The 60,948-nt window shown below is 43.9% G+C and overlaps 1 protein-coding gene and 1 long non-coding RNA gene across 4 annotated transcripts; one reads left to right on the forward strand and one right to left on the reverse strand.

Moving 5' to 3' along the window:
• Window positions 1-44,942: 44,942 nt before the first annotated feature.
• Window positions 44,943-46,821, forward strand: LOC125538217 (uncharacterized). Of its 2 annotated transcripts, none has more exons than XM_087544172.1 (2): window positions 44,943-45,313; window positions 45,448-46,821. In XM_087544172.1, exon 2 carries the CDS (start codon window positions 45,928-45,930, stop codon window positions 46,702-46,704), a length of 777 nt encoding a protein of 258 aa, XP_087400298.1. In that variant the 5' UTR covers window positions 44,943-45,313; window positions 45,448-45,927; the 3' UTR covers window positions 46,705-46,821. The 2 variants fall into 2 exon arrangements, with proteins under 2 accessions (XP_087400298.1, XP_048557451.2); XM_048701494.2 differs by having other exon boundaries at window positions 44,944-45,264.
• Window positions 46,822-50,172: 3,351 nt separating this feature from the next.
• Window positions 50,173-54,384, reverse strand: LOC125538218 (uncharacterized). 2 transcript variants are annotated; one of them, XR_015616785.1, is made up of 5 exons: window positions 54,256-54,384; window positions 52,491-52,614; window positions 51,047-52,346; window positions 50,914-50,952; window positions 50,173-50,535 (listed from the first exon to the last, which is right to left on the reverse strand). It is a non-coding gene; the product is annotated as an uncharacterized LOC125538218 (long non-coding RNA). The 2 variants fall into 2 exon arrangements; XR_015616784.1 differs by having other exon boundaries at window positions 50,914-52,346.
• Window positions 54,385-60,948: the final 6,564 nt, after the last annotated feature.

Genomic DNA, 60,948 nt, shown 5'->3' on the forward strand with positions numbered 1-60,948 from the left:
TCCTCCAAGGCATCTAGACTGTCCTGCCGATCGAGCTCGGCTTCTCTCTCTTTGTACATGCGCACTCGAGGTGAGTCATGAATGATGTCATAGGGCGAAACAGCCTCTGCGACGTATACCATAAAGAATGGTGTGTAACCGGTACTGCGGTTCGATGTGGTCCGTAACCCCCAGAGTACGGAATTGAGCTCCTCGACCCAGTGTTTGTCTGACTCTTTTAAAGACCGCACTAGTCTAGGCTTAATGCCGCTCATGATGAGGCCATTAGCTCGTTCGACTTGATCGTTTGTTTGGCGGTGATAGACGGAGGCATAATCAAGCTTGATGCCTAGGTTAGCACACCAGGTTTTCACTTCGTCAGCTGTAAAGTTGGAGCCGTTATCGGTGATGATGTTGTGTGGGACACCATAACGGTGTACGACACCGGATATAAAGTCTATCACTGGTCCGGCTTCGGCCGTCTTAACTAGTTTGGCCATATCCACTTAGTGAATTTATCTACCATGACCAGCAGATATTTTCTCTTATGGCTTCCCCCTTTAAGGGGTCCGACCATATCAAGCCCCCAGACCATGAAAGGCCAAGTAATGGGGATTGTTTGTAGGGCTGTAGGCGGCATATGGCTTTGATTGGCGAAAAGCTGGCATCCGACATAACGTTGGACCAGGTCCTGTGCATCTGCTCGGGCTGTCGGACAGAAGAAACCGGTATGGAAAGCTTTACTTATGAGAGCCCGAGCTGCGGCGTGGTGACCGCCGAGACCAGCATGGATTTCAGCTAGGAGCTGTCGTCCTTCTTCTTCGGAGATACATCTTTGAAGGACTCCGGTAGCTCTCTTCTTGTAGAGCTCTCCTTCATGAACCTTGTAGTCTTTTGAACGCCGAATGATGCACCGGGCCTCATTCTGATCCTCAGGGAGCTCTCGCCTATTGAGGTAGGCCAAGAAGGGTTCGGTCCATGGGGAAATTACTGCCATTATTAGATGGGCCGATGGTGTTATTTCGGTGGCTAAGCCCCCGATGATATCGGTATTGTGTTCGAAATCTGGGGGTATAATCGGATCTAGACTGGTGCTGCCGCTCTCATCTTGCCACACCACGGATGGCTTGAAGAGCCTTTCCAAAAAGATGTTGGGCAGGACAGGGTCACGCTTGGCGCCCATGCGAGCAAGGACATCCGCCGCTTGATTACTTTCTCGAGCCACATGGTGGAACTCGAGTCCCACGAACCGGGCCAATATTTTGAGTACGGCGTTACGCTAGGCCGCCATCTTCGGATCTTTGGCGTCGAAGTCTCCGTTTATTTGGATATTGCGAGATTTGAATCCCCACGCACCTCGAGGTGTTGTATGCCCATGGAGACAGCCATCCTAAGACCATGCAATAAGGCCTCATATTCGGCTGTGTTATTGTAGTCTATGTATAATATTTGGAGTACGTACTGGACCGTATCTCCTGTGGGGGACGTTAAGACGACGCCCGCTCCTAAACAAGCCAGCATTTTAGAGCCATCAAAGTGCATGACCCAGTTGGAATATGTACCATACTATTTAGGGAGTTCGGCCTCTATCCATTCGGCGATGAAGTCGTCCAATACTTGGGATTTAATGGCTCGGCGTGGCTTGTATGTTATATCAAATGGCAAGAGCTCAATTGCCCACTTGGCAATCCGGCCTATAGCTTCGCGGTTGTTTATTATGTCATTAAGTGGTACTTCGGAAGCCACCATGATCGAGCACTATTGGATGTAATGTTGTAGCTTCTGGGATGCCATGAAGACCGCATATGCTATCTTTGGGTAATGAGGGTACCGGGATTTGCATGGTGTGAGGACAGTGGATACATAGTATACCGGCTTCTGATGTGGGAATTTATGTTCGTCCTTCTCTCGTTCGACGACGAGCACCGCACTCACCACCTGGTGTGTTGCAGAGATGTATAATAACATGGGTTCACCAATGTTTGTCCCGGCCAAGATTGGGTTGATCGCTAAAAAATCTTTTATTTCTTCCAATCCGGTCGTTGCCGCGTCCGTCCACTCGAAGTGGTCGGTGCGTCGGAGCAGGCGATATAGTGGCAGTGCCTTTTCTCCTAGCCTGGATATAAAGCGGCTTAAAGCTGCCACGCATCCGGGTAGTTTTTGGACCTGTTTAAGGTCTATTGGTGTGGCCAATTGTGACAAAGCTCGGATTTTGGCTGGGTTTGCCTCAATTCCTCTATTGGAAACGATAAAGCCCAGCAGTTTTTCGGCGGGGACGCCGAAAACACACTTTTCCGGATTGAGCTTGATGTCATATTGATGACCCACAAGTATACGGGATCTATCGTAGTCCTTTCGATAAGTAAGAGTGTCGAACCCAACGAGGAGCATAAGGAAATGACAAGCAGTTTTCAGTAAGGTATTCTTGCAAGCACTGAAATTATTGGTAACAGATAGTTTTGTGATAAGGTAATTTGTAACAGGTAACAAGTAGCAAAAGTAAACAAGATGTAGCAAGGCGGCCCAATCCTTTTTGTAGCAAAGGACAAGCCTAGACAAACTCTTATATAAAGGAAAACACTCCCGAGGACACATGGGAATTATCGTCAAGCTAGTTTTCATCACGCTCATATGATTCGCGTTCGTTACTTTGATAATTTGATATGTGGGTGGACCGGTGCTTGGGTACTGCCCTTCCTTGGACAAGCATCCCACTTATGATTAACCCCTCTTGCAAGCACCCGCAACTACAAAAGAAGTATTAAGGTAAACCTAACCATAGCATGAAACATATGGATCCAAATCAGCCCCTTACGAAGCAACGCATAAACTAGGGTTTAAACTTCTGTCACTCTAGCAACCTATCATCTACTTATTACTTCCCAATGCCTTCCCCTAGGCCCAAATAATGGTGAAGTGTCATGTAGTCGACGTTCACATAACACCACTAGAGGAAAGACAACATACATCTCATCAAAATATCGAACGAATACCAAATTCACATGACTACTTATAGCAAGACTTCTCCCATGTCCTCGGGAACAAACGTAACTACTCACAAATTATATTCATGTTCATAATCAGAGGGGTATTAATATGCATAAAGGATCTTAACATATGATCTTCCACCAAATAAACCAACTAGCATCAACTACAAGGAGCAATCAACACTACTAGCAACCCACATGTACCAATCTGAGGTTTTGAGACAAAGATTGGATACAAGAGATGAACTAGGGTTTGAGATAAGATGGTTCTGGTGAAGATGTTGATGGAGATTGACCCCTCCCGATGAGAGGATCGATGGTGATGACGATGGTCATGATTTCCCCCTCCCGGAGGGATGTTTCCCCGGCAGAACAGCTCCGCCGGAGCCCTAGATTGGTTTCGCCAGGTTCCGCCTCGAGACGGCGGCGCTTCGTCCCGAAAGCTTCCTTCTAATTTTTTTCTCAGGGTGAAAGACTTCATATAGCAAAAGATGGGCACCGGAGGCCTGCCAGGGGGCCCACAAGGCAGGGGGCGCGCCCAGGGGGTAGGGCACGCCCCCCACCCTCGTGGATGGTGGGTGGCCCCCCTCTGGTTCTTTCTTCGCCCAATATTTTTTATATATTCCAAAATGTGCCTCCGTGAAGTTTTAGGACTTTTCGAGTTGTGCAGAATATGTCTCTAATATTTGCTCCTTTTCCAGCCCAGAATTCCAGCTACCGGCATTCTCCCTCTTCATGTAAACCTTGTAAAATAAGAGAGAATAGGCATAAGTATTGTGACATAATGTGTAATAACAGCCCATAATGCAATAAATATTGAATATTGATATAAAAGCATGATGCAAAATGGACGTATCAACTAGCTTAGACCTCGCTTGTCCTCAAGCAAAAGCCGATAACGAAAAATATGTCCACATGTTTAGAGTCGATAAAATAAAATACGGACATGAGGGCATCATGATCATTCTTATAACAGCAACATATATAAATATTGTCATATGATTTCTTATGATAAAGTAACAATCTATTCACAATGTTAAGTATGAATTAGAAACTTCATTGAAAGCTAACAAACTATAATCTCAGTCATTGAAGCAATTGGAATTTATCATAACATAGGAAAGAGTCAATATAAGAGCTTTCAGCAAGTCCACATACTCAACTATCATTTAGTCTTTCACAATTGCTAACACTCACGCAATACTTATGGGTATGGAGTTTTAATCGGACACAGAGAAGTATAGGGGCTTATAGTATTGCCTCCCAACCTTTTACCTCAAGGGTAATGCCAACAATAATAGTTCATGATAACTTACATCCAATTTGATATATATATATATATATATATATATTAGGATCTTTCCAACACAGTGTGCTTGCCAAAGGATAAAATGTAAAAAGGAAAAGTGAAGATCACCATGGTATAAGACAAGAATAAAAGATAGGCCCTTCGCAGAGGGAAGCACAGGTTGTCACGTGCTTTTATGGTTGGATGCACAAAATCTTAATGCAAAAGAACGTCACTTTATATTTACACTTGTGATATGGACCTTTATTATGTAGTCCGTCGCTTTTATTTCCTCCACATCACAAGATCGTATAAAGCTTATTTTCTCTGCACTAATAAATCATACATATTTAAAGAGCAATTCTTTATTGTATGCAACAATGACAACTTACTTGAAAGATCTTACTCAATCCATAGGTAGGTATGGTGGACACTCATGGCAAAACTGGGTTTAAGGATATTCGGAAGCACAAGTAGTATCTCTACTTGGTGCAAAGAATTTGACTAGCATGAGGGGGAAAGGCAAGCTCAACATGTTGGATGATCCATGACAATATACTTTATTTCGGATATAAGAAAAACATAACCCATTACGTTGTCTTCCTTGTCCAACATCAACTTTTAGCATGTCATATTTTAATGAGTGCTCACAATCATAAAAGATGTCCAAGATAGTATATTTATATGTGAAAACCTCTCTTTCTTCATTACTTCCTATTAATTGCAACAATGACCAAAACTATGTTTTTCAACTCTCAACAACTTTTATTCATCATACTCTTTATATGTGAAGTCATTACTCTCCATAAGATCAATATGATCTCTTTAATTCTTTTTATTCTTTCTTTTATTCCCTCAAGATCATAGTGTCAGGACCGGATTTTCGGGATATTAATTTCCTAGAAAATGGTCCTTGTGCTCACCAGCCCCAGGATTACTGTTAGCTGATGAGACACCAACTTGATACAAAAACTCCAAGCAAAATACAAAATGTGTAGTACAAGACCATTCTGGCCTATGAGTACAACAAATGGTTTCTGGTGGTTGATGGCGGAAGCGGTTTGTGGTTCATAAGTGTCTATGGGACTCCATTTCCCACAGGAACAGCTGACCTGGATAACTCCTATCTTCGCGAGGCTGCTACCACCATTGCATAGGTTCCGGGGCTGTCATCGCAACGCTCCTCTCCACGCAAGAAATCTGGCCAAGACAATAGCCAGGGACAAGCCAGTGAGTACTTTGAATGTACTCGCAAACATTATGAACACTGGTATAATATAACAAATGATAATCATGCCCTAAATTATTCTATGATCATATGTCAATCACAAAATAAACGTCCATGATGCACGCAAGCGGGCTATTCATTATACAACATGAATATGTAATAAGGGAGTAGAAGTAGAATGCACCGATCGGGTGTCCAAAGCGACACCTCGAAAGGATAATAATATAAAGCATGCCTCAGTCGGGCGTCTGAGCGACGTCTCATAAAGGGCTTATAAAGGAAATAAGAAGCAAACATGCCATAGTCGGGCGTCTGTGCGACACCACACAAAGGGCTTATAGAGTAATTAAATAACAAGCATGCCACAGTCGGGCGTCTCAGGGACACCACATAAAGGGCTTATAAAGTAAATGAATAACAGGCATGCCACAGTCGGGCGTCTTCGCGACACCACATAAAGGGCTTATAAAGTAAATGAATAACAAGCATGCCACAGTCGGGCGTCTCCGCGACACCACATAAAGGGCTTATATGAGAGTAATCACAGTGAATATCTAGGAGGTAGAACCGTCCCAGGGATACTCACTAATTCAATGATGTAAATGGTTAGTTCATAATAATAGTAATCATAACCATCATGACTCACAAGTCATGATCCATATTCTGGTTTAGCAATTTTTCCTCAGAACACCGACACTAAGACCGACACTTGACCCATCCCAGACTGTAGTCCTTAACCATGGACACGGCTATTCGAATAGGTATAATCTCTGCAGAGGGTGTACTCTTTACCCATGAGTAACGGATTCCTTTAGTCCATCGGGACTAATTTTGTCTCTGGTCTTTTAGTTGAAAACACACCTGACCGCACACACCAGCCTAACTTACCGGTGTCTGGAATCACCCACGACACCCGTTAAGCGAAACTCTAAGTGGGGAGGCTACAACCTCGACTAGCATGGGATCACAAATTTATAACGCGCGCAAACTAGGGGAGCTACCCACTCGGCTCCAACCGGAAACACCCATGCCCCCGGACCAGGTGGCATGCCTACCCGATGCAGCCGGTATCTTCCACCATGGCCTCTCTGTACGGTGTGTGCTAGGAAGGGGTTGACAACTTACTGAACCGTACCCTACCTATGGCAGGGACAAGTGGTAGTACGAAGCAAGTATGGGGGTTACTGGAACAGGACTCGATCTATGGTCGACTCAGGAGGTTAAAGCATTTCCTGCATGTTTAGCATAAGAAAAATATTTCACACCAATCAGACAGAATCACCACTCATCATACCTCACCATGCCTTACCGGACACAACCGTCTCGACGAAGAACTAGAGACAAGCTCGTGTCTACCCAAGATAGAGGCTTTCTCGGATTCCTTCCGGTAGGCATGAAAGGCATACGAGGGTGATTACTATCACCAACATATCAAATTCCAACAACGCGGAATCATCAATATACACTCATGAGTATGATCATATCATCACATAAAATAACAAAAACTCCGAGTCAAGGTGGTGTTGTAACCGTGTCAAACAACACACAAGAATATTATGCCATGGTTCAGAATGCTTGCCTTCAAGAGTATGCAAGTGGGGGTGCATTTTTGAAAGTTGCCTCCCTCTCCAAAATCCTATTTAAGAAAAAATCAAATTAACACATAGTTTCAAAACAGTACAAAAAAGTTGTTTGGAAAATTTATAGCCAGTCAAAGTTTAGTCAAAATCTATTTTTTAAATAAAAATCAGAAAAAGAAAACGTTTCGGAGAGCTTACGCTTTTCTTTTAGCGAAGACGTATTCGGTGGAGTACGCTTCCACTTAAGCCAGCGCGGGCCGTCGCTGTGTCGCTGACAGTGGGTCCCTTGGGCCCACTGGTCAGGTTTGACCAGTCGCCCGCGCCTCCTTCCTCCTCTGGCCGAGCAGAGGCGGGGCTCCGGCGATCGCCGTCGATGAACGGCGGCTTCCTACGGGGTTCCGAGGGCAGGGATGGATCCGCCAGTCCAGGGCGGTCCTCCCAGTGGTCGAAGGGCTGGCGGGGACGAAGGGAGTCGCCGGCGGCGAGCTCCGTGGCGGACGGTGGCCTCGGGAGGATTGGGGTCTCGAGCTACGGTGGCTCCCGATCGTGTTTGAGAGGTGGGGTGGCTCCGCAAGGTCGGGGGGAGGATGGTGGTGCTGGAAGGACAGGGGAGGTCCTGCTCGCGACGTTCAGCACCGGAGCGTGGCGGCGGCCGAACTGATCGGAGACGAGGAAGAAAGCCTCCCTCCGTTGATTGCTGGCCGTGGGGGCTCTAGAGGGACGGCCTGAGGTCGCCTGAGGGCCTGGACGAGCTCGGGGGATCCTCTTATAGGCGGTCGTGGTCGGTTCCCGCTGCTGCGGATAAGAACGCCGGCGAACCGCCGTTCTGTAGCCAGGGGCGCGTGGCGATGGCTGGTAGGGTTTGGCAGGGCGTATGGATGAGCTCGGGCTGTTCCAGGGGCAGCTGGCGGGCTGGAGTGGCTCGGGCGGGCCGTCCATGGCAGAGGCTGGCGGGCGGCAGTGGCGGCTTGAGGTGGCGGCGCTGTGGGGTGCCAGGAGGGGACCAGGGCAACTCTGCGATGAGGGAGGGGTCGAAGCGCGCTGGCTGCGAGCGGGAATGGATCAAAACGAACGCAGGGAGGCGGCAACGAGACGCGGCGACTCGGGCGCACGCACGTGCAAAACGCGCGCTCTGGCCGCGCCCAGAGCACGCACGCCAGGTGCTCGACGGAATGCCAATGCGTGCTAGAGGGCTTGGGTGAGGCTGGGGATTAACAGGTCTAGGTTAGAGGTAGCTAGGAGCTTAGTGGACAAGGTTGCTGGGTCAGGGGATCAAGTTTCAAAAGCAAACTAAAAACTATGTCAAATCTGGCCATGCACACAAGGTGTTTGACAGAATGCCAGGGGCTTCTAGGCATCTCCTCTGGTGGCCAAAAACTCCAGATCAGAGTCTCTTTAGATGATAAAGATGGTGGCAAGGCTAGTTTGACAAAAACAACAACTCCCTAGTGCAAGTTTTTGAGAAAACCAAATCTGGACAGAATGTAAAAGGCATTATTGCATGGACCAAAAATACTCCAATGGGTCCAATCTCCTGGACTTAAGGGTTTGGTAGAGTGTACTTCAAGCAGGACAAATCGCAATGCAACAAGAGCAAGATAAAATATGGTTGCAGTGCAAAACACTAAACTGGACCAGAATGAAGATGAGGATGTTTTGCTCAAATTTTTCAAAGAACACCAATGGGTTTTTGCATAAAGTTGAATTATATACTCCTACTAACTTCTGCCAACTTTGGTGGAATTTTCAAAAGAAATATTTAAATAGGTTGCAGTGCAAACCACAAACTGATCCAGATTTGAAAACTTGAGGTAGGGCTCAAAATTTCCAAATGACTAAAAGAGGTTTTTGCATAAAAGTGATGTGGGAACATCACATGACATCCCCAAATTTTGGTGGGGATTTTAAAGGAGTATTTGAAAGGGTTGTAGTGCAAATGGAACCCTAAAACTTATGAAAAACCATTTTTAAAGGAATAAAGCTCAGGAAAAAATAATTGTAGAAATAATTCCACTGATAAAAGAAATGGTCTTGGAAAGATATACAAGTCCAACAATATTTTGAAAGGTTTTCACTTGGGGTGAAAACTCCACAATTCAGGAGAAAAGGGTGGTTCTGAAATAAAAAAAATCCAGAAAATAAAAATTTAATTTACCATGACCAAATTTTGATTAATAAATCATGGTCAAACTTTTGGGGTGTTACACATAGCGAGATAACCAAGCCCTCGACTCAAAACTAATCTTTATTATATATAGCTCAAGGACTCGATTACATAGAAGGATCATAAAGAAAAACTCAAAACTAAATCATACTAAAACTTTATTCTACTAGATCAAGATATAACCAAAAGGATCGAACTAAGAAAAATGGTAAAGATAGGAGTGTGATGGTGATACGATACCGGGGCACCTCCCCAAGCTTAGTAGTTGCCAAGGGGAGTGCCCATACCAAATACTCAGTTCTCCTTTGCTGGTGAAGGAGATGGTGGTGATGATGGAGTGTTGCACATCGAGCGTAGGAGATCCTCCAATTTGCAGATAATGCCCTTGAGTGCGGTGATATGCTCCTTCAACAAAATATTTTCACGTGTGAGATACTTGTTTTGTATGCGAGCCAACTCTATCATCTTGAAAGCTTCAATCTCAGTTGGGGTAAGCAGATTGTAATGAGGTTGAAGGATGTCTTCTTCTTCTGCTGCCAGAGCTTGATCCTCCGTGGCCTTCTTGATCCTATCATCCTTGTTGATCTCCCCGGGTTCTTCTCTCTTCAGCTCTATCTTCATTAGACAAGCATCGTTGCCCTCATTGTTGGAGGAGGGGGACGACATGATGCCTGGCCTTGACAACTCTGGCAGAAAATAGTTCGAAACAAAAACATAGGATATTTGCGTGATACGGAGGTCAAAACCTTCGGGAGATTATGTAATGAATTTTTACCGACTAGAAGAAGTATTGTGCAAGAAAACGGAGTCCGAAGAGCACACGAGGTCCCCACGAGGCAGGGGGCGCACCCAGGGGGTAGGGCGCGCCCTCCACCCTCATGGATGCCTCGTGTCCTTCCCGGACTACTTCTTATTTTCCTATTTTCTTAAATATTCCAAAACAAAGAAAAATTGCTATTAGAACTGTTTTGGAGTCGGTTTACTTACCGTACCACATACCTATTCCTTTTCGGAGTCTGAAACGTTCTGGAAAGTGTCCCTTATGTATTCCTCCGGGGTTACAGTTTCAATAACATTAGTTTCAATATTTATGGGATTACCTGAGATATAATGTTTGATTCTTTGACCGTTCACCACCTTCGGATTTGTGCCTTCGAAGTTCTTGATTTTTATGGCACCGAAACGATAGACCTCCTCGATAACGTAAGGTCCTTCCCATTTAGAGAGAAGTTTACCTGCAAAAAATCTTAAACGGGAGTTGTATAGCAAAACATAATCACCTACATTAAACTCACGCTTTTTTATCCTTTTGTCATGCCATCTTTTAACTTTTTCTTTAAACAGTTTGGCATTCTCATAGGCCTGAGTTCTCCATTCATCAAGTGAGCTAATGTCAAATAATCTCTTCTCACCGGCAAGTTTGAAATCATAATTGAGCTCTTTAATGGCCCAATATGCCTTATGTTCTAGTTCGAGAGGTAAGTGACATGCTTTTCCATAAACCATTTTATACGGAGACATACCCATAGGATTTTTATATGCAGTTCTATAGGCCCATAATGCATCATCGAGTTTCTTGGACCAATTCTTTCTAGATCTATTAACAGTCTTTTGCAAAATTAATTTGATCTCTCTATTACATTCTACTTGGCCACTAGACTGTGGGTGGTAAGGAGATGCAATTCTATGATTAACATCATACTTAGGAAGCATTTTATGAAAAGCACCATGAATAAAATGTGAACCACCATCAGTCATTAAGTACTAGGGACTCCAAACCTCAGAAAAATAACTTCTTTAAGCATCTTAATAGAGGTGTTACGATCATCACTACTAGTTGGAATAGCTTCTACCCACTTACTAACGTAATCAACAGCAACTAAAATATGTGTATACCCATTAGAGGAAGGAAAAGGCCCCATATAATCAAAGCCCCAAACATCAAATGGTTCAATAACAAGTGAATAATTCATAGGCATTTCTTGACGTCTACTAATATTGCCAATTCTTTGACATTCATCACAAGACAAGACAAACTTACAGGCATCTTTGAAGAGAGTAGGCCAATAAAAACCAGATTGCAATACCTTATGTGCAGTTCTATCTCCAGCGTGGTGTCCTCCATAAGCCTCGGAGTGACACTTGCATAGGACCTGTTCCTGTTCATGCTCAGGTACAAAACGTCTAATAACACCATCTACTCCTTCTTTATAAAGATGTGGGTCATCCCAGAAGTAATGTCTCAAATCTTAGAAAAACTTTTTCTTTTGCTGGTATGTGAAACTAGGTGGTATAAATTTAGCAACAATGTAATTAGCATAATCAGCATACCATGGAGCAGTACGAGAAGCATTTATGACAGCTAATTGTTCATCAGGAAAGCTATCATCAATAGGTAGTGGGTCATCAAGAACATTCTCTAACCTAGACAAGTTGTCTGCTACAGGGTTCTCAGCTCCCTTTCTGTCAATAATATGCAAATCAAATTCTTGTAGCAAGAGAACCCATCTAATAAGTCTAGGTTTAGCATCTTACTTTTCCATAAAATATTTAATAGCAGCATGATCAGTGTGAACAGATACTTTGGAATCAACAATATAAGGTCTGAACTTATCACAAGCAAATACAACTGCTAAAAATTATTTTTCAGTAGTAGCATAATTTCTCTGGGCACTGTCTAGAGTTTTACTAGCATATTGGATAACATTTAATTTCTTATCAACTCTTTGTCCTAGAACAGCACCTACAACATAATCACTAGCATCACACATAATTTCAAAGGGTAGATTCCAATCAGGCGGCTGAACAATAGGTGCAGAAATCAAGGCTTTCTTAAGTATTTCAAATGCTTCCACACAATCATCATCAAAGACAAAAGGAACATCTTTTTGTAAGAGATTAGTCAGAGGCCTAGAAATTTTAGAGAAGTCTTTAATGAACCTCCTATAAAAACCCGCATGACCAAGGAAACTTCTTATACCTTTAAAGTCCTTAGGACATGGCATCTTTTCAATAGCATCGACTTTGGCTTTATCAACTTCAATACCTCTTTCGGAAATCTTATGCCCCAAGACAATACCTTCTTTAACCATAAAGTGGCACTTCTCCCAATTCAAGACAAGATTAGTTTCTTCACATCTCTCCAAAACTCGATCAAGGTTGCTTAAGCAATCATCAAAAGAAGTTCCATACACGGAAAAATCATCCATGAAAACCTCAACAATCTTTTCACAAAAGTCAGAGAATATAGCAGTCATACATCTTTGAAAGGTAGCAAGTGCATTGCGTAAACCAAAATGCATACGTCTATAAGCAAAGGTACCGAAAGGGCAAGTAAAAGTGGTCTTATCCTGATCCTCTTTTGACACAGGTATTTTTGAGAGAAACCAGAATAACCATCTAGAAAGAAAAAATGTGTATGTTTGGATAATCTTTCTAGCATTTGATCAATAAAAGGTAAAGGGTAATGATCTTTCCTAGTAGCTTTATTTAATTTGTGGAAATCAATTACCATTCTATAACCTGTAACAATTCTTTGTGGGATCAATTCATCTTTAGCATTAGGAACGACAGTAATACATCCCTTCTTAAGGACACAATGGACAGGACTTACCCACTAACTATCAGCAACGGGACAAATTATACCTGCCTCCAGAAGCTTTAGTATTTCTTTTCTTACCACTTCTTTCGTCTTAGGATTTAACCGTCGTTGGTGATCAACAACCAGTTTACTGTCTTTCTCCAATTTTATTTTGTGCTGGCATAGAGTGGGACTAATGCCCTTAAGATCATCGAGAGTATATCCAATAGCAGCATGGTGCTTCTTCAGAGTTTTCAATAATTTCTCTTCTTCCTGCTCTGAGAGGTTAGCACTAATAATAACAGGATATATCTTATTTTCATCAAGATAAGCATATTTAAGAGTATCAGGTAATGGTTTAAGCGCAAACACGGGATCACCCTTGGGTGGAGGAGGATTCCCTAGAATTTCAACAGGCGGGTTGTGTTTCAAAATAGGTCCCTGTTTAAAGAATACTTCATCTATTTCCCTTCTTTCATTCATAAACATATCATTTTCATGGTCTAGCAAATATTGTTCTAAAGGATCATTAGGAGGCACGGCAATAGAAGCAAGACCAATAATTTCATCTTTACTAGGCAATTCTTTATCATGGGTTGTCTACGAAATTTAGCGAAATTAAATTCCTGAGACATATCCCCTAAACCAATAGTAACAACATCCTTTTTGCAATATATCTTAGCATTAACAGTATTCAAGAAGGGTCTACCAAATATAATGGGACAAAAGTCATCTTGTGGGGAACCAAGAATAAGAAAATCGGCAGGATATTTAGCTTTCCCACACAAGACTTCAACATCTCTAACAATCTCAACTGGTGAAATAGTGTCTCTATTGGCGAGCTTAATTGTAACATCAATTTCTTCTATCTCAACAGGTGCAATATCATGCATAATTTCTTTGTATAAGGAATGAGGTATTGCACTAGCACTAGCACCCATATCACATAAGCCATGATAGCAATGATCTCCTATTTTAACAGAAATAACAGGCATGCCTACAACAGGTCTATGTTTATTTTTAGTATCGGGTCTAGCAATTCTAGCAGCTTCATCACAGAAGTAAATAACATGCCCATCAATATTATCGGCCAAGAGATCTTTAACCATAGCAATACTAGGTTCAACTTTAATTTGCTCAGGGGGTGTAGGTGTTCTAGTATTACTCTTACGAACCCCAGTTGAAGCTTTAGCATGATCCTTTATTCTAACAGGAAAAGGTGGGTTCTCAATATAAGCAGTAGGAACAATAGGATCAACATTATAAGTGATAGTCTTTTCTTCAACTTTAATAGGTTCAACTACTTTTACTTCAATGGGAGGATGATATTTAAACCACTTCTCCTTAGGGAGATTAACATGAGTAGCGAATGATTCACAGAAAGAAGCTACTATCTCAGAGTCAAGTCCATATTTAGTGCTAAATTCATAGAAAACATCGGTATCCATAAAAGATTTAACACAATCAAACTTAGGTGTTATACCCGACTCCTTACCTTCATCGAGTTCCCAATCTTCAGAGTTGTGTTTAATTCTTTCCAATAAATCCCATCTGAATTCAATAGTCTTCATCATAAAAGAACCAGTACAAAAAGTATCGAGCATGGAGCGATTATTGAGAGAAAGCCCAGCATAAAAATTATGAATAATAATTTCTCTTGAGAGCTCATGATTGGGGCATGAATATAACATTGACTTAAGCCTCCCCAAGCTTGAGCGATGCTTTCTCCTTCGCGAGGCCAAAAATCTTATATTTACTAATTGGAAGCACCATACGAGACACCACATTAATCCTTGGGATTAAGAAAATTTGACCATCCAATTAATTTATGATGTGTGCATAGCCGTTGGATGAAATAGGAGACCTGCTCTCCTATCCCACCTAGATGAGTTGTCCTTCGCATGATCTCTCTCCGTTTCTCCAAAAGAAAAAAAACTGATCATGGATGGCTGGACGTACATTAGAAAACTAACCTAGGATTTTAGGTGAAGCTATGGGGAGGCAAGAGAAACTGGCAATCGGATGTGTACGTATACGGCACACCATACATTGATTGATTCTGATTTGACCTTGACAAACGCACGTAGAAGAAGCTAGCGGGAGGCAGGAGAAGACGGCGTCTAGAGTGAAGGAGCCAACCTGTTTAAGGAGCCAGGACAGGAGCCATGTTCTCATTGTATTGTTTAATGGATACTGGCAGGAGCTCGGCGAGCCGCCCCGGGTCGCTGGAAGCTAGCTCCGCCGGGTGGCTGGATGCGTATGTACACAATACACTGATTGTCCTTGAGCCTTGCATATTCATTTTCCTTTCCAAATTTATGCAACGTGGCTCTTTGTTTCTTTTCCATCCTTTTTGCTATTTGTGGCTCACCGGCGCATCATGTTCCAGCCTCCATGCAATGGTTACCAGAAGATTGGTTGCTTCTGGAGTAGATAATCAAGATTCGGTAGTCTCCTCACTAGAAGTCTGCTTTGGTCGGGTAAGCAATTTTGATATGGATAATAAAGAAACATGATCTTGATCTTTGTCAACACAGCAAGGTTTTTAATCGGCCGACAATGCAAATATTCTCAGAAAATATAACTATGCAGAAACAAAAAAAATTACAAGGTGCAGAAGTTATCTCCCAATAGTTGAACAGAGTGGCTTCTATTGTTTACATCTGATGTATGATTTGTTCTGCGCAAATACATGCCCAAAGTTTACTTGACAACCTTCACCGTGCAGGCACAAACCTGCTTACACCTAAACGATCAAATGATAATAAAAAAAACTAGCATGCAAGGATCGGCCAAAAATAATTGGACAACAATATAAATTAACTTAGACGAAATCGTATTTGTATTTTTTCAAAAATATAAAATTTAAATGTATGTATAACATATATAGACACATATACATCTGACGAATCTGATAAGTTTCAAGTTAAGAAAATAAAAAAGTAAATCATATAGGACATTTGTGTTATGTTTCGGGATGCCAACTCAAATTAGTATTTTTGTTTTCCCATTTGTTACAAAATGTAATATACTCATTTTCTCATGATTATTAAACTATCATGATAGTATTGCTCTATTTTCATATTCATCATTTCTTCATGCTTCGCACACAATAAATGTATTTTTCTACTACATGGAAACTTAAAGTGGTTAACAAAGGTATTAATGCAATGTACCATCCAAAAAACTAGCCCGTGCAGATGCACGGGTTGATGACTAGTTATATATATATATATAATTACGATCACGATGAACCTGATGCATAGGATAAAACTTCTGATGAAATTTCAATTTCAATCTATTGTAGTTCCATGATCCAATATCATCGCATAGCCTAAACCATGTCAATGCATTTCCCTTCAAAGATAAAGGGAAGACCTTCTTCTTGATAACATCCTCGGGCATACCTGCAAGCTTAAATAATCCACAAACTTCATCCACATAGATTAGGTGCAAATCGGGATGTAATGTTCCATCTCTGTAAAAGGATTAGCTAGCAGTTTCTATATCATACCCAAAGGAATTTCAAAGTAAACATTTTCAGTAGGTTCAGTAGGTTGACGAGCAACTCTTTCCTCTACTGGTCGGGGTGAAGATACCCCGAACAAGCCCCTCAAAGGATTACTTTCTATAGTAACAAGTGACAGTAAATTTCAGCACACTATATAATTTTTTCCTTACCGAAGGCGCTTCACTCCCCGGCAACGGCGCCAGAAAAGAGTCTTGATGACCCACAAGTATAGGGGATCTATCGTAGTCCTCTCGATAAGTAAGAGTGCCAAACCCAACGAGGAGCGGAAGGAAATGACAAGCGGTTTTCAGTAAGGTATTCTCTGCAAGCACTGAAATTATCGGTAACAGATAGTTTTGTGATAAGGTAATTTGTAACGAGTAACAAGTAACAAAAGTAAACAAGATGCAGCAAGGTGGCCCAATCCTTTTTTGTAGCAAAGGACAAGCCTAGACAAACTCTTATATAAAGGAAAACGTTCCCAAAGGACACATGGGAATTATCGTCAAGCTAGTTTTCATCACTCTCATATGATTCGCGTTCGTTACTTTGATAATTTGATATGTGGGTGGACCGGTGCTTGGGTACTGCCCTTCCTTGGACAAGCATCCCACTTATGATTAACCCCTCTTGCAAGCATCCGCAACTACAAAAGAAGTATTATGGTAAACCTAACCATAGCATGAAACATATGGATCCAAATCAGCCCCTTACGAAGCAACGCATAAACTAGGGTTTAAGCTTCTGTCACTCTAGCAACCCATCATCTACTTATTACTTCCCAATGCCTTCCCCTAGGCCCAAATAATGGTGAAGTGTCATGTAGTCGACGTTCACATAACACCACTAGAGGAAAGGCAACATACATCTGAAGGAAATATGCCCTAGAGGCAATAATAAAGTTATTATTTATTTCCTTATATCATGATAAATGTTTATTATTCATGCTAGAATTGTATTAACCGGAAACATAATACATGTGTGAATACATACACAAACAGAGTGTCACTAGTATGCCTCTACTTGACTAGCTCGTTGATCAAAGATGGTTATGTTTCCTAACCATAGAAATGAGTTGTCATTTGATTAACGGGATCACATCATTAGGAGAATGATGTGATTGACTTGACCCATTCCGTTAGCATAGCACTTGATCGTTTAGTTTGTTGCTATTGCTTTCTTCATGACTTATACATGTTCCTATGACTATGAGATTATGCTACTCCCGTTTACCAGAGGAACACTTTGTGTGCTACCAAACGTCACAACGTAACTGGGTGATTATAAAGGTGCTCTACAGGTGTCTCTGAAGGTACTTGTTGGGTTGGCGTATTTCGAGATTAGGATTTGTCACTCCGATCGTCGGAGAGGTATCTCTGGGCCCTCTCGGTAATGCACATCACTTAAGCCTTGCAAGCATTGCAACTAATGAGTTAGTTGCGGGATGATGTATTACGGAACGAGTAAAGAGACTTGCCGGTAACGAGATTGAAATAGGTATTGGAATACCGATGATCGAATCTCGGGCAAGTAACATACCGATGACAAAGGGAACAACGTATGTTGTTATGCGGTTTGACCGATAAAGATCTTCGTAGAATATGTAGGAGCCAATATGAGCATCCAGGTTCCGCTATTGGTTATTGACCGGAGATGTGTCTCGATCATGTCTACATAGTTCTTGAACCTGTAGGGTCCGCACGCTTAAAGTTCGACGATTATATTATGAGTTTATGTGTTTTGATGTACCGAAGGAGTTCGGAGTCCCGGATGAGTCGAGGACATGACGAGGAGTCTCGAAATGGTCGAGACATAAAGATCAATATATTGGACGACTATATTCAGACTTCGTAAAGGTTTCGAGTGATTCGGGTATTTTTTGGAGTACCGGAGAGTTATGGGAATTCGCCGGGGAGTATATGGGCCTTATTGGGCCATACGGGAATAGAGGAGAGAGGCCAAAAGGAAGGAGGCCTGCGCCCCCCCTCTGGTCCGAATTGGACAAGGGGTGCAGCCCCTTTTCCTTCTCCCTCTCCTCCTCTTTCCTTCTCTCCTACTCCAACAAGGAAAGGAGGAGTCCTACTCCCGGTAGGAGTAGGACTCCCCCCTTGGCGTGCCCTTCTCCTAGGCCGGCCGCCTCACCCCTTGCTCCTTTATATACAGGGGCAGGGGGCACCTCTAGACACACAAGTTGATCTTCATGATCGTTCCTTAGCCGTGTGCGGTGCCCCCTCCACCATATCCCACCTCGGTCATATCGTAGCGGTGCTTAGGCGAAGCCCTGCGTCGGTAGCAACATCATCACCGTCACCACGCCGTCGTGCTGACGGAACTCTCCCATGAAGCTCTGCTGGATCAGAGTTTGCGGGACGTCATCGAGCTGAACGCGTGCTGAACTCGGAGGTGCTGTGCGTTCGGTACTTGGATCGGTCGGATCGTGAAGACGTACGACTACATCAACCGCGTTGTGCTAACGCTTCCGCTTTCGGTCTACGAGGGTATGTATACAACACTCTCCCCTCTCATTGCTATGCATCACCATGATCTTGAGTGTGCGTAGGAATTTTTTTGAAATTACTACGTTCCCCATCAGTGGCATCCGAGCCTGGTTTTATGCATTGATGTTATATGCACAAGTAGAACACAAGTGAGTTGTGGGCGATATAAGTCATACTGCTTACCAGCAAGTCATACTTTGGTTCGGCGGTATTGTTGGATGAAGCGGCCTGGACCGACATTACACGTACGCTTACGCGAGACTGGTTCTACCGACGTGCTTTGCACACAGGTGGCTGGCGGGTGTCAGTTTCTCCAACTTTAGTTGAATCGAGTATGGCTACGCCCGGTCCTTGCGAAGGTTAAAATAGCACCAGCATGACAAACTATCATTGTGGTTTTGATGCGTAGGTAAAAACGGTTCTTGCTAAGCCCGTAGCAGCCACGTAAAACTTGCAACAACAAAGTAGAGGACGTCTAACTTGTTTTTGCAGGGCATGTTGTGATGTGATATGACCAAGACATGATGCTAAATTTTATTGTATGAGATGATCATGTTTTGTAACCGAGTTATCGGCAACTGGCTGGAGCCATATGGTTGTCGCTTTATTGTATGCAATGCAATCGCGCTATAATGCTTTACTTTATCACTAAGCGGTAGCGATAGTCGTGGAAGCATAAGATTGGCGAGACGACAACGATGCTACGATGGAGATCAAGGTGTCGCGCCAGTGACGATGGTGATCATGACGGTACTTCGGAGATGGAGATCACAAGTACAAGATGATGATGGCCATATCATATCACTTATATTGATTGCATGTGATGTTTATCTTTTATGCATCTTATCTTGCTTTGATTGACGATAGCATTATAAGATGATCTCTCACTAAATTGACGAACTATCATTGTGGTTTTGATGCGTAGGTAAGAACGGTTCTTGCTCAGCCCGTAGCAGCCACGTAAAACTTGCAACAACAAAGTAGAGGACGTCTAACTTGTTGTTGCAGGGCATATTGTGATGTGATATGGTCAAGACATGATGCTATATTTTATTGTATGAGATGATCATGTTTTGTAACCGAGTTATCGGCAACTGGCAGGAGCCATATGGTTGTCGCTTTATTGTATGCAATGCAATCGCCTTGTAATTGCTTTACTTTATCACTAAGCGGTAGCGGTAGTCGTAGAAGCAATAGTTGGCGAGATGACAACAATGCTATGATGGAGATCAAGGTGTTGCGCCGGTGACGATGGTGATCATGACGGTGCTTCGAAGATGGAGATCACAAGCACAAGATGATGATGGCCATATCATATCACTTATATTGATTGCATGTGATGTTTATATTTTATGCATCTTATTTTGCTTTGATTGACGGTAGCATTATTAGATGATCTCTCACTAAATTTCAAGATAAAAGTGTTCTCCCTGAGTATGCACCGTTGCCAAAGTTCGTCGTGCCCAGACACCACGTGATGATCGGGTGTGATAAGCTCTACGTCCATCTACAACGGGTGCAAGCCAATTTTGCACACGCAGAGTACTCAAGTTAAACTTGACGAGCCTAGCATATGCAGATATGGCCTCGGAACACTGAGACTGAAAGGTCGAGCGTGAATCATATAGTAGATATGATCAACATAGTGATGTTCACCATTTCACGTGATGATCGGTTATGGTTTAGTTGATTTGGATCACGTGATCACTTAGAAGATTAGAGGGATGTCTTTCTAAGTGGGAGTTCTTAAGTAATATGATTAATTGAACTTAAATTTATCATCAACTTAGTCCTGGTAGTATTAGCATATCTATGTTGTAGATCAATAGCTCGCGTTTAGCTCCCCTGTTTTTATTTTTGATATGTTCCTAGAGAAAACTAAGTTGAAAGATGTTAGTAGCAATGATGCGGATTGGATCCGTGATCTGAGGTTTATCCTCATTGCTGCACAAAAGAATTATGTCCTTAATGCACTGCTAGGTGACAGACCTATTGCAGGAGCAGATGCAGACGTCATGAACATTTGGCTAGCTCAATATGATGACTACTTGATAGTTTAGTGCACCATGCTTAACAGCTTAGAATCGGGACTTCAAAGACGTTTTGAACGTCATGGATCATATGGATGTTCCAGCAGTTGAAGTTAATATTTCAAGCAAATACCCGAGTTGAGAGATATGAAGTCTCCAACAAGTTCTATAGCTAAAAGATGGAGGAGAATAGCTCAAGCAGTGATCATGTGTTCAGATTGTCTGGGTACTACAATCGCTTGAATCAAGTGGGAGTTAATCTTCCAGATAAAATAGTGATTGACAGAATTCTCTAGTCACCATCACCAAGTTAGTAGAACTTCGTGATGAACTATAGTATGCAAGGGATGATGAAAACGATTCCCGAGCTTTTCATGATGATGAAATCGATGAAGGTAGAAATCAAGAAAGAGCATCAAGTGTTGATGATTAACAAGACCACTAGTTTCAAGAAAAGGGCAAAGGGAAAGAAAGGGAACTTCAAGAAGAACGACAAGCAAGTTGCTGCTCAAGTGAAGAAGCCCAAGTCTGGTCCTAAGCCTGAGACTAAGTGCTTCTACTGCAAAGGGACTAGTCACTGGAAGCGGAACTGCCCCAAGTATTTGGCGGATAAGAAGGATGGCAAAGTGAACAAAGGTATATTTGATATACAGATTATTGATGTGTATTTTACTAGTGTTCATAGAAACCCCTCGGTATTTGATACTGGTTCAGTTGCTAAGAGTAGTAACTCGAAACGGGAGTTGCAGAATGAACATAGACTAGTTAAGGGTGAAGTGACGATGTGTGTTGGAAGTGGTTCCAAGATTGATATGATCATCATCGCACACTCCCTACACTTTCGGGATTAGTGTTGAACCTAAATAAGTGTTATTTGGTGTTTGCATTGAGCATGAATATGATTTGATCATGTTTATTGCAATACGGTTATTCATTTAAGTAAGAGAATAAATTGTTGTTCTGTTCACATGAATAAAACCTTCTATGGTCATACACCCAATGAAAATGGATTGTTGGATCTCGATTGTGGTGATACACATTCTCATAATATTGAAGCCAAAAGATGCAAAGTTAATAATGATAGTGCAACTTATTTGTGGCACTGCCATTTAGGTCATATTGGTGTAAAGCGCATGAAGAAAATCCATGCTAATGGGCTTTTGGAATCACTTGATTACAGTTGATGCTTGCGAACCATGCCTCATGGGCAAGATGACTAAGACTCCATTCTCTGGAACAATGGAGCGAGCAACAGATTTGTTGGAAATCATACATACTGATGTATGTGGTCCGATGAATATTGAGGCTCGCGGCAGGTATCATTATTTTCTGATCTTCACAGATGATTTGAGCAGATATGAGTATATCTACTTGATGAAACACAAGTCTGAAATATTTGAAAAGTTCAAAGAATTTTAGAGTGAAGTGGAGAATCATCGTAACAAAAATAAAAGTTTCTACGATATGATCGCAGAAGTAAAATATTTGAGTTACGAGTTTGGCCTTCATTTAAAACAATGTGAAATAGTTTCACTACTCACGCCACCTGGAACACCACAGTGTAATGGTGTGTCCGAACGTCGTAACCGTGCTTTATTAGATATGGTGCGATCTATGATGTCTCTTACCTATTACCACTATCGTTTTGGGGTTATGCATTAGAGACAGCTACATTCACGTTAAATAGGGCACCATCTAAATCCGTTGAGACGACACCATATGAACTGTGGTTTGGTGAGAAACCTAAGTTGTCGTTTCTTAAAGTTTGGGACTGCGATGCTTATATGAAAAGGTTTCAACATGATAAGCTCGAACCCAAATCGGAGAAGTAAATCTTCATAGGATACCCAAAAGAAAATGTTGGGTACACCTTCTATCACAGATCCGAAGGCAAGATATTCATTGCTGAGAATGGATCCTTTCTACAGAAGGAGTTTCTCTCGAAAGAAGTGAGTAGGAGGAAAGTAGAACTTGATGAGGTAACTGTACCTGCTCCCTTATTGGAAAGTAGTTCATCATAGAAATCTGTTCCTGTGAGTACTACACCAATTAGTGAAGAAGCTAATGATGATCATGTAACTTCAAATCAAGTTACTACCGAACCTCGTAGGTAAACCAGAGTGAGATCCACATGAGAGTGGTACGGTAATCATGTTCTGGAGGTCATGTTACTTGACCATGATGAACCTACGAACTATGAGGAAGCGATGATGAGCCCAGATTCCGCGAAATGGCTTGAGGCCATGAAATCTGAGATGAGATCCATGTATGGGAGCAAAGTATGGACTTTGATTGACTTGCCCAAAGATCGGCGAGCCATTGAGATTAAATGGATCTTCAAGAGGAAGACGGACACTGATAGTAGTGTTACTATCTACAAAGCTAGAATTGTCGCAAAAAGGTTTTCGACAAGTTCAAGGTGTTGACCACGATGAGAATTTCTCACTTGTATCTATGCATAAGTCTGTCTGAATCATGTTAGCTATTGCCGCATTTTATGAAATGTGGCAAATGGATAAACAAAACTGCATTCCTTAATAGGATTTATTAAAGACGAGTTGTATATGATGCACTAGAAGGTTTTGTCGATCCTAAGAATGCTGACAAGGTGTGCAAGCTCCAACGCTCGATTTATGGGCTGGTGCAAGCATCTCGGAGTTGGAACATTCGCTTTGATGAGATGATCAAAGCGTTTGGGTTTATGCAGACTTATGGAGAAGCCTGCGTTTACAAGAAAGTGAGTGGGAGCTCTGTAGCATTTCTCATATTATATGTAGATGACATACTTTTGATGGGAAATTATATAGAGCTTTTGGACAGCATTAAGGCCTACTTGAATAAGAGTTTTTCAATGGAGGACCTTGGAGAAGCTGCTTATATATTAGGCATCAAGATCTATAGAGATAGATCAAGACGCCTCATAGGTCTTTCACAAAGCACATACCTTGATAAGATATTGAAGAAGTTCAATATGGATCAGTCTAAGAAGGGGTTCTTGCCTGTGTTGCAAGGTGTGAAATTGAGCTCAGTTCAATGTCCGACCACGGCAGAAGATATAGAAGAGATGAGTGTCATCCCCTATGCCTCAGCCATAGGTTCTATTATGTATGCCATGCTGTGTACCAGACCTGATGTAAACCTTGCCGTAAGTTTGGTAGGTAGGTACCAAAGTAATCTCGGCAAGGAACACTGGACAGCGGTCAAGAATATCCTGAAGTACCTGAAAAGTACTAAGGAAATGTTTCTCGTTTATGGAGGTGACGAAGAGCTCGTCGTAAAGGGTTACGTCGACGCTAGCTTCGACATAGATCTGGATGACTCTAAGTCACAAACCGGATACGTGTATATTTTGAATGGTGGGGCAGTAAGCTGGTGCAGTTGCAAGCAGAGCGTCGTGGCGGGATCTACATGTGAATCGGAGTACATGGCAGCCTCGGAGGCAGCGCATGAAGCAATTTGGGTGAAGGAGTTCATCACCGACCTAGGAGTCATACCCAATGCGTCGGGGCCGATCAAACTCTTCTGTGACAACACTGGGGCTATTGCACTTGCCAAGGAGCCCAGGTTTCACAAGAAGACCAGGCACATCAAGCGTCGCTTCAACTCCATTCGTGAAAATGTTCAAGATGGAGACATAGATATTTGTAAAGTACATACGGACCTGAATGTAGCAGATCCGTTGACTAAACCTCTCCCTAGAGCAAAAAATGATCAACACCAGAATTCCATGGGTGTTCGATTCATCACAATGTAACTAGATTATTGACTCTAGTGCAAGTGGGAGACTATTGGAAATATGCCCTAGAGGCCATAATAAAAGGATTATTATTATATTTCCTTGTTCATGATAATTGTCTTTTATTCATGCTATAATTGTGTTATCCGGAAATCGTAATACATGTGTGAATACGTAGACACCAACATGTCCCTAGTAAGCCTCTAGTTGACTAGCTCGTTGATCAACAGATAGTCATGGTTTCCTGACTATGGACATTGGATGTCATTGATAACGAAATCACATCATTAGGAGAATGATGTGATGGACAAGACCCAATCCTAAACATAGCACAAGATCGTATAGTTCATTTGCTAGAGTTTTTCCAATGTCAAGTATCTTTTCCTTAGACCATGAGATCGTGTAACTCCCGGATACCGTAGGAGTGCTTTGGGTGTACCAAACGTCACAACGTAACTGGGTGACTATAAAGGTATACTACGGGTATCTCTGAAAGTGTCTGTTGGGTTGAGACGGATCAAGACTGGGATTTGTCACTCCGTATGACGGAGAGGTATCTCTGGGCCCACTCGGTAATGCATCATCATAATGAGCTCAAAGTGACCAAGTGTTTGGTCACGGGATCATGCATTACGGTACGAGTAAAGTGACTTGCCGGTAACGAGATTGAACGAGGTATTGGGATACCGATGATCGAATCTCGGGTAAGTAACATACCGATTGACAAAGGGAATTGTATACAGGGTTGCTTGAATCCTCGACATCATGGTTCATCCGATGAGATCATCGAGGAGCATGTGGGAGCCAACATGGGTATCCAGATCCCGCTGTTGGTTATTGACCGGAGAGCCATCTTGGTCATGTCTACATGTCTCCCGAACCCGTAGGGTCTACACACTTAAGATTCGGTGACGCTAGGGTTGTAGAGATATGAATATGCAGTAACCCGAAAGTTGTTCGGAGTCCCGGATGAGATCCCAGACGTCACGAGAAGTTCCGGAATGGTCCGGAGGTGAAGAATTATATATAGGAAGTGCATTTTCGGCCATCGGGAGAGTTTCGGGGGTCACCGGTATTGTACGGGGACCACCGGATGGGTCCCGGGGGTCCACCGGGTGGGACCACCCATCCCGGAGGGCCCCATGGGCTGAAGTAGGGAGGGGAACCAGCCTATAGTGGGCTGGTGCGCCCCCTTGGCCCAACCCCTGCGCCTAGGGTTGGAAACCCTAGGGTGGGGGGGGGGCGGCGCCCCACTTGCCTTGGGGGCCACTCCACCCTTGGCGCCCCCCCCCTAGGAGATCCCATCTCCTAGGGCCGGCACCCCCCCTTGGGGAGCCTATATAAAGGGGGGAGGGAGGGGCAGCTGCACCCTTGACTCTTGGCGCCTCCCTCTCCCCTGCTAGACCTCTCCCTCTCGCAGAAGAACGGCGAAGCCCTGCTGCGGTGACTGCTGCATCCACCACCACGCCGTCGTGCTGCTGGATCTTCATCAACCTCTCCTTCCCCTTGCTGGATCAAGAAGGAGGGGACGTCACGCTGACCGTACGTGTGTTGAAGACGGAGGTGCCGTCCGTTCGGCGCTAGGATCTCCGGTGATTTGGATCACGTCGAGTACGACTTCCTCATCCCCGTTCTTTGAACGCTTCCGCGCGTGATCTACGAAGGTATGTAGATGCAATCCGATCACTCGTTGCTAGATGAACTCATAGATGGATCTTGGTGAAACCGTAGGAAAATTTTTGTTTTCTGCAATGTTCCCCAACAGTGGCATCATGAGCTAGGTCTATGCGTAGTTCTTTTTGCACGAGTAGAACACAATTTGTTGTGGGCGTAGATGTTGTCAACTTTCTTGCCGCTACTAGTCTTATTTTGCTTCAGCAGTATTGTGGGATGAAGCGGCCCGGACCAACCTTACACGTACGCTTACGTGAGACCGGTTCCACCGACTGACATGCACTAGTTGCATAAGGTGGCTGGCGGGTGTCTGTCTCTCCCACTTTAGTTGGAGCAGATTCGATGAAAAGGGTCCTTATGAAGGGTAAATAGAAGTTGACAAATCACGTTATGGCTTTCAAGTAGGTAAGAAAACGTTCTTGCTAGAACCCTATTGCAGCCACGTAAAACTTGCAACAACAATTAGAGGACGTCTAACCTGTTTTTGCAGCAAGTGTTTTGTGATGTGATACGGCCAAAGTTGTGATGAATGATGAATGATATATATGTGATGTATGAGATGTTCATGCTATTGTAATAGGAATCACGACTTGCATGTCGATGAGTATGACAACCGGCAGGAGCCATAGGAGTTGTCTTTATTTTTTGTATGACCTGCGTGTCATTGAGAAACGCCATGTAAATTACTTTACTTTATTGCTAAACGTGTTAGCCATAGTAGTAGAAGTAATAGTTGGCGAGAAACTTCATGGAGACACGATGATGGAGATCATGATGATGGAGATCATGGTGTCATGCCGGTGACAAGATGATCATGGAGCCCCAAGATGGAGATCAAAGGAGCTATGTGATATTGGCCATATCATGTCACTATTATTATTTGATTGCATGTGATGTTTATCATGTTTTTGCATCTTGTTTACTTAGAACGACGGTAGTAAATAAGATGATCCCTCATAATAATTTGAAGAAAGTGTTCCCCCTAACTGTGCGCCGTTGCGACATTTCGTTGTTTCGAAGCACCACGTGATGATCGGGTGTGATAGATTCCAACGTTCACATACAACGGGTGTAAGACAGATTTACACATGCAAACACTTAGGTTGACTTGACGAGCCTAGCATGTACAGACATGGCCTCGGAACACAAAAGACCGAAAGGTCAAGCATGAGTCGTATAGAAGATACGATCAACATGAAGATGTTCATCGATGTTGACTAGTCCGTCTCACGTGATGATCGGACACGGCCTAGTTAACTCGGATCATGTTATACTTAGATGACTGGAGGGATGTCTATCTGAGTGGGAGTTCATTGAATAATTTGATTAGATGAACTTAATTATCATGAACTTAGTCTAAAATCTTTACAATATGTCTTGTAGATCAAATGGCCAACGTTGTCCTCAACTTCAACGCGTTCCTAGAGAAAACTAAGCTGAAAGACAATGGCAGCAACTATACGGACTGGGTCCGGAACCTGAGGATCATTCTCATAGCTGCCAAGAAAGATTATGTCCTAGAAGCACCGCTAGGTGACGCACCCGTCCCACAGAACCAAGACGTTATGAACGCTTGGCAGACACGTGCTGATGATTACTCCCTCGTTCAGTGTGGCATGCTTTACAGCTTAGAACCGGGGCTCCAAAAGCGTTTTGAGAGACACGGAGCATATGAGATGTTCGAAGAGCTGAAAATGGTTTTTCAAGCTCATGCCCGGGTCGAGAGATATGAAGTCTCCGACAAGTTCTTCAGCTGTAAGATGGAGGAAAATAGTTCTGTCAGTGAGCACATACTCAAAATGTCTGGGTTGCATAACCGCTTGACTCAGCTGGGAGTTAATCTCCCGGATGACGCGGTCATTGACAGAATCCTTCAGTCACTTCCACCGAGCTACAAGAGCTTTGTGATGAACTTCAATATGAAGGGGATGGAAAAGACCATTCCTGAAGTATTTGCAATGCTGAAATCAGCAGAGGTAGAAGTCAAAAGGGAACATCAAGTGTTGATGGTGAATAAAACCACTAAGTTCAAGAAAGGAAAGGGTAAGAAGAACTTCAAGAAGGACGGCAAGGGAGTTGCCGCGCCCGGTAAGCAAGCTGCCGGGAAGAAGCCAAAGAATGGACCCAAGCCCGAGACTGAGTGTTTTTATTGCAAGGAGAGTGGTCACTGGAAGCGGAACTGCCCCAAATACTTAGCGTACAAGAAGGCCGACAAAACGAAAGGTATATGTGATATACATGTAATTGATGTGTACCTTACCAGTACTCGTAGTAGCTCCTGGGTATTTGATACCGGTGCAGTTGCTCATATTTGTAACTCAAAGCAGGAGCTGCGGAATAAGCGGAGACTGGCGAAGGACGAGGTGACGATGCGCGTCGGGAATGGTTCCAAGGTCGATGTGATCGCCGTCGGCACACTACCTCTACATTTACCTACGGGATTAGTTTTGAACCTCAATAATTGTTATTTAGTGCCAAGTTTGAGCATGAACATTGTATCAGGATCTCGTTTAATACGAGATGGCTACTCAATTAAATCCGAGAATAATGGTTGTTCTATTTATATGAGAGATATGTTTTATGGTCACGCTCCGATGGTGAATGGTTTATTCTTAATGAATCTCGAGCGTAATGCTACACATATTCATAGTGTGAATACCAAAAGATGTAAGGTTGATAATGATAGTCCCACATACTTGTGGCACTGCCGCCTTGGTCACATAGGTTGTCAAACGCATGAAGAAGCTCTATGCAGATGGACTTTTAGAGTCTCTTGATTACGAATCATTTGACACGTGCGAACCATGCCTCATGGGTAAAATGACCAAGACTCCATTCTCAGAAACAATGGAGCGAGCAACAAACTTATTGGAAATCATACATACTGATGTGTGCGGTCCAATGAGTGTTGAGGCTCGTGGTGGTTATCATTATGTTCTCACCCTCACTGATGACTTGAGTAGATATGGGTATGTCTACTTAATGAAACACAAGTCTGAGACCTTTGAAAGGTTCAAGGAATTTCAGAGTGAGGTTGAGAATCAACGTGACAGGAAAATCAAGTTCTTGCGATCAGATCGTGGGGGAGAATACTTGAGTCACGAATTTGGCACACACTTAAGAAAATGTGGAATAGTTTCACAACTCACGCCGCCTGGAACACCTCAGCGTAATGGTGTGTCTGAACGTCGTAATCGCACTCTATTAGATATGGTGCGATCTATGATGTCTCTTACCGATTTACCGCTATCATTTTGGGGCTATGCTTTAGAGACTGCCGCATTCACTTTAAATAGGGCTCCGTTGAAATCCATTGAGACGACACCTTATGAATTATGGTTTGGGAAGAAGCCTAAGCTGTCGTTTCTAAAAGTTTGGGGATGCGATGCTTATGTCAAGAAACTTCAACCTGAAAAGCTCGAACCCAAGTCAGAAAAATGCGTCTTTATAGGATACCCTAAAGAAACTATTGGGTATACCTTCTACCTCAGATCCGAAGGCAAGATCTTTGTTGCCAAGAATGGATCCTTTCTAGAGAAGGAGTTTCTCTCGAAAGAAGTAAGTGGGAGGAAAGTAGAACTTGATGAAGTATTACCTCTTGAACCGGAAAATGGCGCAACTCAAGAAAATGTTCCTGAGGTGCCTGTACCGACTAGAGAGGAAGTTAATGATGATGATCATGAAACTTCAGATCAAGTTTCTACTGAACTTTGTAGGTCCACAAGAACACGTTCCGCACCAGAGTGGTACGGCAACCCTGTCTTGGAAATCATGTTGTTAGACAACGGTGAACCTTCGAACTATGAAGAAGCGATGGCGGGCCCAGATTCCAACAAATGGCTTGAAGCCATGCAATCCGAGATAGGATCCATGTATGAAAACAAAGTATGGACTTTGACAGACTTGCCCGATGATCGGCGAGCGATAGAAAACAAATGGATCTTTAAGAAGAAGACGGACGCGGATGGTAATGTTACCATCTATAAAGCTCGACTTGTCGCTAAGGGTTATCGGCAAGTTCAAGGGGTTGACTACGATGAGACTTTCTCTCCCATAGCGAAGCTGAAGTCCGTCCGAATTATGTTAGCAATTGCCGCATACTATGATTATGAGATATGGCAAATGGACGTCAAAACGGCATTCCTTAATGGTTTCCTTAAGGAAGAATTGTATATGATGCAGCCGGAAGGTTTTGTCGATCCTAAGAATGCTGACAAGGTGTGCAAGCTCCAACGCTCGATTTATGGGCTGGTGCAAGCATCTCGGAGTTGGAACATTCGCTTTGATGAGATGATCAAAGCGTTTGGGTTTATGCAGACTTATGGAGAAGCCTGCGTTTACAAGAAAGTGAGTGGGAGCTCTGTAGCATTTCTCATATTATATGTAGATGACATACTTTTGATGGGAAATGATATAGAGCTTTTGGACAGCATTAAGGCGTACTTGAATAAGAGTTTTTCAATGAAGGACCTTGGAGAAGCTGCTTATATATTAGGCATCAAGATCTATAGAGATAGATCAAGACGCCTCATAGGTCTTTCACAAAGCACATACCTTGATAAGATATTGAAGAAGTTCAATATGGATCAGTCTAAGAAGGGGTTCTTGCCTGTGTTGCAAGGTGTGAAATTGAGCTCAGCTCAATGTCCGACCACGGCAGAAGATATAGAAGAGATGAGTGTCATCCCCTATGCCTCAGCCATAGGTTCTATTATGTATGCCATGCTGTGTACCAGACCTGATGTAAACCTTGCCGTAAGTTTGGTAGGTAGGTACCAAAGTAATCCCGGCAAGGAACACTGGACAGCGGTCAAGAATATCCTGAAGTACCTGAAAAGGACTAAGGAAATGTTTCTCGTTTATGGAGGTGACGAAGAGCTCGTCGTAAAGGGTTACGTCGACGCTAGCTTTGACACAGATCTGGATGACTCTAAGTCACAAACCGGATACGTGTATATTTTGAATGGTGGGGCGGCAAGCTGGTGCAGTTGCAAGCACAGCGTCGTGGCGGGATCTACATGTGAATCAGAGTACATGGCAGCCTCGGAGGCAGCGCATGAAGCAATTTGGGTGAAGGAGTTCATCACCGACCTAGGAGTCATACCCAATGCGTCGGGGCCGATCAAACTCTTCTGTGACAACACTGGGGCTATTGCACTTGCCAAGGAGCCCAGGTTTCACAAGAAGACCAGGCACATCAAGCGTCGCTTCAACTCCATTCGTGAAAATGTTCAAGATGGAGACATAGATATTTGTAAAGTACATACGGACCTGAATGTAGCAGATCCGTTGACTAAACCTCTCCCTAGAGCAAAAAATGATCAACACCAGAATTCCATGGGTGTTCGATTCATCACAATGTAACTAGATTATTGACTCTAGTGCAAGTGGGAGACTGTTGGAAATATGCCCTAGAGGCCATAATAAAAGGATTATTATTATATTTCCTTGTTCATGATAATTGTCTTTTATTCATGCTATAATTGTGTTATCCGGAAATCATAATACATGTGTGAATACGTAGACACCAACATGTCCCTAGTAAGCCTCTAGTTGACTAGCTCGTTGATCAACAGATAGTCATGGTTTCTTGACTATGGACATTGGATGTCATTGATAACGAGATCACATCATTAGGAGAATGATGTGATGGACAAGACCCAATCCTAAACATAGCACAAGATCGTATAGTTCATTTGCTAGAGTTTTTCCAATGTCAAGTATCTTTTCCTTAGACCATGAGATCGTGTAACTCCCGGATACCGTAGGAGTGCTTTGGGTGTACCAAACGTCACGACGTAACTGGGTGACTATAAAGGTATACTACGGGTATCTCTGAAAGTGTCTGTTGGGTTGAGACGGATCAAGACTGGGATTTGTCACTCCGTATGACGGAGAGGTATCTCTGGGCCCACTCGGTAATGCATCATCATAATGAGCTCAAAGTGACCAAGTGTTTGGTCACGGGATCATGCATTACGGTACGAGTAAAGTGACTTGCCGGTAACGAGATTGAACGAGGTATTGGGATACCGATGATCGAATCTCGGGTAAGTAACATACCGATTGACAAAGGGAATTGTATACAGGGTTGCTTGAATCCTCGACATCATGGTTCATCCGATGAGATCATCGAGGAGCATGTGGGAGCCAACATGGGTATCCAGATCCCGCTGTTAGTTATTGACCGGAGAGCCATCTCGGTCATGTCTACATGTCTCCCGAACCCGTAGGGTCTACACACTTAAGGTTCGGTGACGCTAGGGTTGTAGAGATATGAATATGCAGTAACCCGAAAGTTTTTCGGAGTCCCGGATGAGATCTCGGACGTCACGAGAAGTTCCAGAATGGTCCGGAGGTGAAGAATTATATATAGGAAGTGCAGTTTCGGCCATCGGGAGAGTTTCGGGGGTCACTGGTTGTACCGGGACCACCGGATGGGTCCCGGGGGTCCACCGGGTGGGACCACCCATCCCGGAGGGCCCCATGGGCTGAAGTGGGGAGGGGAACCAGCCCATAGTGGGCTGGTGCGCCCCCTTGGCCCAACCCCTGCGCCTAGGGTTGGAAACCCTAGGGTGGGGGGGGGGGGCGCCCCACTTGCCTTGGGGGCCACTCCACCCTTGGCGGCCGCCCCCCTAGGAGATCCCATCTCCTAGGGCCGGCGCCCCCCCTTGGGGAGCCTATATAAAGGGGGGAGGGAGGGGCAGCCGCACCCTTGACTCTTGGCGCCTCCCTCTCCCCTGCTACACCTCTCCCTCTCGCAGAAGAACGGCGAAACCCTGCTGCGGTGACTGCTGCATCCACCACCACGCCGTCGTGCTGCTGGATCTTCATCAACCTCTCCTTCCCCCTTGCTGGATCAAGAAGGAGGAGACGTCACGCTGACCGTACGTGTGTTGAACATGGAGGTGCCGTCCGTTCGGCGCTAGGATCTCCGGTGATTTGGATCACGTCGAGTACGACTTCCTCATCCCTGTTCTTTGAACGCTTCCGCGCGTGATCTACAAAGGTATGTAGATGCAATCCGATCACTCGTTGCTAGATGAACTCATAGATGGATCTTGGTGAAACCGTAGGAAAATTTTTGTTTTCTGCAACGTTCCCCAACAGGAGCCAATATGAGCATCCAGGTTCCGCTATTGGTTATTGACCGGAGACGTGTCTCGGTCATGTCTACATAGTTCTCGAACCCGTAGGATCCGCATGCTTAAAGTTCAACGACGATTATATTATGAGTTTATGTGTTTTGATATACCAAAGGAGTTCAGAGTCCCGGATGAGATCGGGGACATGACGAGGAGTCTCGAAATGGTCGAGACGTAAAGATCGATATATTGGACGACTATATTCGGACTTCGGAAAGGTTCCGAGTGATTCGGGTATTTTTCGGAGTACCGGAGAGTTACGAGAATTCGCCGGGGAGTATATGGTCCTTATTGGGCCATACGGGAATAGAGGAGAGAGGCCAAAAGGAAGGAGGCCTGTGCCCCCCCCTCTGGTCCGAATTGGACAAGGGGTGCAGCCCCCTTTTCCTTCTCCCTCTCCTCCTCTTTCCTTCTCTCCTACTGCAACAAGGAAAGGAGGAGTCCTACTCCCGGTAGGAGTAGGACTCCCCCCTTGGCGCGCCCTTCTCCTAGGCCGGCCGCCTCCCCCCTTGCTCCTTTATATACAGGGGCAGGGGGGCACCTCTGGACACACAAGTTGATCTTCGTGATCATTCTTTAGCCGTGTGCGGTGCCCCCCTCCACCATATTCCACCTCGGTCATATCGTAGCGGTGCTTAGGCGAAGCCCTGCGTCGGTAGCAACATCATCACCATCACCACGCCGTCGTGCTGACAGAACTCTCCCATGAAGCTCTACTGGATCGGAGTTCGCGGGACGTCATCGAGCTGAATGTGTGCTGAACTCGGAGGTGCCGTGCGTTCGGTACTTGGATCGGTCGGATCATGAAGACGTACGACTACATCAACCGCGTTGTGCTAACGCTTCCGCTTTCGGTCTACGAGGGTACGTATACAACACTCTCCCCTCTCGTTGCTATGCATCACCATGATCTTGAGTGTGCGTAGGAATTTTTTTGAAATTACTACGTTCCCCATCAACATCTCATCAAAATATCAAACGAATACCAAATTCACATGACTACTTATAGCAAGACTTCTCCCATGTCCGCAGGAACAGACGTAACTACTCACAAATCATATTCATGTTCATAATTAGAGGGGTATTAATATGCATAAAGGATCTGAATATATGATCTTCCACCAAATAAACCAACTAGCATCAACTACAAGGAGTAATCAACACTACTAGCAACCCACAGGTACCAATTTGAGGTTTTGAGACAAAGATTGGATACAAGAGATGAACTAGGGTTTCAGATGAGATGGTGCTGGTGAAGATGTTGATGGAGATTGACCCCCTCCCGGTGAGAGCATCGATGGTGATGACGATGGTGATGATTTCCCCCTCCCGAAGGGATGTTTCCTCGGCAAAACAGCTCTGCCGGAGCCCTAGATTGGTTTCTCCAGGTTCCGCCTCGAGACGGCGGCGCTTCGTCCTGAAAGCTTACTTCTGATTTTTTTTCTAGGGCAAAAGACTTCATATATCAAAAGATGGGCACCGGAGGCCTGTCAGGGGGCCCACGAGGCAGGAGGCGCGCCCAGGGGGTAGGGCGCGCCCCCCACCCAATGGTGGGTGGCCCCTTCGGTTCTTTCTTCGCCCAATATTTTTTATGTATTCCAAAACGTGCCTCCGTGGATGGTGGGTGACATAATGTGTAATAACAACCCATAATGCTATAAATATCGATATAAAAGCATGATGCAAAATGGACGTGTCACATATGTATGAAGGTTCTCGAATGTGAGACGCAGGTCATCTACTAGTGACTCGACGTGCTTAGTTTTGATGACGACGTCGTCCACATATGCTTCGACCGTTTTGCCGATTTGTTTTTCTAGGCATGTTTGAATCATGCATTGGTAGGTGGCGCCGACGTTTTTCAGCCCGAAGGGCATAGTGTTAAAGCAGAAAGGCCCGTATGGGGTAATGAATGTCGTTGCGGCTTGATCAGATTCCTTCATTTTGATTTGATGGTATCGGAGTATGTGTCGAGGAAACACAGTGAGTCGTGTCCTGCAGTGGCATCAATGATTTGATCGATGCGAGGGAGGGGGAAGGGATCCTTAGGGCAGGCCTTGTTGAGGTCTTTGAAATCGGCACACAGGCGCCAGGATTTATCCTTCTTTGGTACCATCACCAGGTTTGCTAGCCAGTTCGGATGTTTTATTTCTTTGATAAACCCACCCTCAATCAACTTGGCTAGCTCCTCTCCCATAGCTTATCGTTTGGGTTCGTAAAAGCGCCGCAGTGTTTGCTTGACCGGCTTGTATCCCTTCAATATATTGAGGTTGTGTTCGGCCAACCTGTGTGGGATTCCTGGCATATCAGAAGGGTGCCATGCGAATATGTCCCAGTTCTCGCGCAGGAACGCGCGTAATGCGGCGTCGATCATAGGGTCCAGCTGTGCCCCGATGGAAGCTGTTTTCTTGGGGTCCGTCGGGTGAACTTGAAATTTGACTATCTCGTCTGCTGGTTTGAAGGAGGTGGATTTGGGGCGCTTATCAAGGATTACGTCGTCGCTATCCACCGTGGAGCGTAGTGCGGTTAATTCTTCGGCCGCAAGGGCTTCAGATAGTGCCTCGAGGGCCAGGGATTCGGTTTTGTTTTCGGCGTGGAGTGTTATGTCTGGGTCACTGGCGAGAGTGATAATACCATTGGGCCCGGGCATCTTGAGCTTCATATACCTGTAATGAGGTATGGCTTGAAAGTGTGTGAATGCGTCTCGCCCCAACAGGGCGAGATATCCGCTGTTGAAAGGGGCCACTTGGAAGGTCATCTCTTCGGATAGATAGTTCTCCGGCGTGCCGAATACCACGTCGAGTGTGATTTTTTCCCGCGCATCTTGCTTCCCGACTGGGAATGATTCCTCAAAAGGTCGTATTACTTTGCTCGATGCGGCTCCTATCTATTTGCATTTAATTGAGCGTGTCCTCGTAGATGAGGTCCAGCCCGCTGCCACCGTCCATGAGCACTTTAGTAAGCCGAAAGCCATCCACAATTGGATTGAGGACCAAGGCGGTTGGTGCCCGGACTGACCGGAATTTTGGTTCGTCATCGGCATTAAAAGTTATGGCCGTGTTGTTCCAGGGATTTATTGTTGCGACTTGGCATACCTCGGCGAGGTCACGGAGCGCCCTCTTGCGCCGATTGTTTGAAGCAAAAGTCTCGAAGACCGTCAATACTCTGAGGTCGCCGTTTTCTGGAGAGTACTGCTCCGATGTGTTTTTGGTGAGGATATCCTCGCTGCTCTTGGCCACTTGCCGGAGTATCCAACATGCTCTAAGGCTGTGGGTTGGTTCGGTGTCCGGTGTCGTATGTATTTTGCATGGCTTATTGAGCCATACCTCTAGAACGGTTCCACGTCCCGTAATGGGTTTTATTTTCTTGCCCATGGGTCGGGTGTGCCGCGAGGGTGCATCCTTTTTGCCCGCCCGGGAGGTGGCGTGAAGGCCGGTGGTTCCCAGCGAGCTATTTGAGTTTTCCAGGCGCTTTCCATTGCGCAGTACTTCTGTACTATGGTTGCCAAGTCAGCAAAGTGTGATACGCGATGGCGGTTGAGGGCGTTGGGGGTCCCTTCGTCCTTGCAATTATTGCAGAATACTGAAATTGCGTCCTCCTCGCGGCAATCTTTAATCTTATCCTTGACAAGGAGGAACCTGGCCCAAAAGTGATGGACTATTTCCTGAGGCTGCTGTCATACGTACATGAGGTCGCATATATCCGGGGGACCGGAATTGCTTGGCGAATATTGCTTGTGGTGGGTGGGTGGCGTTAAATCCAAACCCTGACCCACTGTGGAGTCCGGCGTTTGAAAAACTTCGGGCTCCAGGATGTCCAATGATTCTTTAGGCTCAACGCCCGATTCTAAGTTCGAAGGACTGCGAGTGTCACCCCGCAGACGGGTATCCGGCTCTCCGAGCTCGGAAATCCGAACACAACTTGTTTTAAGCATAGGGGAGGAGCTGTTGTTGTTTTGCTCTTCTACGACCGCTATCTGATGGGTGATCGACGGAGATTTGATTTCTCTCTGATCGGGTTTACGCCCAATCCGATCATAGTCTGAGGCGACCCCCAGGGCGGCGAAGCGATCCAGGAGTTCGTTTAAATACGACAAATCTGCCGGACCCATCCGTTTGGAGTATTCAGGGTCAACACGGAGATGATTTCCGATGACTTGGGAAGTCATCATCGGCTTAACGGCCGATCGGGCGGCCATGGTAAAGCTGCCCAGCCGGAGGGTTTGGCCTGAGGCTAGGGCTCCTCCGGAAGTGACACTGTCCTTGATAACAAGCCGAGCCATCAATCCTATCGTCGACACCATAGAGGAACTCTCAATGAAAGCACCAATGTCGGTGTCAAAACCGGGAGATCTCGGGTAGGGGGTTCTGAACTGTTCGTCTGAGGATCGAGGGTAATAGGAGACAGGGACACGATGTTTACCCAGGTTTGGGCCCTCTCGATGGAGGTAATATCCTACTTCCTGCTTGATTATATTGGATGAATATGGGGTTACAAGAGTTGATCTACCTCGAGATCGTAACAGCTAAACCCTAGAAGTCTAGCCTGTCTGATTATGATCGCCTCTACGGACTAAACCCTCCGGTTTATATAGACACTGGAGGGGTCTAGGGTTGTACAGAGTCGGTTTACAGAGGAAGGAATCATCATATCCGAATGCCAAGCTTTCCTTCCACGCCAAGGAGAGTCCCATCCGGACACGGGAAGAAGTCTTCTGTCTTGTATCTTCATGGCCCATCAGCCCGGCCTACGTCACATAGCCCGAACGCCCGAGGACCCCTTAATCCAGGACCCCCTCACACGCCGTGTATTTTGACCCTTCCAAAAACTACGAGAAGAAGGACTACACCCATATAATGGATATTCTATATGATGCTCTCCACGGCTTTAGCATGAGGGGTGCCCACCTCGAGATCAGGAAACAAAGGAAGAGCAAGCAAGGTTTCTCGCATAAAACTAGCTTCTGTGACATCCATCAACCGAAAGCAAGCAAGAACGATGGATTCTACCTCCTCCATCTCATGATGGAGTTCAGAAGGGATCACCAACAACTTCGCATGACAACCAGCAATGATGATCATATCCGCAAATGGGCAGAATCCTGAGGACAAGAACCAGATTATAAACTGAGAGATGACTTCTTTCGCACCCGGAGGGACATTGCAATGATCATCATGAAAGAAGTCGTCGAAGAGAAGGGGTTGTTCCACCACAGCCCTATATCGCAAGCTGACGTCCGAACTCGCATAGGCCTACAACATCAAGACCTAACACCGTTCAAGAAGCTAGGGTGCATCCTCCTGGATAAGGATGGAACTTCTAGTGATTGATGATGCCGACGATGATGTGTCGGTTGAACTTGTATACTTTCTGTAGCGATGAAACTTTGTGATGTCCACGGTCCCTGCCGAACTTGCCTAGCGCTAGTTTGTTAGTTTGGGTACGATGACCGGCGTAGCTCTAGTTAATTAGTTTGTGTACGATGAACCTGCGTTGATTATTTATGTTTACTATATGTTGCATCTATTTGCTAACACCCTTTCTTTTTGTGTTTCTCAAGTATATTATGTTGCATATTCTTGTTCATTCCCTTGATGAAGATGCATCTCTAACAGGTCATAGATCCTTGATGGTGAAGAAATTCTATGTTGTGTACATAGGGAAGGTTCTGGGAGTGTCGGCGAGTGGCCCGAGTGTCAGGCTCAAGTGGAGCGGTTCTCAGACGCCAGCCATAAAGGGTTCGATAGCAGACAAAAGAAGTAGAAGCTAGTTACTTGAGGTTCACGCTAGCGCGAGAGAGGAATCAGAACCGCCGCCTCATGTACTGCATAGTTCCGCTCTCACTCATAATGATAGCTCTTCCCTTCTATATCATTGTTTAGATGGATGACGATGTAGTTGCAGGTATTCGGGACATGTCATAACTTGTATCGCTATTTCGAGATGATGACGAGAGACATCATTTTGTGTTGGATGATGATTATGATGATGACATGATTTGATGAGACTATTTGTATGTGTATGATATGATTAGATTGTATGTGTATGATATGCTAGAGACTATTGTATAAAACATGTACAAATACAAAGGAAATATGCAGTAGAAAAAATAAATTCAAAAACTAACAACAGTAGCATGGGGTTTGTCCTTAGCAGCAGCGGGTCCTTAGCTGTAGTGTGCTTTAAAACAAAGCGCTATAGCTATTGGCAGTAGTGCGGTTTAGTAACACGCGGCCAAGACGCACTACTGCTACAAGTTAGCAGTAGCGCGGCGGCCCGCACTACTGCTAGGCCTTTGATCCACGATATTGCTAGGCTTTTCCCTAGTAGTGAGGGGACAGCGAACACGAATCCGCTATCTAGAAAAACTGCACGGTCACCCGAGGACAATGTTGAAGTTGATCACTCGAGCTCGATGGACGAATTCCTCCATAACCTGAGTTGAGATCGGAATTGATATTGATGAAGAAAACCGCACGATCTTGATGATCTGATGCGGAGCGCAATCCTCATTCCAACCGAGGCGACCAGTTGAGCTGGCAATCAAGATGCCAACATCGACAATGAAGCTTGGTTCTGACGCGTAGATCACGCCAGAGCTGATCTGAATTCACATCGCACCGCGACGACTACCAGCAAGGACTTGCCTGGGCCCCCAATGTCGACGCTAAATCTGGCATATCTCAAGGTAGGGGTCCAAAGCTAGGCGTCTTGGAGCGATGGTAACATGGACATAGGATTTTACCCAGGTTCAGGCTCTCTCGAAAAGATAATACCCTACGTCATGCTTTTGATTGTATTGATATGAGGGAAGTACATAGTACAGGTATCTACCACGAGATTGTTGTGTATAATTCTAATGATCTAGAATATATCATCTTCTGACTAGCCTGGCCTCGTCTTATATAGTGTACTGGAGGCCTAGGATTTGGAGGAGTCCTAGTCGAATATGTCGGTGGAGAGGAGTCCTTGTCTTGATCACCAAGTCTTGTGGAATCTTCCTTGTATATGTCATGGACTGCCTGAAGTGGCCCATTAGTGAACCGCCATGGGGGTCCTCAGCCCGACCCACCTGGTCGGGAGACGACGTGGTGGGTACCCCCTAGTCCAGGACACCATCAGTAGCCCCTAAAACCGGTCTTCAAGTTGGTGACGCTCCTCGGTTCTTCTGAATTGTTTTTGTCTTCGGTCGTCGGTCTTGAAAGCTGGTTCAATAAATATTTCCATCTTTGATCTTGAGGATTGTCGAGGTGTATACGAAGAGTTTCCACGTCGGGCATTGATAACCCACAAGTATAGGGGATCGCGACAGTCTTCGAGGGTAGTATTTCACCCAAATTTATTGATTCGACACAAGGGGAGCCAAAGAATATTTGCGAGTATTAGCAGTTGAGTTGTCAATTCAACCACATCTGGAGAACTAAATATCTGCAGCAAAGTGCTTAGTAACACAGTAGTATGACACTTTTAATAGTAATAGTAGAGTAGCAACAGTAACGATAACAGTAACAGTAGTAGCTTTGTAGTGATTGTAGTAGCAACAACAACAAAAGTAACTTAGCAAAGATCAATATGAGAAAGCGTAGGCATTGGATCAGTGATGGATATTTGTGTTGGATGACATTCATCATATAACATTCACATGCTAGAGCGATACACAATAGCTCCAATTCATTAATGTAATGTAGGCATTCCGTATATAGTCATACGTGCTTATAATAAGAACTTGCATGACATCTTTTGTCCTACCCTCCCATGGTAGCGGGGTCAATCAAGAAATCTAAGGGATATTAAGGCCTTCTTTTAATATAGAACCAGAACAAAGCATTAGCACTTAGTGAATACATGAACTCCTAATACTACGGAAATCACCGGAAAGAATCCCAATTATTGTCACCTTGAGGTATGCGGATCATAACACGTAATAGGTGCATACAACTTGCAAGATAGGATCAAGAACTCAAATATATTTATGAAAACATAAAGGGTTCATATCTGAAATCATGGCACTCATGCCCTAGTGACAAGCATTAAGCATAGCAAAGTCATAGCAACATCAAACTCAGAAGGTGGTGGCGAATCCCCCTCTCCGGAGTCCCGAACGGACTCCAAATCAGCCCTCTCGATGAAGAATAGCAGGTGGCGGTGGCTCCGTATCGTAAAACATGATGAAACTTCTTCTCCTATTTTTTCTCATGGAAAAGGAATTTATATGTTTGAGATTAGGTTCAGGGGAGCCACATGGGCCCCACAAGGTATCCCGGCGCGCCCAGGGGGTGGCCCCGCCCTGTTGCCTTGTGGGCAATAAGGGGGCCCCTCTGGTGGATCTTTGCTCCGGTGCTTTTTATATATTTCATAAAAAAATCTCCAGAAAGTTTCGTCCGATTCCGGAACTTTTATTTCTGCACAAAAATAACACCATGGTAGTTCTGCTGAAAACAACGTCAGTCTGGATTAGTTTCATTCAAATCATGCAAATTAGAGTCCAAAATAAGAGCAAAAGTGTTTGGAAAAATAGATACGATGGAGACGTGTCAACTCCCCCGAGCTTAACTCATTGTTTGTCCTCAAGCAATTCAGTTCACAAACTGAAAGTGATAAAGAAAAACTTTTACGAACTCTTTTGTTTGTGTATCCGTATATAAGCTTAAATAGCACCCAAAATTTCAGCAAAGATCATGATCTAACCATGCTAATGATAACACTTGGAAACCACATTTACTCATATCGATGGTATAGTCGACTAGCGAGCAATAATAACATATATCAAATGCCAACAATTTGTCAAAACAACTATGATATAATATGATAACATGGTATCTCGCTAGCCCTTTCTGAGACCGCAAAATATAAATGTAGAGCACCTCCAAAGTGCAAGTAGTGACTAAACATTATAATTCATGGTAGAAGAGATCCAGTCATGCTCACATCCAACATTAACTATACTCAATGCATAAGAATGACAATAGTGTTCTCTGTACTGGCGCTTTAATTGAGAAGGTGATGACTCAACAATAAAAGTAAATAGATAGGCCCTTCGTAGAGGGAAGCAGATATTTGCAGAGGTGCCAGAGCTCGAAGCTTAAATCGGAGATGAATATATTTTGAGAGGTACGTTTTTCCTGTCAACATTACGACCGAGAATTTTGAATAACTTCGATGTTGAACACATTATCGGCGGAAAGGTAAAGTTTACTCCCCCTCAACCAACAAACACAAGCCATGGCTAGCCAAATTCACGGGTGCCCTCCATAACAAAAAATTTCTGGGGCAGTTTGTTTCATTATATATCTTTTCTTTATATTGATTACAGGACTGGACATCCCAATTACCAGCCTCTCTCGTGCAATGACAAGTGAAAAAACACTCATCGTGAGAATAACCCACTTAGCATGGAAGATACTAACCGCCCCATGTCGCTCCATGAGCTGTACGGGGACAAGAAACAGATGCTTATTTGAATTATTAGAGGTGGCACAAGAAAATTTACTTGGAACGATAGAGTAATACCGCATATAGGTAGATATGATGGACTCATCTGGAACAACTTTAGTTTAAGAATTTAGATGTACAAGCAGCATTCTCGCTTAGTACATGCGAAGGCTAGCAAATAGGTTGAGGAGCGACCAACTAGAGATCGACAACGATCATAATCATGCAGCGAATAATTAACATTGAATAATAGCATGAGTAAGATATAAATATCATGAACATAAATATCGTGGAGGCTCTGTTGGTTTTGAATCAAATATATGTGTAAACATGTGCCAAGTCAAGCAACTTGAAACATTCACATGAGGATATCATACTAACATACTACATCATAACCATTTTAATGCATGTTGATATCCAAGATAAAATATTATCCAATCCTAACTATTTAAGTATGGCATGAACAACTATAATCTCTAGTTGTCATCACAAATATGTTTACTCATAATATGTTAAATCGTGGATGCTGAGTTAAACATATTTACAAAAACAATAAAAAATAAGGAGAGTTCATACCAACTTTTCTTTGCCACAGTCACTTCATCAAATCATCATCATTATTTTCTTTCGTTTGCACGACCGAATAATTTGTAAATAATAATAGTGCAAGAGTGTCGTGGACTAAGCTGAAATATGCAAACGTTTTATTCAAAGGAGAAGACAAGGTAATATTGGCTTTTTGTCAGATCAACAATAATGCATATGAGAGGCACTCAACAATTTCATCGTGGTCTTCTCTTACGATGACTCAAAGTAAAGAAAAAGAAAATCAAAGAAACACAGTGAAATATTTTTGGATTTTTAGTTTTTTTAAAGAAAGAAATTAACGAAGGAAAAAACAAAAGGCAAGGAAAATTATTTACACGGAAAAGCTCCCAACAAGCAAAGAAGAAATATGAAATCCTTTTGAGTTTTCTTTTACTACTATGAACTAACTAAACAAGAAAGAAAAACCAAAAAAAAGCGAGAAATATTCTTGATTGCTTTAAGTTCGTCACGAACCGCAACTTCCATCCGAATTACGTGGGCTATCTTTTTTCATGGCACATATGGATTAATGCTTAGTGTCCTTTTACGTGTTTTCTCTTGACAAAGCAATGTGATATACATATGTTGGTCTATGGTACTTCCTGACACACTGATACAAATTAACAAGTACTTCGTTATTCATGTTTTAATCTACAAGCTCTTTTGCATAAATGAAAGAGTACCTACGGCTCTTTCCAAGGTCATGATTCAGCGCTAGAGTTAATTGCATGTTTCTGTTTGATGAATCAGGAGTACCGTTTGTGTGCCCAGTAAGAATTTTTCTTTTCTTAAGCTGACGTCCAATGAGATTAGAAAAGCGACATAGCCAAATCAGGACGACACACAGATAGTGTTGCCTGAGACGTTCTCTTCGTGGACTTCAATCAACTTCTACCAAAACACAAACGATCCCTTGCTACTACTAGGTTGCTATACTACTGCTCCTGTTACTCGAGATGGTTTTACTTTAAATTTTAGTGTGAATTCCTGCAAAAAAAGTGTTAACTAATTATTTGAAACCAAGTCCCCAGTTAAGTCCAATAAACTCTGTCCAGAATCAATTCATAGTTTTTATTATCAATGACACAAGTCCCGCAACCCAAATTCTCAGTCGACCAAGCCATATGATTCATGTCAACTATCATTTGCTCTATAGCTAAGCACCTGCGAGGTGGCGGTCATCGGTGTGCACAACCTCATCGTTCTAATATATGTTTATTTTTTTCTCCTGTTGCTACACACCGACATAATTGCTAGTATGAGTAAGAATTACAATAAAATCTCTTAAAACATCTTCTTCATCGTATCAATTTCTACTGGAAGAAATACTCTCAAGACTTCGGTAAGAAGGCTGACGGGAGCAACGATGGTGTCATTTTTTTGTCCGCACAAATATTATCAATAAAGGTGAAAGTGTCTTAAGTCGCTCGCCCAAAAAAAATGAGAAGTCTTGATCAATAAACGTATTTGAGCCGAGGATGATTCTGTAGAAGTGCAGGTTGTCAAATCACAGTATATAGATTTTTTTTCTTTTGAGATACAAGTGTGGTGGGCCATCGGGCAAGATGCTTAGGCGTGATCCAGGTTAGCCCAATAAACAGCCCATTATGCGACGAAGGAGAGGATTAGCGAGCGATGCCGATGCCTGCATTAGCCGACCGATTAGCGATATACTCCGCCGCCGCCTGCCGCCCGCCGCCGCTCTCGCTCACGCTCCACCGCCGCCGCCAGGACCTCCAGTGATCGCGGGACGGAGAGGAGAGGCGAGGCGGCGCAGGGCAGGGTGTGGATTGAATCTGGCGCCATCGTCCGTCCCCGATTCGCCCTCACCGCAGGCAGGGCAGGTACACAGATCCCTTTCCTTCCGTGATTGCTAGCTGCGAATTGATTTGGGTAGGTGTTCACCACCGATCTCGTCTGATCTGGCCGTCGTCTCCGTCACGCCACCAGATTGCTAATCGTTTTCGGAATCCAACTCCTCCCCTCCCTCCAAATCCAATTCCGATTCTAACACTGAGATTTTGCAGGGCGGCGGCAGGGCCATCATATAATAAATTCAAGGCTCGATCTTTCTGCCGAAACTCTTCAAGGACGCTTGATTGGTGAACACAGAGGCAGAGCTGCAGCAGGAGGAGGATTAGATAGATTACTCTGTTATTACTATTAGGTCTTCTGTCAAATCGCAGTGGGGATGTCTAATAAGCGCCGGGGATATGCCCGCGACGGCGGTGAAAAGAGGTCGCGGCGGATCAAGCATCTGTACCTCGTGTTGGATGACTGGACCAAGGGGTACAGCATCCACAAGATCCAAGCCGACAGCTTCGACTCTGACTCTGACTCTGACTCTGATGACCAGCACAGGGGCGCTGCCCGGCACCTCCCGGAGCCTCCGACCCTGCGGTTAGAGTGCCCGGTTGGCACTGTACCCCATCCCGGCATGTCGTTCTCTGCCTTGGGCACCAAGATCTCACCTTCATGTCCTCATCTACGACACCAAGACGGCCGCAATGACGATTGGCGCCCATGCCCCTGCTGACATGGTCTGTGGCTTCGGCATCACCATGGTCGTTGATGAGATGCTCTATGCATTATCTTACCACTTCCGCGAGAAACAACACTCCTTTGGGGTCATGTCATGGGGGTCCACCGCGCCGGATGCGCTGCAACAACCAACCGAGGGCTGGTCCTGGAAGACTCTGCCGCCACCACCGCCAACATTCCACCGCCGAGTCAACTCCTATGCACTACACCCGGATGGATGCACCATCTTTATGTCCACAGCTAACTTCATGACGGCACCTAGCAAAGGTTGCATGGGCACCTACTCATTCAACACCAAGGATTCTGTGTGGAGATGGCATGGGGAGTGGGCCTTGCCATTCAGCGGCCAAGCACACTTTGACAGGGAGCTCAACGCTTGGGTTGGCCTTCATTGGGATGGCTACATCTCTGCTTGCCAAGTTGCCTCCCCCAGCTGCCACAACACGACTCCAACGTTGCAGCTGGACTGCCAGACAACCAAGGAGAAGTTGTTCTGCAAGGACCGGAAGCCGCACATGGGAGCCTCTCTCACCTACATGGGCACGAGCAAGTTCTGCCTCGTCCAGGGAGTGGAGGAGGAACAGGCTCTCGGAGGCCATGATGGCTGTGTGCTCCATATCACCATATTTGGGCTCAAGTTCAATCACAAGGGAGAGCTGCGGATCACAGATCACCGCTCCACGCGCTCCTTCATAGTGTCTAGTCATAAAGATCACTTTATGCCTGTAGCATTTTGGATGTAGAAACCCGTTTGGCTTGTTCCAAAATCCTTGCTTGACTGTCACTGGTTCATGTTGTGCTTTGTCCTCCTAGAAAGTGGAATCAATAAAAAGTTCTGTTTGCTTGGAAGTTGTGCGATACTTGATCCGTGTATTCTATTTTTTGGTATGCTAGTTATTGATGTACTCCCTCCGTCCAAAAATAAGCGACTCGGTTTTGAGTCACTTATTTTGGGACGGAGGGAGTATTGTCACTAGATCTCTTGCTGAAACATATATATGTGGGAAGATGGCCATGGTCCTATGGTTGAACAAAACTAACATGATAGGCTGTTGGTCGGATAAAAGCGAAAGCGCGCTGGAAAATTAAGCCTGACAATTGTCTGGATGCAAAATATAGGTGACTTCATATTTCGGTTGGAATTGGTAAGGCCAAAATATTGCTAGTAGGTTTAGGTTATTGTTCTTTTTTTTAAAAAAAAAGGGTTTGGGTGGCTTATTGACCATGGGTTGACAGCAGTGAAATTACCATCATATATATCATAACAAAAGATAGCACACCAATTGTTTGCTTTGATCTTGCAGGATCTGGAAGTTATCAAGAAGCTCATAGAGCGCACTTATCCATAAAGTGCGCACCACCTGCCCGATTTAATTTGGAGGCCTGATGGAGAAGGTTGCATGCTACTGTTATTTCGAAGCATGAATGTGGCACTCAGCCTTGTGTCGTAAGTCTTTTAATTCTTGCTCTGTTTTTTTTCTGGCTGTTCGTGCGTCCCATAGTTCTGAAGGAAGCACAGAGATACAATTTTAGTTAGATTTAATCATTTTGCGCGTGAACCAGTAGTCAAGAAAATTAGTATGTTTTGTGTGGTGGAAATGAACTTCTTTGTTTTCAGTTAAAGAATGATTAGGTGTTTTTTTTGGTTCAGTCATGTTGAGTGCTTTTTTCTCAGTTTTCTTCTCAGCATATGTCTCTATTACTGTGTTGTTCTTTTCATTCCCAAAGACTGCCTTAGCAGCACAAAGTACACATTTTTTTTCAGCCCTCGAGCTGCAGCTCACATGGTTTGTTCCAAGAAGAGAGACAATAGTGTCCATACTGTACTACTATTTCCAATTGTGCTTGGCCTGAATCGGTGCCCTCCTTTTTGGTGGTGCTGGTGTGATGATTTGTTGAAGCCAAAATGGCTAGTAGTATCTCATACTGAAGCTTATTAACAATTGATCTACTGCTGCAGCAGCTAACAGTGCATAATGTTGTACAGGTATGTGAGGCTGGGCGCTCATGCGAGGAGCGGTTGAAGGATGTGCAAGGGAGGGAGGGTGGAAGCGCATGCAGAAAACACGACAAGTTTTCTGAGACAAGTTTCACGAGAACATGCAGAAAACATAGACATGCAGAAAACATGATGCTGTTGCTGAGACAAGTTTTGACAACGAAATTGCTTCACAGACGACGATATGTTCTGCACGATGGGTGAAGGATAGTGCGTTGGCGTCCAAATCTCCTGCTTGCACGCTCGCCGTCAAGCTGCCATGTAGTCCCTCCGTTCCAAATTACTCGTCGTGATTTTACTTCAAAAATAATTTTTTAAAGTAAAATCACGACGAGTAATTTGGAATGGAGGGAGTAGACATATCAGGCGCTAGTATATCATGTGTAGTATATCAATGCAGAAGCGTAGTATATCAATCAAGGGCAACAAAAAGCAGAGAAGATGCAAGGAACGTGAGGTACTTGTAGATGGCAAAGCTGTATATGTAGGGATCACAAGCAAACGAGTACTGGTACTGACAATTCAAAATTCGCCTAGAGCATGTACAGTTTCGACTAGCAATAGTCGCAAGCGAAGAATGAATATGAATACGAGTGGTTTGGCTAAACACTACTATATGACCTGGAGAGTCTATGCATGCATTTGATTTGAGGTCGCCATGATTGTCTCAAGAGTTCCCAGGAGCGCAACTCAGCCCATTGTGGCCTCAAGGTTGAAGACGAAGAGCAGCCCCGCCCTAAACATGGAGCGCTGGAGGTGGGCGATGAACCCCGGGAAGTCGGACTCTATGATGAGGACCATGAGCCGCTGCAGGAACCGGGACGCGTGCTGGGAGTTATTCCTGCATAGTGTCAGAACCCATGTGACGTCGTGCTCGAAGACGGTAGGCTGCTCAGTCGGGTCTCTCCTGTCGATGGACCCTCTAGTTTGGGCCAGCAATGTGTTCAAGCAGTAGCTGTCTATGTCCCAGCCGTCCATCTCAGGGTGCGTACCAAGGATCAACTGGAAGGTCCGTGGGTCTCTCAAGCGCAGCTGCTCCAGGATGCCTCTCGCCTCCATAAGCCACTGGAACGCTTGCGTTGGATCCATCAGGGCTACATTGTAGCGGATCAGGTACTCGTGCCCCATAACTCCAACCCGGATCAGGTCTAGCCATGCCTCGATGGCAGGGGCTCGCAGGGCGCGTGAGCGGGGAACGGATGGAGTCGGCGGCAAGGAAGGGGGGATGTGATGTGATGGGTTATATACGCTTGGTTTCGGCGCTTCGCCCAACGGCTAGGGTGGCCTGGTGTTGGCTTCCTGCTGCTAATTACATCTTCGGTACACTTTGATACACAAAATGCCACTAATTGATTGTTCTCCAGTGCAAACTGACTCTGCATCAACCACGCGGGATGCCACGTCAGCTTGAGGCACTTGGCCGTCACCCAAACATTTGCGAAAAAACCCTCCGATGCATGCTGAAATTACTTCACACGGTCCCTGACGTTGGAGAAACAAACCCCCCATTTCTCCAATGCACGGAATCCCTAATCATGTTGCGGGATGCCACACATCGGCTTGAGGCACTCGAACATTTGCAGAAAACCCTCCGATCAAGGACTTCCTCGTCCAGCAAGTCCTTGATCTTACGAGGCTATGGGGGAGCCGCACCAGGCTCGGAGCAAGAGCAGGTTTGGTCGGCGCCCTTGCCTCCACGGGAATGGAAACGACTGGCGGCGAGGTCACGTTGGGATAGGGGTGCAGCGAGTTAGGCAAGGTCAGGGATGGGCTTCGACAAGGCAGCTAGCTCGGGTGCTCAAAGTGGGCATACGCAAGAGAGAAAAGAGGAATGTTTTTCTTTTACCATGCACCGCCCGAACGTTTAATGCTCTCACCCCTTGTGAATGTTTTTTGTTTGCTTGTCCTTCCGGTGCTAATTTGTTTGTAATTCATTCATACATATAATAACTATTGTCCTTGGAACATCTCATCTTTTTTTCTATCGTCCAAACCTTCTCTCAAGTTCATGGGCATGGGCAGCCTCTCCTCTCTTATTTCCCTGTCTGAATGACAAGTTACATGCTATGAATGACAAGTCCTTGCTAAGGTAGCGTTCGCAAGCAAGCAAATCTATTTATATTTCACAAGGAGACCAACAGGTCATGGTTCATTCACCCATGCACCTTCCAGATCAACAAAAAATCAGCCTCTTGAGAATTCGCAAATTTTGTTATGTACGTACACAATAGTATGTTTGTTTGGTTGTTTATTCCATAACAAGAAACAAAAGGACACACCGAGGATCTATCTCCTCCTCTAGAAAAGAAATAAGAACCTACTATCATTAACTGCCGCCAAGGAATTCATCCATCCATCCATCCTGATACTTGCAGACGCCGTCCTTCTCTGCTCTTCTTTTCAGCAGCTGAACTAAATGAGATGACTGTGCTCATGAACAAAACCAAAGTTAATAATGCTGGCTGCTGCTACCAGCAGAAGAACAACATGCTTTGCGCAAGCAAGGACGGACCGTCACAAAAACCATGTGAGTCTTGGCAGCTGCATGCTCCCTCCACACTTGCAAGTGTTGCAGCTGCAAGCAAAACAAAGAATATCAGAGGAGCACACAGCTAGTATGCTTCCAAAAGGAAGGCAATGTACATCACTTTTCTCATCCAAAAAATACACCCTCCCTCTCTATAGGCAAACATCATAAACCAGCCCCAGGATACATTCTCTTGATCCACGAGGCCGGAAATTTGACAAGCATAGCAATGGAGTAACTGAGATGTGAACAGAAATACAAAGCTGAATTTGCCGTTTTCCTCCTATACCAGCAATATCAATACCAGGATGGATGATTTCTAATAGCTACTACTCCAATGACGTTTTCCTATCAAAACGTTCACAATTCAGAAAGGAACAAGACAGACTTAACTTATATTGACGAGACTATGACATCTGTCCTTACCTTCTTCAGTCACACAAGCTAAGAACCAGCCAGCAGCACCTGGATACAAAATAACAACCCATCAATGAGGCCCAAGTCCGAAACACCACAAGAACATTCGAAACTTCACCAGCAACCCAGAACACACAGCAACCTCAAATTTACACCATCATCCACCTTCTTGTCCTCTGCAAGATTAGTATATCAGCCCATCCAAAACTTCCCTATGGTGTGACAATAAAGAACGCCCAAAGTCAGCCAGAAGAAACAAGATTATATACATATATATGATGCTTTTGTTGTTTTCTACAATCAGGAGAGTGCCCAGTCCTAAAGCAACAACAGAAACACTGGCTGATTCAGCAATATAATTAACGTTTAGCAAGGGAACAAGAACTAGAGGATTGCAACCTCAAGAGTAAGCCATCAACTACAAAATAAATTTTCGCATACATAGCCCAGTTGAAGTCTTTACATTCCCTATCAATATAAACTGCAGCAAGCAGAAAGCCGATTCGACACTTGATGTATCTCAGCAAATAGAAAAAACTGGCGAGTCCCAATCAGTCCCATTCTACATGCATTATCATTGGCAACACTCAATGATAAGAGAATAAAAATGAGAAACATATGCCATGTGTGCGAACCATGAAAAAACAAAAACCATAATAATGAAAAATAGCCAAGGACCTACTTGGTTTTTTTTCAGCCTTATTTGAAAGAGAAAAACAGAGGTTCCAAACGAGACATTTTTAGTATTAATATAACCCCCCATCTCATCTACTTCCCAGCAAGGTTACGACTGTAACACAGGCCAAAACCAGGTCAGAATTCATTTAGTTTCAATCCAAGCCCAACAGCTTGATGATGGTTTAGTATTCAAATCATGGTAGATTTGATTCCTCTGAATAAGGAAACAGCTAGCACATCTGCAATGATGCACCACACACAGCATGTCAACAACATGGGCACTCCATTTCAACCAGGGCACCAAGCATAGCGTTTCAGTCTAAAAATCATGACCTCCATTTTGTCTACTGGACAAGAGTAAACTGCTAAAACAACAAATTAAGGAGCGAAGGCAGGAGGGTGACAGAAAATATTCAAAATCACGGGATGTGAGAACATCTAAGACTGCATTCTCCTTCACAATACTCAATAAACAGGAAGATTTCTCGAATACGCACGAGTGTGCGTATCATTTTATAAAGAAGAAGGGGAAAAGACTCCCATCCGCATAAGTACATATTATTTACATGCCTCGGACATCCACCTCCACATGGGGTAACTACATGTTCGACTACTCACCCAAACCCCATCTTGCGAGCCCCGCAAACACTCCATCCAAATCCCCTTTCAAGAGCCCTGCTTGCCTCCATGCACGCCCTTCCCTCTCTATCCGTCCGAGTATTTGCGCTGTGGAGGGGCTTGCGCCATTGAAGACAATGTCGTTTCTGTGCTTCCAAATCACCCACATGCCCAGCAAGCATAAATTAAGTTGTTATGGTCTTCACAATAGCAATATTATGCTTATGGTCTTCACGATAGCAAGATTGCATACCAGCACTTAACATGAAGGGAAGGAGAGGAGGGCATACCTCGGTGGCAGCCACATCTAACTCGTAGTCGTCACCCGGTCCTCGTCTACGACCTGCAGCCCGTTTGGAAGGGGCCAGAGATGGATGGGCGCGTACATGAGAAAAGCAAACCGAACATCATTTCCTACAGGAGGAAAGGCGGCACAACTTAAAATTAATCAATATCATGGGGCAGGAGCACACATTTTTAATTTCTAAAACTGCATTCTCCTTCACTAAACTCAACAAACAACATCACCTAACAAATGTTGGGGTATTATAAGTGTTTTTGACTTGATTGCCTTTTCTTGACTTTAGTTATTACAGAAAACATAACAATCATCACATTTGACTTCATCTCGTCATATATGTTGTCTGTCTTACACTTCTGACAGCGGGATCCCCGTTCATCTGGAGAAGGGAGGGCAGGGTGGTGCTGGCGAGCAGGAACTGGGGCAACGTCGACGGAAGGTGGAGGGCTAGGAGGCGAGGCACAGGTGCATAGAAGGGGTGCTGTGCCGTGGAAGTGCTCCCGACGGTTGGTGGCGAGGACAGAGGGACCGGGTGAACGGGGTTTTCTTTCAATAGGTAAGACAGTTTGGTTCGTCGAGTCACAACAGGATTATTGGGATTTTGGGTAGGGTACCAAATAGGCATATTCTCGACAAAAATCAATCCCATTGAAACGCACAGGCAAGTTTACTATTCTACCATAATGGAAAGCATAGGTACAAAAGTAAAAATAATAACCTATCATAATCTGAAACAAAAGCTTAGATGCCCAGAGACGCCTCTTATGATACAATTACCAGGGAGGTCAGTTTATTCTTTTGAGCACATATTAAAATTACAGAGATCTGCATCAAGTACAGACATGTGCATTCTTATCAATATGATTCAAACATATAAATATTCCCAAGAAAGGCCAACAAAATAAAACATTAAAAGGAAGGGATAGAAAAATAAAGAGTGGATGAGCTCACTGGAGGCTCCTGAACACGACAAACGCATTATTATAAACTTAATATATATAGTTCTAACATGAAACTGCATCTTGGTATGTCCTGAAGAGAAGTTTCAGTTTTATGTGGCGCACTAAGCAAGCAAAATCAGGCGAAAAGCCGAAAACGAACAGAGGTTAGAGAGAGGAATACTTGGTAGCAAGCAAACTTCTAACAGATTGACAATTTGCTATGATATATATATATATATGACACTATTCTGATTCTGGGATCAGAATAGTTATTCAGAATAGTTATTCTGATCACAGCGGCCCTATAAGGAGCCGAACAGTGTTCTCGAGATTGAGAAAACGAAATAGATCAGCGCCAAACCGGCCCACCAGCACAGTCCTGAACAGCCTAATAAAACACACACGACCTTCCCCGTCGCACCCGTCTCTAACCTCCCTCGATTCCATCCGGCCTCCTCCGGCGCCCCGCCGCCGGCCTCCACCCGAGACCCGCCGCCGCCCAGTGCTTCCTCCCCCGCCACGGCGGCCGCGTTTCCTCCCCATCACCCCCACCATCGCCGGGATCCTCGCTCCCCTGCTCCACCACCGCCGTGGCGACCTCCCCAGATCCCCGCCACCGGGCGACCTCCCAGACCTCCCCGCAGCCGCGCCATGACCGGACCCCCGACCTCCCTACCTCCGCCGCGGCCGCACCTCGCCTCCAACCACCTGCTCCGCGCCGCACCCCGCCTCCTTCACCGCCGCCGGAGCGCCACCTCCCCAGGCGCCCTCGCTCCTCCAACCCCGACGCGCGCAACCCACCGAGCGGCGCACCTGCATCTCGCTGCTCCGCTCCCCGGCTGCCGGCAAGCCATCCGCCCCGCTCCAAGATGGTCGCCATCTCCTCGCACGCCGGCGCGCCATCCGCTCCCCGGCCGAAACCCAGGACCCCCGTTTCTCCTCCCTCGGCCCGACCTTCCATCTGCTTGTGCCAGCGACCCCTCTGTCCTGTCGGACGGCAGTAGGTGGGCAAAACGGGGCGATGTTCTCGTCTTCTCCTTGGTGGCTGTAGATAAGCGCAGAAACGCATTCGTTTCTGAAGATTGTTGTGTGTATACAGGTGATTGATGTTCTTGTCTCCTTCCAGCGCCAATCTTCCCTTTGCGACGTCGGCTACCACTCGTGGCAGAGCGGCTACTTCCCTCCCCACTGTGCCAGCAGCTAGCGCTCGTTCGCCCCCTAGCCTGTTCTTGCGTTGTTGTCTTCAGAAGTTCAGGTCGCTGTTTGTTGTTAGTTCAAAACGTCCCGCGTGCACGTATCCGGTGGTGCTTGACTGCACAGCACCCGATGGAAGCCGTGAGCTGTCGACGCTGGCACAGCACCCGATGGAAGCCGAGTCAATTGTAGCCAACGCGAGGATGGAAGCCGAGTCAATTATAGCTGTTTGCGGAGTTCATATCCATACATGACGTGTTCTTGGTGGAATCGGCCAACATATATTTGCTACAGGTTAATACTACAAGCACTTCACTTTACTAGTCCCTTCAACTTGTAGTTGTTGTTGTCGACTCTTACTCATTCGCTTCTGCAAAAAGTGCTGATCTTTTTCCTATTGCGTGAGTAGCTCAGTGGTGGTGGCTTTGGAGATGGATGAGAACAAAGGTGTGTGTGTGTGGTAGAAAAAAGGGTCCACGAAACTTGTATTTTCTTCATATATACTCTGGTTATTTTGGTCGATGGACTATGGATGTTTACGACATTGGACTCTTTGATTTTATTGAACATATAAAAAATGGAAGCACGGGATAGGGCAAATGCATGTTCTGGTCGCTTGAGAAGATAAGGACATGATTGCGATGAAAACATGTGGTGGTAAAAATTCCACAGTTTTTTAGTTTAAAAGAAACATTCTCAACTTTTGTAGTTGTATATTTTGCTTTGTTCAGCCTATGCAAAAAAGGAAGCAAGCTGATGCATCTTGTTACAAAACATTTTTTCATTAAATAGGTTGCAAAAAAAATTGTAAGCATATTTGTTTACCATGCCGCACCAGGCCCATCATTTATTTGTGCCCCCTTTTGAGGAATACTTGTTAAATGGCTACTTGTTTGTACATATGTTAAATAATATTCACTTGCTCTCATGTGTTAAAAATACTGGCAACTCTGAACCTAAGTTCAACTATGAGAACACACGAAATTCAAAAAGTACATGTTAAAAGAAGCCACTCTTGTAGTTACAAAACAAGCATGCACTATATTAAAGCCTATCGACAAAATCAATCATTGTGAAAAAGTAGTGCACCGATCAAAAAAAATTAGTTTATAAACAATATAACCAAAATTTAAATTAAAAAACACAAAGATGATTGATCTTTGTACAAAAAATATATTTTCTAATTTCTAAAAAACAAAAAAGGTCAGATTAAAACAAAATAGAAATAATTCAAAAAAGTTTTAAACGAAAAAGGTTTTCCTTGTTTCAAAACTTAGAAGTTCAAATTTCAATAACTGGGCGGTTCGATGTTTATTAGAACACAAAGGGTTTCCTCTATTACTAAATAATAAACATAGAAGTTTAAATTAAAAAGATAGGGAAGTTCAAAACTTTTTGACGGGAATTTCATAAGAAGTTCAAACCAAAATGACAAAGTATTTCAAAATAACACAACACTTTCAAGCAAGTATTTCACCGTCTCTAGAAAACATAAATTTTCAGGTTTTTGATTAAATCTCAACAAGTTCAGATTAAAATAACAGAATAGTTCAAATTGTGGATTAAAAATACATTTTCTCTGTTTATAGCAAAACCCTAGAAGTTTAACTTTAAATAACGAAGCAATCCAAATTTTAATAATGAAGCGATTACAAAACCCAAAATTCCTTATTAATAAAAAATAAACTAAGAAGTTCAAATTCAAATAACAGAGCAGTGCGATTTTTATAATTCATGAAGAAAACAAAAGGCGTCACCTCCAATTACATGTTTTAAAATGGGAAAAAATGGCGTCCGACCTTCAATTACGAGTAATTCGATGTATACACAAAAATATGACAGAAGTTCATAATGAAAACAACGAGAAGTTCAAGTACTGCAAGGAATGCATTTCAGGTGAGAATAAAAAGTATAAAAAATAAAAGCTTAAAAAGTTTGTTGAAAGAAGTTCAAGTGCTCTGTCCGGAGAAGTTCAAAAATTCTTGCGAGAGAGGTTCACCTTGTATTTCCATGTTCGATTTTTTCCGTATAAAAATCGAATACAATTCTTTACTCAAAAATATAAAAAGGTGAAGTTCATATTGAAATAATAGAGAAGTTCGGAGTTTATTAAAACCTAGGATTTACATGTTCAAAAAATAAAAACACAACGCCATTTTTTGCAATTTTATAAACAACTCATAAACGAAAAAATGGTTGCTAGAAGTTCAAGTGCTCGGTGAGGAAAAGTTCAAAAAATTCTTTTGAGAGAGGTTCACCGTGTATTTAGATGTCCAAAATACGTAAAAAAATATGTTGTTTTTTAGGTTTTAAAATAATTCTCTCAAACCAGAGAGAAGTTCAAAGTGATAATAATCGGAAGTTCACGTACTACATGGTGTGTATTTCATACAAGAAAAAAATAATAAAGTGAAACAGAGTGAAGTTCAAACAGACATGCCCCAGAAGTTCAACTACTTCACGCAGTGCAAAAAATGGCACGTCAAAAACAAAGTGATGTTCAAACAGACATACCCGAGAAGTTCAACTACTTCACGCAGTGCGTTTCCATTCGCAATGAAGGCAGAAATCATGATCTTGTCATTTCTCTAATTTACTTCAAAACGACAGGAATATCATCTGTATAAGTTCGAGTCCTCGATCGAAGAAAGTGAAAAAAATATTGTGAGAGAGGTTTGTACCAAAAGAGTATCATTTGTGTAACACTGACGAAATGGATGAGAAAATTACAAAGGAAAATACGTCATAGAAGTTCAACGTGAAAACAGCAGGAAGTTCGACTACTATAGTGAATGAATTTGAGATGAAAAACTTTTAAAATCGTCGCGAGTATGAAAAAATCATCAACACGGGAAAGTTGCGCGTTTACAATAACTTTCCATCGGTATATCACTTGCTCAATTCCAGTGAGTGGATGGAGAGCTTCGAGCAGTGGATGAAGAGCTACGAGCAAGAAAAGCACGTGAAAAAACAGAGTGAAGTTCAAGTACACGTGCCGAGAAGTTCAGGTTCTTCACGCAGTGCATTTTCGAAGAATCAGTTTCGCGATAAAGACAGAACAAATGATCTCGCCATTTTCGCAATTACTTGAAAACGGCTAGGAATCAGATAAAACCATCAACATGAAAAAGTTTCGCATTTTTCGTAGCTTTTCAACGGTATATTATTTGCGCCTTTCCGTTAAAGTTTGTAGAAAATACGGCGAAAATACGTTTTTTGCAATTTTCGAAACTGACTTAAAACCGTAAAGAATTGGGAGAAACAATACATACCAAAAAGTTTTGCATTTGTTCAAGCTTTCCAAAGCCATATCATTTGCTGCATTCGGATGCACGGTTAAAAAATTAGCTCGAAAATACGAACTCGGTGGGACTTGGACCGTTTTTTAAATTACTCTTAAATAGTTTAAAATTACGAAAAACTTTAAAAATGAAAAAGTAGCGCATTTTCATAAGCTTTCCAACGCCATACCATATGCCTCTATTGGATTAGCCGTTTAGAAATGACATCGAAAATACGAACTCAGCTGTTCGGTTTATGAAATTTTACATTTTTTCAAATTACTCTTTAACCGTAGGGAATTAGAGAAAACTTTCAACATGTGGAAGGAGCGGTTTTGCAGCAGCTTTCCAACGCCATATTATATGCCTCATTCTGATAAACGGTTTAGATATATGATCGAAAATACGATTCACGTTTTTGTGCGAAAAAAAGGTTTTCAAAACTGCTCTTAAACCGGTTATATTTTGCCAAAAATTTAAGTTGGGTCATGATGCTGGTGTCCATAGCTTTCCAATGGTATATCGCAAGCCCCATTTGGGCTATGTTGGCGGAAGTTCAACTTAGCACTGGGAGAAGTTCAGGTCGAACAACTCAGACAGTAAAATTGCAACACAGACATGTTTCATCACGACCCGAGAGCAAATCTGCCAATGAGCGAGATTCCTATTTAAAACATGCATTTAGTTGCTAAAAACCGTTTGTAGATTATACTTACATCACATAGAACATGAGTAACCAAAAAAGTTCGCGCGGGGAGACACGGTTGAGAAGATAGCCCAAAGGTCGGGTTCCTACAGAGGGAAGTTCAGGCGTGTAACTCGGTCGGAGAAAGTTGAAAAATTTATTGTGATAGAGGTTTGTACAAAATAAATATCATTTATGTGACATTGATGAATGTATGAGGAAATTACAAACGAAAATACGTCACAGAAGTTCAACATGAAAACAGCAGGAAGTTCAACTACTACGCTGAATGAATTTCAGATGAAAAACTTTTAAAACCATCGCGAGTATGAAAAAATGATCAACACGAGAAAGTTAAGTGCTTACAACAGCTTTCCACCGGTATATCGGTTGCTCAATTCCGGTGAGTGGATGGAGAGTTACGAGCAGTGGATGGAGACCTACGAGCAAAAAAATCACGTGAAAAACAGAGTGAAGTTCAGGTACACGCGCCGAGAAGTTCAGGTTCTTCACGCGGTGCATTTTCGAAGAATCTGTTTCGCGATAAAGGCAGAACGCATGATCTCGCCATTTTTGAAATTACTTGAAAACGGCTAAGAATCAGAGAAAACCATCAACATGAAAAAGTTTTGCATTTTCCTTAGCTTTTCAATGGTATATTATTTGCCCAATTCCGATAAAATTTGTAGAAATTATGGCGAAAATACGTTTTTAACCATTTTCAAAACTGACATAAAACCGTAATGAATTAGGAGAAACAATATATACAAAAAAGTTTCGCATTTCTTCAAGCTTTCCAACGCCATATCATTTGCTGCATTTGGACGTACGCTTAAAAAATTAGCTTGAAAATACGAACTCGGTGGAACTTGTACCGTTTTCTAAATTACTTTTAAACCATTCAAAATTATAAAACACTTTTAACATAAAAAAGTAGCACATTTTCATAAGCTTTCCAAAGCCATATTATTTTCCTTAATTGGATTAGTCGTTTAGAAATGGCGTCAAAAATACGAACTCGGGTGTTCGGTTTGCGAAATTTTATGATTTTTCGAATTACTCTTTAACCGTAGGGAATTAGAGAAAACTTTCAACATGTGGAAGGAGCGGTTTTGCAGCAGCTTTCCAACGCCATATTATTTGTCTCATTCCGATAAACAGTTTAAAAATGCGATTGAAAATACGATTCACATTTTTTGTATGAAGAAAAAACGGTTTTCAAAACTGCTCTTAAATCGCTTACATTTTGCCAAAAATTTAACTTGGGTCATGATACTGATGTCCATAGCTATCCAACGGTATATCGCAAGCCCCATTTGGACACCTTTTAGCTGAAGTTCAACCTAGTACCCGGGAAAGGTCAGGCGCGTTACTCGGGAAGTTCATGTTGTGATCAGAATATTATTCTGATCCTGTGATCAGAATAGTGTTTATGTATATATATATATATAGGGAAAATAGATACTACCATCTAGTGGTAGTTACCTCTGTTCCCAGCGCCGTCCGATCTCATCCCTGGTGTGGCTATTGATTAACGGGTTGGTTTTGAAAATAGGCTCTCTTTTTTCACTTCGCCCGATAAGAAAAAGAACACCCGTACAGTTCCGACTATCATGCATGGATATTATTTAATCACCTCACAACAGCAGGCATGCAGGACGTTTCGTGGCATCTCACCATTAGGAGATCAATGGATCTGATATTGGCGGAACTAAATTTTGCTACGGCAGTCGCCGATTCGCCGGCAATTGCAGCTGATTAGGATTAGGAGCATGGATGCATGTCTCAAGGTATTCATCTGGCAAACAAAATCTTCTATTCTCTTCCTGATTTGTTTCTTATCTAATATGAATTCATCGTTGATCGACAGCATGGGCATGCACCTATGATGGATTGCCTTTGCACGCATCGACCTGGTGCAGTTCTTGCATGAGTGTCGCAGCGTGATTACGAAGATCCAGATGTGATGATAAGGAACAACGAGCAAGGCGGCCGCAAGCCGACCCAGTGCGCAGTCACAGGAAGAGACCATCGTCGCACATTAGTTTCTTCTCGGACTGTATGCCAGTGCCATGGCGTCACCACCGTGGAGCCGTCGCCACCGTCGGCCGGCCGCTCCTATGTGATTGGTGGCTTCCTACGATGATGTATATAACTAGTACTGTTAGTCAGTAGATATGGGCCTACTTACTTGGCCCACGATCGTTGCACGATCTGTCCCATGTTCTGGCGATGGTTGTACCAGCCAATCTATATATGTACTCCTTCCTGTAACTCTCGACAATCAAGGAAACCATTCCACAAGTTTACATGGTATCAGACACCCGGTTCTATCCTCTTCCTCCA

Source organism: Triticum urartu, chromosome 2A (genome assembly GCF_056163025.1).
Source record: "Triticum urartu cultivar PI428250 chromosome 2A, HENAU_Tu73, whole genome shotgun sequence".
Classification (NCBI taxonomy): Eukaryota; Viridiplantae; Streptophyta; class Magnoliopsida; order Poales; family Poaceae; genus Triticum; species Triticum urartu.

Bases quoted from the DNA above. Each gene is read 5' to 3' on its own strand.
- LOC125538217 (XM_087544172.1), top strand. From the start codon at position 45,928: ATGACGATTGGCGCCCATGCCCCTGCTGACATGGTCTGTGGCTTCGGC.